Source organism: Henckelia pumila, chromosome 4 (assembly GCF_033568475.1).
Source record: "Henckelia pumila isolate YLH828 chromosome 4, ASM3356847v2, whole genome shotgun sequence".
Taxonomy (NCBI): Eukaryota; Viridiplantae; Streptophyta; class Magnoliopsida; order Lamiales; family Gesneriaceae; genus Henckelia; species Henckelia pumila.
Genome location: NC_133123.1, coordinates 2,645,099 through 2,717,187, shown reverse-complemented (window position 1 = coordinate 2,717,187; position 72,089 = coordinate 2,645,099). Strand labels below are relative to the sequence as shown.

The following is a 72,089-nucleotide window of genomic DNA, read 5'->3' as shown; positions in this document are numbered from 1 at the left end:
TTCAAACGGGTCATGGCAAAATTTTTGAAAAATCCCGTATTTTCTATATTAAAGTAAACCATTATTTTAGTGGTAGATTGTTAGTCGTTTCAGTTGGTATCAGAGCACGGTCTTGGTTTGGGCTGTGCCTACTACCGGTAGCCGAAACTCAAGGGATCTCGCCTCAAAGTCTATAAGATTTAAGTGCAATTATTTCTATCTGTTTAAGTTCACTTCCGTTTATCCTTTTAATTTTTGAGCTTGTTCAGATTTAAAGAAAAATCTTTTGCTAAGGCATGAAACTTGATTGTGGGAATTTGAACTTGCGTACAGATAGCCGCTCGACGTGGACGTCCTCCGCTTCGTCCGCCACCTCCTCCGCCACCTCCACCACATGCGGATGTAGGGACACAGGTGCTAGCGGGCTTAGCCCATATCCTAGAGCGACATGTGGATGCTCTGAGGCCTGGACTTGGGACTGTGTATGAGCAGTTCAGGAAGATGAATCCGAAAGACTTTGCTGGCACCACTGATCCACTGGTAGCAGAGGGATGGATCCGTTCTCTTGAGGTGATCTTCCGCTATATGCAGTTGGGGGATCCGAACCGGGTCCGTTGTGCTGTCTTTCATCTCCAGGACGATGCTGCCCTCTGGTGGGAGGGAGTTGAGAAGGCAGTAGACACGACTACCCTATCTTGGGCTGAGTTTAGGAGGCTATTCTTTGAGAAGTATTTCACTGCTGATGTGAGAGCCCGTTTGAAGACGGAGTTTTTGAGTCTGCGACAGGGAGACTTATCGGTGGCTGAGTTTGTGGTGAAATTTGAGCGTGGTTGCCACTTTGTGCCTTTGATTGGAGACGACAAGGCAGAGAAGCTCCAGCACTTCATTGTGGGGCTACGACCCACTATCCGGCGAGATGTACTCATGGCTGAGCCAGCTGACTATGCTTCAGCGCTCAGACGAGCTTTGAGGTCTGAGCAGACATTGAGGGACATCAGCGCGGAGGCGCAGGGTAAGAGGCCGCTCCCATCACATGGTTCACAACAGCAGCACGGGAAGAGGCCATTCACTGGGCCGCCTTGCCAGCAGGGACATTTCAGAACTCATGGGCATCTGGCCCATAGGCCCCAGGGACCTCAGTTTCAGCGACCCCAGGGTCAGCAGGCACCGAGACACACTCTCCCCAAGGCTGGGGAGAAGCCTTACTGCACTATTTGCAAGCGTACCCATCATGGGAAGTGTCTAGCAGGCGCTGGAGTCTGCTTTTGGTGCAAGAAGCCAGGGCACATCGCTCCAGATTGTCCACAACACCGGACGCCGACTCAGGAGAGAGTTTTTGTGATGCAGGCCGAGGAGGCTGATCCTGATACCACGCTCATCACAGGTAACATTTAGAGTTTTGATTAAGGGTGATTTAACTGATTCCTAGTTGCAATGTTCGATTATGAGCTTTTCTTTTGAGAATGAGAATTTGTTTTAAGCTGCATGCTTTGGGTTAATTGGAATAGTTGAGATGAATAATTTTGTTTATGGAATTTGTTGGCGTAGAATGAATCTAAGTAGTGCTTTCCTTATTTGTTTTCAATCTTTCCATGGTTGTAATCACCTTTAATGCAGGTAGAATTTTAGTAGCTGGTGTGGCCACTAGAGCCCTATTAGACTCAGGGGCTACCCATTCTTTCATATCAGAGGCTTTTATTCGCAAGAGAAGCATTGAGTGCGAGGATCTGATTGGTGGATTCACGGTGACCATCCCATCAGGGGAAGAACTGTCCACTAGGAGGATGGTGAGGGATCTTGAGCTTCTGTTGCAAGGGCAACCAGTGGTTGCAGATTTGATTGTATTGCTCATGCCTGAATTTGATTTGATACTTGGGATGGACTGGATGACGAAAAATGCGGTAGTGATTGACTTCCAGCAGCGATCAGTGATGGTCAGACCAGAGGGAGAATAACCATTCTGGTTTGAGACTGCTAGGGGTTCGAGGAGGACTCAGATTATATCTTTCATGCAAGCTAAGCAGTTGGTGCATGATGGATGTGTTGGAAAAATGCGGCGTTCAGATCAATCACGATTGATACCCGGTGCAGCGGAAGTTTAAAAATTTTAATATGGAACAATTCCATAGTGTGGGTATCAACCATACGATTAAATTATTTGTGTGTGTAAAAATTAAATAACAATTATATAATTTTTACCTTTAATCTCGAATCGAGATTCTGGACTCCAACAGATTTCTCTGCTCTTGTTGTCTCTCCCTGGAACTGATGAATAATCTCTCCTTCAATCAGGTCCACGAATGGAGGTTTAATCCCTCTGATAGATTGCACTAGAAAATCTATAAGAAGTTTTCTGCGAAGAGAATAACGAATTTGATTCGTTAATCCTGACTGCAATTCAAAATTATAGACCGGAAAATCTCTGACAGAGAGATGGAGGGGGCGGCCAAATTTCTAGAGAGAGAGCTAGGGTTTTTCGAAAACTGTCTCTCAAATTATGACCTATTGTGTGTAATTTCTGTACTGCAATAACTTATTTATAATGCAGGCCACTAACACCTTAGGGCCCATTAGTCATAAGTTGAGGCCCGACAAGCAAAGACCGCATGTTCAGAAATTAATATAAAATTCATCGTGACTCCGATTGATAAACCGATTTTACCAATGTGCACAGAAACCATTTCTGCACATTTTAAAGTCAAGAAAAATTTTCCTGAATCCGAATTCAGTGGTTTCCAAAAATGTCCATCCCTATGTCATTTTAGGAAATCCTACTCCCTTACTCTTATTTAAGAAGTCCAACTTCTTTGTTCATTAAATTTAACTCTTTAAATTTAGCTATCTCAACGGGGATTAAATATCCATTACTCTGTGTGACCCTCAATGGTTCAGGGATACAGCTAGCCGTGGGCTCACAACTCCTTGTGACTCGGAACAACACTTTCCGACTTGCCCAACGAAGCATGGTAAAGCGCCTAGCAACATCGCCCCATGATTCCCTAGGTATCACTGATAGTGCCTACAAGAACCAGTAGATTTTGGTTAGCGTACAGTACGGTCCCTTCATCCATATATCCCGATCGAATCAACAACCATTGGTATATCGAGAGTCGCTCAAGATTCGATAACTATGCAATACATCTTGAAGATCAAATTAGTGACATCGCATGTGCTACTAAGAAACCATTTCTTAAATCACATCAAGTACCCTGCCAGAGATTCGTCACACTAATATCTCCTCAGATCGCATAGGATATCCACACTCGCAAGTATGTGGTGAATCCTTGACAACAATGCATCGACTCCTATATGTGTTGTAACTGTACCCAATCCCGACACCTGATGACCCCAATAGAGTCGGTAAACGAGTCAAAGCACAGTACTAGCATATAGAGTCTCCATGATGTTTCAAGTAGTAAGGACTAATGGTGTACAACCAAAACTGCGAACTTTATCCACTCGATAAGTGATAACCACTTGGAAAGTCCGGATAGGGTAGTTCGATTATTCATCCTATGAACATCCATTTGCATGCTTCGAACATCTCCATGTTCCCTACCAATGAAACGTGGTACTCTGCATCGCAAATTCTAGTCTCAAACTCGAGCGATCCTTATCCTTATTATCGGATGGCTCAATCGACTAGGAACAGTTTAGAATATACCGTGACTATAAGATGTATTTCATGATAGACATCCCCATGTTCTATCACATCTTACATACACTATAGTATATTCAAGGTCTTTATCAAAACAACAATAGTATATAACAATATAACAATATGAAGAAAGATAAAGTCATTGCCATTTATAAAAGTGTAAATTATATTAAACAAAAGATCGTTTATACAAAAAGTCATCAAAGCCCATAGCCACAAGTTGGCTCACTGGGCACCCACTCTTTCAATCTCCCACTTGCCCTATAGCCAACTAGTCATACTACGTAGACCCATTGCTTCGCGATGTTTGTCAAATAATGGTCCTGGCAAGGGCATAGTAAGTGGATCAGCGATATTGTCTGCAGAGGCCACTCGTTCGACAGTGATGTCTCCTCTTTCCACAATCTCCCGGATGATGTGGTATTTCCTCAGTACGTGTTTGGATCTTTGATGAGACCTTGGTTCCTTTGCTTGAGAAACGGCACCCGTGTTGTCACAGTACACCGGGACTGGACCAACAAATTCAGGAATGACGCCCAACTCTTGGACGAACTTCCTCATCCAAACGGCCTCTTTAGCAGCAGCTGATGCTGCAATGTATTCAGCCTCAGTGGTGGAATCCGCTGTGGTGTCCTGCTTGGAACTCTTCCAAGAGACAGCACCGCCATTGAGCATGAACACAAATCCAGAGGTTGACTTCGAGTCATCCACGTCACTTTGGAAGCTAGAGTCGGTATAGCCTTCCAATTTCAGTTCTCGTCCTCCATATACCATGAACATATTCTTAGTCCTTCGTAAGTACTTAAGAATGTCCTTCACGGCTTTCCAATGCATTTGACCAGGATTAGCTTGATATCTGCTCGTGACACTCAGAGCAAATGCTACATCCGGTCTGGTAGATATCATCCCATACATGATACTACCTATAGCTGACACATATGGTACATGTGTCATATTCTCTATCTCTACATCAGTCTTGGAACACATAGACTTAGATAGAGAAACTCCATGACACATGGGTAGATGTCCTCTCTTGGACCCATCCATTGAAAACCGTTTCAATATGGTGTCGATGTAGGTTGATTGAGTGAGTCCTATCATTCTCTTAGATCTATCTCTATAGATCTGTATCCCAAGAATTTAGGATGCCTCACCCAAATCCTTCATCGAGAATCTACCTGATAACCATATCTTTGTTGACTGCAACATCCCTACGTCATTCCCAATGAACATAAAGTACTAAGAATGTCACAGCATCCTTAACTACTTTCTTGTACACGCATGGTTCCTCCGGGTTCTTGATGAAACCAAAATCTTTTATTGTTTCATCAAATTTCTGGTTCCAACTTCTTGATGCTTGTTTTAGACCATAAATTGATCTCTGAAGCTTGCATACCTTATGCTCGCTTTCCATGGATGTGAACCCCTCAGGCTGCCTCATATAGATTTCTTCCTTAATGTCTCCATTAAGAAAAGCAGTCTTCACATCCATTTGCCATATCTCATAGTCATACCATGCAGCTATGGCAATAAGGATTCTTATGGACTTGAACATTGCAACTGGTGAAAAAGTTTCATCATAGTCAACTCCTTGCCTTTGAGTATAACCTTTCGCCACCAATCGCGCCTTGTAGGTCAATACCTTACCATCAGGCCCAAGCTTTCTCTTGTAGATCCATTTACACCCTATTGGAACAATTCCATCGGGAGGATCTACTAAAGACCAAACTTGGTTTGTATGCATCGAATCTAATTCAGACTGCATAGCTTCAAGCCATAAATTTGAATCCGCATCAGAAATTGCTTCCTTGAAGTTTCTTGGATCACATCCAATGTCGGGTTCATCTTGATCCCCTTCAAGTAGAAGACCATATCGAATAGGAGGTCTAGAAGTCCTCTCGGATCTTCTAGGTACAGGCGTGTCCAGCAATGGTTCCTGAGGTGTAGGATCGTTATTTTGTATTTTGGGTTCTTCTCGAACTTCTTCGAGTTCCATCATCTCGCCTTTCTTATCCAATAAGAACTCCTTCTCCAAGAAGGTGGCATTCCTTGAAACAAACACCTTTGTTTCAGCAGGATAATAGAAATAATATCCGATTGAATTCTTCGGGTACCCCACAAAATAACATAAGCTGGATCGACTATCCAACTTATCTCCCACTGTTCGCTTCACGTAAGCAGGACATCCCCAAATCCTCAAGTACGAATACTTAGGAGCTTTGCCATTCCATAACTCGTATGGTGTTTTGTCCACTGCTTTAGTGTGGACGTTGTTTAACAACAATACCGCCGTTTCAAGCGCATAGCCCCAAAACGAAGGTGGAAGCTCAGTGAAGCTCATCATAGATCGAACCATGTCTAACAAAGTTTGATTACGACGCTCCGATACACCATTAAGCTGTGGTGTCATAGGAGGAGTCCGCTGAGAGAGAATCCCATTCTCTTTCAGATAGTCCAAAAACTCGGTACTCAAGTATTCTCCACCTCGATCCGATCGAAGTGCTTTAATACTTTTACCTAGCTTGTTTTCTACTTCAGCCTTGAATTCTTTGAACTTTTCAAATGCTTCAGACTTATATTTCATTAAATATAAATACCCATACCTTGAATAATCATCAGTAAAGGTAATGAAGTAGGTGTGGCCATATTGAGTCCCAACTCTAAATGGACCACAAACATCTGTATGGATCAAATCCAACAGATTTTGACTACGCTCAGGTTTCCCCTTTAAAGGAGATTTAGTCATTTTTCCTTTCAAGCAGGATTCACAAGTAGGTAGAGAGTTAATATCAGACATATCAAACATGCCCTCTCCCACTAGCTTGTTCATCCTCCTTGAGGAAATATGACCCAGTCTAGCGTGCCAAAGGTTTGCCGGGTTTTGACTATCGATTTTCCTTTTGTTTGTTGTCGCCGGTTTATCAACATAATTTATTGGAACGTCTTTTAGTTTTAAGTTGTATAGATCGTTTTCAAGTTGTCCATTTCCAATCAAACATTCATTCTTGTAAATATTGCAAATCCCATTCACAAAATTGCAAGAATAACCATCTCTATCTAGCATAGAAACAGAAATAATGTTTTTAATTAAATCCGGAACAAATAAAACATCTTTTAAAAATAACTTAAAACCGTTCTGCAAAATTAAACAAACATCTCCTATGGCTGTAGCTTCAACTCTGGAACCATTCCCGAGCCTCAGCTGGGTCTCACCCATTCTAAGCCTGCGACTTCTTGTCATCACCTGCAAATCATTGCAAATGTGAGATCCACATCCGGTATCCAATACCCAAGAAGTAGTATTAAGTGAAATGTTTATTTCAATATAGAACATACCCTTCGCAGTTCCCAACTGCTCTAGATATTCCTTGCAGTTGCGCTTCCAATGACCGGGCTTCTTGCAGTAATGGCAAACATCCTTGGATTTTTCCATTTTTGAAGCCTTTGTCTTGTGCTTCTTCTCGGGCTCGACTTTCTTGGGTGGGGCAGAACGTTTCTTACCCTTCATACTTGGCCCCTTCTTAGCAGAAGATGAGGAGCCCACCAAGAAAGCTGGTTTATCCTTCTTTAATGTGGATTCATATGTCACAAGAATATTGAACATCTCTTCAAGGGTGGCCTCTATCTTGTTCATATTGAAATTTACCACAAATCCATCAAACGAAGAAGGAAGAGACAGAAGCAGTAAATCCACGTTGAGTTCATGCTCCAACACCAAATCAAGGGTTGCCAACTTCTGTATGAGCCAAATCACTCGTACCCCATGATCACGGACTGAAGTCCCTTCACGCATGCGACACGTCATCAGCTCCTTAACAGTAGCGAACCTTTCAGCCCTCGATTGAGCCCCAAAAAGTTCCTTGAGTTGAGCGTGAATGTCAGCAGCATTCACGGTGTCCTCAAATCGCCTCTGGAGTTCATCAGACATCGAGGCTTGCATATAGCATTTGGTCTTGATTTCATGGTCCCACCATGCATCAAGTTTGGCCAACTCCTCTGGACTTACATCAGCTGGTGCTTCCTTCGGAGGTGATTTCTCTAACACGTAGAGCATCTTCTCCGAAGTCAAGACAATCTTCAACTTCCGGAACCATTCCGTATAGTTTGCGCCAGTCAACTTGTTTTGTTCGAGGATCGAGAATAATGGATTACGCGAATTCATCTTATGAAATACTGAAAAGAAAACAGACAAATATCAATGATTGTTTAAGCAATTTACTAAGACATAAAATAGGCGAAATTTAATTTTATGAATCTCACTCCCACTATTTTAACGATTTCACTACCCTCTAGTGAAAACGGAAACTTTTTCCTTAGTGAGAACATGGAGTCCAATTGACAAACTTATGGTCCCGAATAATATCAGCCAACCATAATTCTCAAAAGGTAGAGCCCAATTGCTTCCAAAGCAACCCCCATGTGTTTACCTCATGTCCAATAAGGGCCCAATAATATGACGCCGTTTATAGTGACATGTCAAGATGACCCATCAATATTAAGTTGTGATGGACGGTCGCCATGTGGATCCCCCAATAATATGAGCCGATCCCATGGGAGTTCCACCCAACTTACAACATGTGTCGATCCAATGTACAGCTTTCCGACGGACGGGCCCCCCCAATAATATGAGCCGGACCGTATCCGCGGGTAGCATCTCATACATTGATCGTTGATGGAAGGTAGGAACATTTAAACAAATTTAAATTTCCTTTATTTATCTTGATATCAATTTTAAATCATATTTAAAATGAGGGATTTTTAATTATGAAAATTTGTCTCATCATTTTTCATATTATTGTATGCTTGCCGGATTCATACAATTATGTCTAAAACATGCATACAATCATAATATCATATATTATATAGGATGATCGATTCCATTTTTAATTGACCCGTGGTTGCCAATCACGAGTCTTAGTCCAATCCTAGGTAATATGCAGTATGCAATGCAATCCTATTACATTTGCTTCCAATTTACATTTCTTCTGTCTTTATTGTCTGCTGGGCCCACCTCCATCTTCAAATCTTGATCTCCCACTAAATCTAATGTATTTACAATAAATAACAATGACAAGTAGGGGATACATTTTCAGGGGTGGGAACGGGCCATAAACCAGGCCCACTTTTATTACATATGACATTCATATTGGGCCATAAACCAGGCCCATTAATAAAACCAACAACAATAAAAACAAATGTAAATTCCTAACATACACCTACAAAATTGGTCATGGCAATCGATCATCCTTACCCAATAACATTTAATTCAAAATTAATTTATTGGATAACATGCATATGGCAATTTAAATTTAAATAGGATAAAATCATATTTTATATATAAAATCATATTTTACATATAAAATCATATTTTACCTTTTTATCAAATAAAATCATATTTCATCTACAGAATCCAATTTTATAGATAAAATCATATTTTACTTAATATATCCATAAGATCAAATCTTATCATCAATTGTACCAAAAATAATTGATTTCGCCCCATGATTCCCTAGGTATCACTGATAGTGCCTACAAGAACCAGTAGATTTTGGTTAGCGTACAGTACGGTCCCTTCATCCATATATCCCGATCGAATCAACAACCATTGGTATATCGAGAGTCGCTCAAGATTCGATAACTATGCAATACATCTTGAAGATCAAATTAGTGACATCGCATGTGCTACTAAGAAACCATTTCTTAAATCACATCAAGTACTCTGGCCAGAGATTCGTCACACTAATATCTCCTCAGATCGCATAGGATATCCACACTCGCAAGTATGTGGTGAATCCTTGACAACAATGCATCGACTCCTATATGTGTTGTAATTGTACCCAATCCCGACACCTGATGACCCCAATAGAGTCGGTAAACGAGTCAAAGCACAGTACTAGCATATAGAGTCTCCATGATGTTTCAAGTAGTAAGGACTAATGGTGTACAACCAAAACCGCGGACTTTATCCACTCGATAAGTGATAACCACTTGGAAAGTCCGGATAGGGTAGTTCGATTATTCATCCTATGAACATCCATTTGCATGCTTCGAACATCTCCATGTTCCCTACCAATGAAACGTGGTACTCTGCATCGCAAATGCTAGTCTCAAACTCGAGCGATCCTTATCCTTATTATCGGACGGCTCAATCGACTAGGAACATTTTAGAATATACCGTGACTATAAGATGTATTTCATGATAGACATCCCCATGTTCTACCACATCTTACATACACTATAGTATATTCAAGGTCTTTATCAAAACAACAATAGTATATCACAATATAACAATATGAAGAAAGATAAAGTCATTGCCATTTATAAAAGTTTAAATTATATTAAACAAAAGATCGTTTATACAAAGAGTCATCAAAGCCCATAGCCACAAGTTGGCTCACTGGGCACCCACTCTTTCAGGATGTGAGGCATTCTTAGCCAGTATATCTTTGACAGAGTTGCCACCACGTCCAGATATTTCAGATGTGGACGTTGTCAGAGATTTTGAGGATGTGTTTCCAGACGATGTTATAGGTATTCCGCCTGATAGAGAAGTCGAGTTCTCTATTGACTTGGTGCCGGATACTGTGCCGATATCTAAGGCACCGTACAGATTGGCTCCTACGGAAATGAGGGAGTTAAAAGAGCAGATTCAAGAGTTGCTTGATAAAGGTTTCATACGCCCTAGTTTCTCTCCTTGGGGTGCACCAGTCCTTTTTGTAAAAAAGAAGGACGGAAGCCTAAGGTTGTGTATTGATTACCGAGGGCTGAATGGAGTGACGGTGAAGAATAAGTACCCGTTCCCTAGAATAGAGGACCTCTTTGATCAGTTGCAAGGAGCCGCTGTATTCTCGAAGATTGATCTTTTTCAGGTTATCACCAGTTGAAGGTGAAAGAGTCTGATGTGTTCAAAACAGCATTTAGGACTCGTTATGGCCACTACGAGTTCCTTGTGATGACGTTTGGGATGACGAACGCACCCGCGGTCTTCATGGATCTTATGAACCGTGTGTTCCAGCCATATTTGGATCAGTTTGTCATTGTCTTCATAGATGATATCCTCATTTACTCGAAGGATAGAGAAGAACATTTGCAACATTTGAAGATAGTTCTTGAGGTTCTCCGAGGGCAAAAGTTGTTTGCCAAATTTGAGAAATGCGAGTTTTGGTTGGAGAGACTGGCATTCTTGGGCCATATTATTTCCAAGAGTGGAGTAGAAGTGGATCCTTCAAAGGTCCAAGCAGTGAAGGAGTGGTCTATACCTAGAAGTGCTTTAGAGATTCGCAGTTTTCTCGGGTTGGCCGGTTACTATAGAAAGTTTATCAAGGGTTTTTCATCAACTGCTGTGCCCTTGACAGCATTGACTAAGAAGAATGCCAAGTTCATTTGGAGTTCCGAGTGTCAAAAGAGCTTTGATGTTTTGAAGGAAGCTCTTACGACAGCACCAGTGTTGGCTATGCCATCTGGGCAAGGTGATTTTGTGGTTTACACTGATGCTTCCAAGTTGGGGCTGGGAGCAGTTCTTATGCAGCGAGATAGGGTTATTGCTTATGCTTCTAGACAGTTGAAGGAGCATGAGAAGAACTACCCTACTCATGATTTGGAGTTAGCAGCGGTGGTCTTCGCTCTCAAGATTTGGAGACACTATCTCTATGGAGAGAAGTGTAAGATATTCACCGACCATAAAAGCCTCAAATACTTCTTCACTCAGAAGGAGTTGAACATGAGACAACGAAGATGGTTAGAGTTGGTGAAAGACTATGACTGCGACATTAGTTACCATCCGGGTAAGGCTAATGTCGTTGCTGATGCATTAAGTAGAAAGACAGCAGTGTTTGCCTCTTTGACAGTGTCTAGACCATTGCAAGATGAGATTCAGAGGTTCGGATTGGAGTTCTATGCTGAGGGTAGGGCTCCTAGATTGTCAGCCTTGTCAGTACAGACTACATTGTTCGACCGTATCAGAATTGCTCAAGCAGTTGATGAGCAACTGAGGAAGTGGAGACAGAAAGCTGAGGAGAAAGATAGTGGTTTGTATTCTGTAGTAGATGGGATTGTGAAGTTTAGAGATCGATTTTGGGTTCCCGAAGGTGACTCTCTGCGAGCTACTATCATGGCAGAGACACACGCATCACCGTACTCTATCCACCCAGGAAGTACGAAGATGTATCGGGATCTTCAGCTATTGTATTGGTGGCCGGGCATGAAGAGTGACATCGCTCGATTTGTGTTAGAATGCCTAACATGCCAGCAGGTCAAGGCTGAGCATCAGAGACCTGCAGGATTACTTAGGCCACTCCCTATTCCGGAGTGGAAATGGGAAAACATTACTATGGACTTCGTTGTTGGCTTGCCGAGGACCGTGAGGAATTCAAACGCTATTTGGGTTATAGTAGACCGCCTCACTAAGTCGGCACACTTCTTGCCAGTGAGGACGACCTTCACAATGACGCAGTATGTAGAGTTGCATATTCGGGAGATAGTCAGACTACATGGTATCCCTGTTTCCATAGTGTCTGATAGAGATCCGCGGTTTACTTCGACCTTTTGGAAGAGTCTTCACGCAGCATTGGGGACGAAGCTCTTGTTTACCACTGCCTTTCACCCGCAGACGGATGGACAGTCCGAGAGGGTGATTCAGATTCTAGAGGACCTTTTGAGAGCTTGTGCCATTGACTTTCAAGGCAGTTGGGAGTCGAGACTGCCTTTGGTGGAATTTTCCTATAACAATAGCTTCCAAGCCACCATTGGTATGGCGCCTTACGAGGCACTCTATGGCAGACCGTGCAGATCACCGGTCTTGTGGACCGAGATTGGAGAGAGGTCAGAGTTAGGACCAGAGATTTTTCAGCAGACTGCTGAAGTGGTAGCCAAGATCCGTGACAGGATGAGGACTGCACAGAGCCGGCAAAAGAGTTATGCCGACCACCGGAGAAGAGACTTGGAGTTTTCGGTGGGTGATCATGTGTTCATCCGTGTAGCGCCGCTGAAGGGAGTTATGAGGTTTGGGAAGAAAGGAAAGTTGGCACCGAGGTTCATAGGACCCTTCGAGATACTGGATAGGGTAGGGGCATTGGCTTATAGAGTGGCCTTGCCACCTAACCTTGATAAGATCCATAATGTCTTCCATGTGTCGATGCTAAGAAAGTACATCTCGAACCCATCCCATGTGCTCAGTTCGGAACCGCTTCAGCTATCTCCTCACATGACCTATGAGGAGAGGCACATCCAGATTTTGGATCGACAGGAAAGGAGACTCCGTAACAAGTCGATTCCAATGGTCAAAGTGAGATGGCAGAATCATTCAGAGAAAGAGGCCACTTGGGAAGCAGAGGCAGATATCAGGACTCGTTATCCAGAGCTTTTTGGTAAGTCCTGAATTTCGAGGAAGAAATTTCATATTAGGGAGGGAGGAATTGTGACGCCTAAAATTTCTTAATTTAATTTTTATGGCTAAATTAGTCTTTAATATTTATTAATTTAATTATTTTAATTTTCTGTGATTAATTGGCTAAATATTATATTTTCTTGAGCGATAGAATTTATTATTTCTAACTTTTGCAAAAAAATAGTATTTTTATTTCCAGCTTAGTAAAATCGAATTTAGTATTTTAAATTAGGATTTTTAAACTTGCTAATTATAGGTGCGATTTATTTCCAGTCAAAAATTACTAATTGTGGTGCTTTGAATTTTTATTCAACTATTTTCTCACCTAGGGTTTGCCTAATCTAAAGAGCCAAGATCAAATCCTAGCCACACATATGCTCCTACTTAAATTAAACCTAGCTTCTAAATTTGTAACACACACACACACACCATAACACACTCACTAGCCGTGAGATAGAGCAGGGGCGATTCTTCTTGCATTTTTCTCTTGCAATCTTCTTCCTTTGATCTTCCTTTTCTTCATTTCTTTGTTTTAATTCATCCCTTAGCTAGCTGGAAGGATTATTGAGCTCCATCTTCATAGATTTCAGCTCAAAAATCCAACCCAAGTTGCAATTTCTGTTCGGCCGAGAAGAACCAGAATTTTCTTGCTTTCATTTTCGATTTTCTTGCTTGGATTGTTAGGCAATTTTATGGTTTCTTCTCTATGCATTATAGCTTATTAATATGAGTCTTGTATGGTGTTAGGTTTTGTGCAAAATATGTCCTTGTTCCAGCCGTGCCCTGTTTCTTTTGTGCATTACGTTTTCTGCCCATTCCCTATGCTTGCATTTCGGTTTTAGCAAGTCAGCATTTAAAGTGTTTGTTATATGTTAATTGTGACAATGTGAGTCTTGTTGATGCTAATGCTGTCAAATTTTTCAAAAAATGTCTTGCATTGCATTTCTGAATTCTTGTGGTTTGGTTGCTTGATGGATTGGTTTGGTGATTTAGGAACTACCATGGGTTATATGTAGTTCACGGGGTAGTATATAGGATGGCTCGATGTGGTTTTTGGTTGTTGGCAAGTTTCAATTCTAGAGAAAGTGTAAGTACAGAATTTTTTTGGGTTAAGGCTTGCTGTCCAGAACTCGATCCTTATAGCAAGTTTAGGCTCGGGTTTTGGCTAAAGGCTCGGTTTTAGAATTAGTCTAAGATGTTAGGAATATGCCGGTTTGAGCAGAAATGAATTTGGTTAAGTTTTGGTTGAGTTTTAAGCTTAAGAAAAGAGGGTGTGCAGAATTGGCTTTCACCTCATGTAGTTGCTGTCCGGAAAATATTTTTTTTAAACGGGGTTTAGGCTCATGTTTTGGCTAAGGGCTCAGGTCTGGGATTAGTTTAGGATGTTGGGAAGATGTCGGTTCAAGCGGGAATTAATTCGGTTAAGTCTCGGTTGATTCTATATCTTTCATCTTAGGTGCGCAGAATCTGTCAACTCTCTTGGGCTGCTGTCCGAAAAACCTTTCTTTAAAAATAGCTCTCTTAGGAAATAAATTACGAGGACAACTTTTCTACTTAGTTCTAAGTGTCTTGGAGTAGTGGCTTCAAGCGGAATCATTTTTGGTTAAGTATCGAGTGAGTTATGGATTTTACGAGCAAACCGCTCAAGTTAGTCGTAAGTGCCAAGTATGGGTTAAACTTTATACCCCTTTGGTTTAGTCCCTAAATCACCATCCCGGTCATCTTTGTGTGAGTCTTATGCATGATTATTGCTTAATATTTACCTTTATGTCATATTTGCATATGCATGCTAAGTCCATGTGGAAGTATGAAAAAAAATATTTTGAGGAACAAAGTGAGTTGATTGTGATTATAGAAAGTATGGGTTTGGACGAGTTAGGGGACGTTCTGACTTTCCTTACCAATTTATGGGTTTGGACGAGTTGGGATATATCCTGGCTTCCCTTACCAAGTATGGGTCTGGACAAGTTGGGAGAAATCCTGGCTTCCCTTACCAAGTATGGGCAAGACGAGTTGGGTGTTATCCTGACTTCCTTGCGGCATAGTGCACTGCAGCCATGATCATGATCGAAATCACAGAGTCACAATTCAAGGATCTAAGTTCAAATATTTATGTTTATGTTTCCGTACAGTTTACTCAGTTATATTTCTCATGTTCGACTTAGCCATGTGTATGTGTCATTCATGTTCGCTCTTTTTGTTTAGAAATCATTTATTTTAAATTTAGGGCACAAAAAAAATTATTTTATTACAAGTTATTTTTACTCTGCTTGTGCTTGTATTTATGTAGTACTCGTTATTCCCTCCCATATTCTTGTTGAGTCTTTCGACTCACTCCACTTATTGTTTTCAGGTGATGATTATTACTTTGAGGTTGAGGGGCAGGATCCCCAGAGCGAGGTCATCGGTGGTGCAGGCACTTGACCGACGTGCTTTAGTTTTTCCGCACTCTGATGTTGCTTTCTTTTGATTTGAGTGAAATATTTCATACGCTGTTTGTCGTTTGCAGGAAGTGTTTTTCTGCTTTAAAACTTTTGGCATGTAAACTTAATATTTTTATTTCCGCAACTGAGTTGGATAGATTCCCCTTTTCTAGATAATTTATGATTATCGTATTTGGATTAAATTTATCGGGTGACTTTTGTTCTTGTTGAACTGCTGTCTGTGACAAGGTGGCTATGTAGTAGTTTCAAACGGGTCATGGCAAAATTTTTGAAAAATCCCGTATTATCTATATTAAAGTAAACCATTATTTTAGTGGTATATTGTTAGTCGTTTCATCTAGTCGGATTTTTTTTCTGATCGTGCTTCTAGATTTGAATAAATCTCAACAAATGTCAACATATCACGTGATAGAATGTCCGAAACAAATCTACTCAATAGTTTAAAGATTTAGAATACTAACATTCACATGCAGTATAGCCTTTTACTTTTACTTTTGTTCCAATATTATTTAAATTTAGACATCTATTCGGATTTTTTTTGGATCGTGCTTCTAGATTTGAATAAGTCTTAACGAATGTCAACATGTCAAGTGATAGAATGTCCGAAAAAATCTACTCAATAGTCTAAAGATTTAGAATACTAACATTCACACATAGTATAGCTTTTTTACGTTTGTTCCAATATTATTTCGATTTAGACATGTATTTTGATTTTTTTTGGATCGTACTCCTAGATTTGAATAAGTCTCAACGAATGTCAACATATCACGTGAAAGAATGTCCGAAAAAAATCTATTCAATAGTCTAAAGATTTAGAATACTAACATTCACACATAGTATAGCTTTTTACGTTAGTTTTAATATGATCGTGCTTCTAGATTTGAATAAGTGTCAACGAATGTCAACATATCACGTGATAGAATGTTCGAAAAAAATCTACTCAATAGTCTAAAGATTTAGAATACTAACATTTACACACAGTATAGCTTTTTACTTTAGTTCCATTATTATTTCGATTTAGACACCTATTCGGATTTTTTTGGATTATGCTTATAGATTTGAATAAATCTCAACGAATGTCAACATATCACGTGATAGAAAGTCCGAAAAAAATCTACTCAATAGTCTAAAGATTTAGAATACTTAAATTCACACACAGTATAGATTTTTACGTTATTTTCAATATTATTTTGATTTAGACATCTATTCGGATTTTTTTATCGTGCTTCAAGATTTGAATAAGTCTCAACTAATGTCAACATATCAAGTGATAGAATGTCCGAATAAAATCTACTCAATAGTCTAAAGATTTAGAATACTAACATTGACACATAGTATAGCTTTTTACGTTTGTTCAAATATTATTTCGATTTAGAAATCTATTATGATTTTTTTTGGATCGTGCTCCCAAATTTGATAAAGTCTCAACGAATGTCAGCATATCGCATGATAGAATGTCCGAAAAAAATCTACTCAATATTCTAAAGATTTAGAATACTAACATTCACACATAGTATAGCTTTTTACGTTAGTTCCAATATTATTTCGATTTAGACATCTATTCATATTTTTTTTGGATCGTGCTTTTAGATTTGAATAAGTCTCAACAAATGTCAATATATCACGTGATAGAATGCACGAAAAAAATCTACTCAATAGTCTAAAGATTTACAATACTAACATTCACACATAGTATAGTTTTTTACGTTAGTTCCAATTTTATTTCGATTTAGACATCTATTCGGATTTTTTTGGATCGTGCTTCTAGATTTGAATAAATCTCAACGAATGTCAACATATCCCGTGATAGAATGTCCGAAAAAAATCTATTCAATATTCTAAAGATTTAGAATACTAACATTCACACACAGTATAGATCTTTACGTTAGTTCCAATATTATTTTGATTTAGACATTTATTCGGATTTTTTTATCGTGCTTCTAGATTTGAATAAGTCTCAACGAATGTCAACATATCAAATGATAGAATGTCCGAAAAAAATCTATTCAATAGTCTAAAGATTTAGAAAACTAACATTCACACATAGTATAGTTTTTTACATTTGTTCCAATATTATTTAGATTTAGAAATCTACTATGATTTTTTTAGGATCGTGCTCCTAGATTTGAATAAGTCTCAACGAATGTCAACATATCACGTGATAGAATGTCCGAAAAAAATCTACTCAATAGTATAAAGATTTAGAATACTAACATTAATGCATAACATAACTTTTTACGTTAGTTCCAATATTATTTCGATTTAGACATCTATTTGGATTTTTTTTGGATAATGCTTCTAGATTTAAATAAGTCTCAACGAATGTCAACATATCACGTAATAGAATGTTCGAAAAAATCTACTCAATAGTCTAAAGATTTAGAATACTAACATTCACACATAATATAGCTTTTTACGTTAGTTCCAATATTATTTCAGTTTAAACATCTATTCGGATTTTTTTTGGATTGTGTTTCTAGATTTGAATAAGTCTCAACGAATGTCAACATGTCACGTGATAGAATGGGCGAAAAAATACTACTCAATAGTCTAAAGATTTAGAATACTAACATTCACACACAATATAGTTTTTTACGTTAGTTCCAATACTGTTTTGATTTAGACATATATTTGGATTTTTTTTGGATCGTGCTTCTAGATTTGAATAAGTCTCACCGCATGTCAATATATCACGTGATAGAATGTCCGAAAAAAATCTACCCAATAGTCTAAAGATTTAAAATACTAACGTTCACACATAGTATATCTTTTTACGTTTGTTCCAATATTATTTCGATTTAGACATCTATTATGATTTTTTTTTATTATGCTCCTAGATTTGAATAAGTCTCAACAAATTTCAACATATCAAGTGATAGAATGTTCGAAAAAAATCTACTCAATAGTCTAAATATTTAGATAACTACATTCACTCACAGTATAGTTTTTTTACGTTAATTCCAATATTATTTCGATTTAGACATCTATTCGGATTTTTTTGGATCGTTCTTGTAGATTTGAATAAGTCTCAACAAATGTCAACATTTCACGTGATAGAATGTACGAAAAAATCTACACAATAGTATAAAATTTTAGAATACTAACATTCACACATAGTATAGCTTTTTACGTTTGTTCCAATATTATTTCGATTTAGACATCTATTATGATTTTTTTTTTGGATTGTGCTCCTCGATTTGAATAAGTCTCAACGAATGTCAACATATCACGTGATATAATGTCCGAAACAAATCTACTCAATAGTCTAAATATTTAGAATACTAACATTCACACACAATTTAGCTTTTTACGTTAGTTCCAATATTATTTCGATTTAGACATCTATTCGGATTTTTTTTGGATCGTGCTTCTAGATTTGAATAAGTCTCAACGAATGTCAACATATCACGTGATTGAATGTCCGAAAAAAATCTACTCAATAGTCTAAAGATTTAGAATGCTAACATTCACCCATAGTATAGCATTTTACATTTGTTCCAATATTATTTCGATTTAGACATTTATTATGATTTTTTTGGATCCTGATCTTAGATTTGATAAAGTCTCAACAAATGTCAACATATCACGTGATAGAATGTCTAAAAAAATCTAGTCAATAGTCTAAAGATTTAGAATGCTAACATTCACCCATAGTATAGCTTTTTACGTTTGTTCCAATATTATTTCGATTTAGACATCTATTATGATTTTTTTGGATCGTGCTCCTAAATTTGAATAAGTCTCAACGAATGTCAACATATCACATGATAGAATGTCCGAAAAAAATCTAATCAATAGTCTAATATTTAGAATACTAACATTCACTCACAGTACGTTAGTTCCAATATTATTTCGATTTAGACATCTATTCGGATTTATTTTGGATCGTGCTTCTAGATTTGAATAAGTATCAACGAATGTCAACATGTCACGAGATAGAATGTCTGAAAAAATCTACTCAATAGTCTATAGATTTAGAATACTAACATTCACACATAGTATAGCTTTTTACGTTTGTTACAATATTATTTCGATTTAGACATCTATTATGATTTTTTTTGGATCGTGCTCCTAGATTTGAATAAGTCTCAATGAATGTCAACATATCACAAGATAGAATGTCCGAAAAAAACTACTCAATAGTCTAAAGATTTAGAATACTAACATTCACACAAAGTATAGCTTTTTACGTTAGTTCCAATATTATTTCGATTTAGACATCTATTCGGATTTTTTTTGGATCGTTCTTGTAGATTTGAATAAGTCTCAACAAATGTCAACATGTCACGTGATAGAATGTACGAAAAAATCTACACAATAGTATAAAATTTTAGAATACTAACATTCACACATAGTATAGATTTTTACGTTTGTTCCAATATTATTTCGATTTAGACATCTATTATGATTTTTTTTGGATTGTGCTCCTCGATTTGAATAAGTCTCAACGAATGTCAACATATCACGTGATATAATGTCCGAAAAAAATCTACTCAATAGTCTAAATATTTAAAATACTAACATTCACACACAATTTAGCTTTTTACGTTAGTTCCAATATTATTTCGATTTAGACATCTATTCGGATTTTTTTTTGATCGTGCTTCTAGATTTGAATAAGTCTCAACTAATGTCAACATATCACGTTATTGAATGTCCGAAAAAAATCTACTCAATAGTCTAATATTTAGAATACTAATATTCACTCACAGTATAGCTTTTTACGTTAGTTCCAATATTATTTCGATTTAGACATCTATTCGGATTTTTTTTGGATCGTGATTCTAGATTTGAATAAGTATCAACGAATGTCAACATGTCACGTGATAGAATGTCCGAAAAAATCTACTCAATAGTCTAAAGATTTAGAATACTAACATTCACACATAGTATAGCTTTTTACGTTTGTTGCAATATTATTTCAATTTAGACATCTATTATGATTTTTTTTTGATCGTGCTCCTATATTTGAATAAGTCTCAATGAATGTCAACATACCACATGATAGAATGTCCGAAAAAAATCTACTCAATAGTCTAAAGATTTAGAATACTAACATTCACACAAAGTATAGCTTTTTACGTTAGTTCCAATATTATTTCGATTTAGACATCTATTCGGATTTTTTTTGGATCGTGCTTCTAGATTTGAATAAGTCTCATCACATGATAGAATGTATGAAAAAAATCTACTCAATAGTCTAAAGATTTAGAATGCTAACATTCACCCATAGTATAGCTTTTTACGTTTGTTCCAATATTATTTTGATTTAGACATCTATTATGATTTTTTTTGGATCGTGCTCCTAAATTTGAATAAGTCTCAACGAATGTCAACATATCACGTGATAGAATGTCCGAAAAAAATATACTCAATAGTCTAAATATTTAAAATACTAACATTTACTCACAGTATAGCTTTTAATGTTAGTTCCAATGTTATTTCGATTTAGACATCTATTCGGATTTTTTTTGGATCGTGCTTCTAGATTTGAATAAGTCTCAACGAATGTCAACATATCACGTGATAGAATGTCAGAAAAAATCTACTCAATAGTCTAAATATTTAGAATACTAACATTCACACAGTATAGCTTTTTACGTTAATTCCAATATTATTTCATTTAGACATCTATTCGGATTTTTTTTGGATCGTGCTTCTAGATTTAAATAATTCTCAACGAATGTCAACATGTCACGTGATTGAATGTCCGAAAAAATCTACTCAATAGTCTAAAGATTTATAATACTAACATTCACACATAGTATAGTTTTTTTACGTTTGTTCCAATATTATTTGGATTTAGACATTTATTATGATTTTTTTTTGGATCGTGCTCCTAGATTTGAATAAGTCTCAACGAATGTCAACATATCACGTGATAGAACGTCCAAAAAAAATCTACTCAATTGTCTAAAGATTTAGAATACTAACATTCACACACAGTATAGCTTTTTACGTTAGTTCCAATATTATTTCGATTTAGACATCTATTCGGATTTTTTTGGATCGTGCTTCTAGATTTGAATAAGTCTGAACGAATGTCAACATATCACCTGATAGAATGTCCGAAACAAACCTACTCAATAGTTTAAAGATTTAGAATACTAACATTCACCCACAGTATAGATTTTTACGTTTGTTCCAATATTATTTCGATTTAGACATCTATTAGGATTGTTTTTGTATCGTGCTTCTAGATTCGAATAAGTCTCAACGAATGTCAACATATCACGTGATAGAATGTCAAAAATAAATCTACCCAAAAGTATAAAGATTTAAAATACTAACATTCACACATAGTATAGCTTTTTACGTTTGTTCCAATATTATTTCGATTTAGAAATCTCTTATGAATTTTTTTGGATCGTGCTCCTAGATTTGAATAAGTCTCAACGAATGTCAACATATCACGTGATAAAATGTTCGAAAAAAATCTACTCAATAGTCTAAAGATTTAGAATACTAATATTAACACACAGTATAGATTTTTACGTTAGTTCCAATATTATTTCGATTTAGACATCTATTCGGATTTTTTTTTATCGTGCTTCTAGATTTGCGGATGCGGCCAATTCTTTCAAGAATTATTTCTCCATATCAAAGCGGTTTTATTTCTGGGAGAGTTATTTCGAACAACATTTTATTGGCCCAAGAGATGGTGCATCATCTTAATTATTCGGCCAGGGGAGGGAATTTGATAGTGAAGATTTGTGGAGACCTCGGGTGCAAATATAAAAATAAAAGCAATATAACATTTGGCGACGCATACTCTACATTTGGCGACGCAAAAACGCATTGCGGAAAGAATTTTTTTTTAATGGTGGAGGCGCAGGCGCGCCCTCAGGCGGGCGGGCGCGCCTCTGTTGCGCAAAAATGCGCACCAGACGCGCGGCCGCGCCCCCGGGCTCCGTGGGCGCGCTACGGCTTCGAATTAATCTGATTTTCTCTTCTTTTCTTGCTCCAAAAACCCAAAATGGTGACCTCTCAAAGTCTAGATCACAACATACAATAAAAAGATGTCTGAAAATCATTCAAACGCGCATAACATGCAACGAGGTTGAAAGCTCAAATATTCAACATGTTTTCAACATTTATTTAAAATTTATTTGTCTGCTAGACCCGAGCTCCACTTCTACTCTCAATTCTTAATCCTCAAGGTCCTCTAAATCTTGACCCCGAACCACCTGTTGTAATGCACACACACAAGACAAAGCAACAGCCGGAAAACCGATGAGTATAAAAACCCAGTATGAATGACAGAAACAAATGAGCATTTAAACATTTCAATGATATCAATATAAATCCATAAGTAATCTCAAATGGATAATGCATGGAGGAAATGCATGCTCAATAATCTGGGGTTATCAATTCTCTGATTCAGTCTGAATCTTGATCTTAGGGATCCCAAGGGAAAAGAAAACACAACGTCACCACCTACTCTCCCAATCGGGGTGGGCGTTGAGCTTCTCAACCCCGGACTTCGGCACTCCTATATAAAGTATTCTCGTAATGGAAGTTGATCTACATTCCATACCACTCAAATATAGACCCAAACGTCCGCTGCAATATAGGCAAGTCTGCCATCAAATCTGAATAAAGTCTGGCTCAATATGAATGAGATGATGCAATTCAAGATATCAAAATCTCTGCTCAATCTGAGCATCTCATCTCATATATCAAATCATTAGCATGAATTATATATCGATAATCATCGAATAAAATCAAATTCATAATTTCATGATATTCAATCAATTCATATAATTCAAATAATATGGCAAATAAGTGTGTGATTTATTGGGCTCGAGAATCTCAAATCTTCTCGAGGATTCAATCCCAAGCTCTTCATTGTCTATCCATACCTCAATTCCAAGTCCGGAAATGCTCAAGTCTTGAAAGCTACATTCATATGAAATTCATATCAATTTCTTGTTCGATCCAAAAATCGCATTTCAAGTAATAATCAATTTCAATCTTGATCGAACTCTAAATAACTCAATTTCTTGCGATTCCAATTCAAAATCCGAAATGGACAACATTATTTCTCAATATCATTCCTTGTCATTCTTGCTAAAATAATCATTTAACAATTTCTTCAAAATTCAACCCGACGGCATAACTTCTAAAATCGAGTATTTCCAAAATTCTCAACACTATTATTACCACAATTCCATCACAATATCATCATCCAAATCATCTCTAATTTTCGAAAATCATTAACCAAAAACTCCAAAAATTCCGAAAATTCTTCAAAAATCAAAAACATGTTCAAACGATGGTATTTTCTCAAACCGTCTTAGATATACGTCTCTATTATCTCAAGAACATATTTATCCAACTAAAATTCAAATTCAATAACATCTCAAAATTAGAACTTGGTAGAATTTAATCATACTTACGTAGAAACGTAGCTCTTGTTGCGAGGATCGCAAAACCGTGTCCGAATCAAAATTCTACCGGTTGGATTTTCTTGGATCGGAGCTTGAAGAACAACAATGGACACTACAAGAAAAAAGGCAAACGACAATGGATGGATTTTCTTGGATCGGAGCTTGAAGAACAACAATGGACACTACAAGAAAAAAGGCAAACGACAACGGATATAATCCATTGTCGTATGGGTTCAAAAACCGTTGTACTTTTCAGTGTTGTCGAAAGTATACCCTACGACAACGGTTTATATCTGTTGTCTTTGAAGACATACGACAACGGTTCTGCAACAGTTTAAATCTGTTGACTTTTGGAACTTACGACAACGATTTTGCAACAGTTTAAATCTGTTGTCTTTTGAGACTTACGACAACAATTTTAAACCGTTATCTTTGAGCATGTTTTTTAATAACTAGGTTTTTTACAACAGTTTTATTTGAGCAAAGACAGCGGTGAAAAACCGTTGTCTTTTTTAAGATGTAAAACAAAAAAAATTAAAATTTAAAAACACTAATTAAATATTATAATCACTCGAAATTAAAAAAAATCAAAAATTAAATTAATATATAATTTTTTAAACATTATAAATTATTCAAAATTAAAAATAATCGAATTCTGATTCAATGAACACTAAAAAATAAATTTATACATTAATTTTGTTAAACTTTGAACACCCTTCAACAAACTCTTTTCCTGTAACTCGTTTCTTTTTCAATGTTCTCCTTTCCAACCTGATACAAGTAGAAGATAACGGTCAAGCAAAGATTAAGAGATATCCAAAACATTAAATGAAAAGTACTTTCCACCTAAAGCCAAACAAAGAAAAATGATATATCTTCATGAACAAATATCCAAGATCAAATCCAAAAACCCATTAGGAATTACCCAAGTTCCAAGTCCGAGACTTGTGCAAATAATCTAAATACCCACACCAAGCAATTTGGAAAAAAAATCTCAACTAATCTATCGAAATTGGAGCATATGTGACTAAGTCGAACAAAAAAGAATAAAATGCAGATACTAATGGAATAATATACTGAATAGATTAATGACGGTATTTTCCACCTAAAGCCAAACAAAGAAAAATGATATATCTTCATGAACAAATATCCAAGATCAAATCCAAAAACCCATTAGGAAATTACCCAAGTTCCAAGTCCGAGACTTGTGCAAATCATCTAAATACCCATACCAAGCAATAACTGCAAGCAATTCGGAAAACAATAAACAACAAGTCTCAAATAACAACTCATGTATCATTAACAAAAACTGAAAATTGTCAAAAACCTTATATTTACTTCTTTATAACAAAGGAAAAGCGGAAGTAACTAACAATGAAATTCAGAAATTAGAGTGGTTATATAAAGTTGGAAATCAAACTGAATGAATTTTCTTTCAAGGGCCATAAAAACGTTCAAAATCTGCCATATCTGCCACATTTTTATTCCAAGAACCTACCTCAAAATCACCATTCCCGAATGCCCCCTTCAGCCTAACCCAGAAATTCTTTTCAGCTCACCTTTCTTCTCATTTCCTCCTCGAGAGCCCATACATTTTCTTCAAGCCTACAGCGTTTTTCAAGAAAAAGTCTGCTATATGAACGTGTGACCGCTCTCCCTTGAACCCTTGAAACTCAACTTTGTTAAGGTGAGACACGATACAGGAAGGTATCAGCTCCACTAAATCATTCCACGACCACTGCATAGGAAACATAATAAACTTAAACAAGAGTTCTATCAGGAAACAAAAAAGACGAAATTGAGAATAAGGTTTCAGTCTTATACTGTTGTGAAATTTCCTCGCAAGTGTACGAGTGTCAAGTTTTAATATAGTGAATAATTCAAATATCGATCCCACAAGAAGTAAAATGAAAATATTTAGTACTTGTAATTAAAATAGTCTAAACTTTATCTAGAAAATCAAACTTTGAGAAATTTGCAATAAAATAAACAATCAGATGATTTAAAAGCACGCACACAACTTTCAGATTAAAAATCAATCAGAGAAAAATGGTCTAGAGGTATAGACTTCACCTGGTTTCAACAACAATCAATCCTAATTAATTAATCTTCATGAATTCCAATCGATTAATAGCCAAGAACACTTACGTATATTATTTCCCTCTTCCGAGCAACAAATAATGTTTATCAACTATAATTAAATTCCAATATCCCTATTAAGAATTTATCGTAGTGATCTATCACAAACCAATGTTTTTTTTTAAAAGCTCTGTTAAAATCATACACTCTCCCGAGCTGTATAAATAATTAGCAGTGTATTTTCTAATGTCCTATTCAAAATCCCCTCTCCCGAGCAATGATTTCAAATAAATATAACAAATCAATTATTGATCAGATAATTGAAACGAAAATCAATTCTAGAAAAAAAAACAATTAATCTAGAAGAAACTCAATTCAATAAAATCAAAAATTCTTGAAAGCGTCTACACCAGGTTCCATCCGACCTCTAGACTATAAAAAATTAGTTCATAATAAAATTCTAAAAACAATGAATAATAAATCCAAACATGTTCAGAATTAAATAAAAGATAAGAAACAAATCCGTCGTCGACGCCATGTCCGGACTATCGAACTCCGTCTTCGTTCTTCAGTTAAGCTCCAGATAAATCCTCAGGAAAATCTCTCGATCAAACCTTCTGATATTCTAATGTGTGTGTGGCGGCCCTCCTCTCTCCTCTGATAAGAATTCCTTTTTATATTGCATACAAAAGCCCACAAAATCAAGCCCAATAATTAATTACCCGAAATAATAAAACTTTCCAAACAGCTACAAGGCGGGCGCTCAATAGACGGCGCGGGCGCGCCTTTAACTCGAATTTTCAAATCTTCAATTATGCGCGTTAGCTCTTCTTCCTCTCCTTATTAGCGCTAAATTAAGCGCTGACTTTTAAAGCCCAATAAAAAACCCAACACTGTTCATTCTTTCTCTTCTTCTCTTCTGTACGTTTCTTCTATTTTCTTCTCAACTTTCTCAATTCTTTTCTCTTTAATTTATTTCTCCAAATAAATTCAATAATTATTCTTTTCTCCACAAAATTTCATAATTCACTGTAAACACAAAAACAACAAAATACCCACATAAATCTGCTCGAAACAAATATTTAACAATTAAATCATATATAAATTAAGTGTATAAAATACACTTATCAAATACCCCCAAACTTAGACTTTTGCTAGTCCCGAGCAAAATTATTAAATTCCAAAAACTCATTCTCTCAAAAACCAACAAGAATAGTCAAGAAATATTATGAAACAATGGCCTCATCAATGATTTCAAAGAATTTTCAAATCCAATCATGTCACACCTACTAACACTTGAAAGTTTCAATCATAACAAAATAATCGCATAAACTCACAATCTCCGCAACTCACGTTTCAAAACACCTTCATCCGAATTCAATTCAAACATTCATAGATTATGAGGTCTTTTCAAGGTAGCAATAGGATCAAAAATAGGATATAAATCAAAAACACTCACAAATAGGTAAATGCAACGAATAAACGTGTAAGTGTTTAGATCAAAATTCATAATCATTAAAAGCATCAATCAACAGTCCATAGGCTAAATTCTCGCAACTCTTCTCCACTAGTATATTGGGCAACTGAGACTCGGTCACTAGGACTTATTCAGCTTATAATGTAAGGCCTGACTCATGGCTACAAATGAAGGATAAGAATTCAAAAATAAGGAGTAATTTATATTTATACTCAATTACGACTCCTTTTTCATTCACAATTCCACTTCTATTTCTCTTCATTTTCATTTCTCAACTTTTTCACAACTCTCTCACAAATTTTTTTCTTTCTTTCACAACTTTTTCAACCACATTTTTCAACTCTTTTTTCTACTACCTCTTTTCATATTTTCAATTCATCCACCACACCAATCCTTTTTCTCACAAATAAAACTAGGAGCATAAACATTTTAGCATTCAAATTACTCCCTTCAAGGTAGGAAATAATGTATAGGCTATTCAGGTAGTCAATGTAGGACCTTGAAATAATGACGAATGGGGGTTTAATCACACATTTACACGCATGCCATTCGATTTTCAATAAAGTTCAACAAGGTACTAGGGATAACATATTAATAGGTAGCTTGAAAGGCTCAAACGAATTCAGAAAAATTGCCTAAATCATTCCTAATCTCAGTTTTGCCCATATTTCGCCTCGAAGAGTGTTCGAACTAGTTCTAGACAAGTCTCAATCCACAATTAAATCATACAAATCTCAATCAGTGCAGAAAAAATAATCATCAGCAGTTAACGATGATTTTCACAAAAAATTCAGATTTTCTCGTACCTCAATGTACTAATATACAAGTTTAGGCTCAAATAGGCATCTAAAGATAAATTCAATGAAAATTAGGCCCAAAAATTTCAAACAATGCCTCAATCATATCTATGTCTGTATGTCTCAAAAATCAGATTCAAGTATTAATCACAGAGTATATAGAAAATTGTTCATCTAATTGGTTCCATATTTTCAAAAATATTTGTCAGATAGGTAGACAATCATGGATTTCAGTTATAGCACAAAAATATTTTTCATCAGCCATGCATCCAATATTTCTCAACTTCTTTTAAATTCAACTCAACTCAACCAAAAACAACTAAACTCAACAAAAACTTTATCTATGAAATTCAAAACTCAACTTTCAACCAAACAACTAAATCAAACATTGATTCACCCCCCCAAACTTAATGTAATCATTGTCCCTAATGATTAAAAACAATAAAAATAACAAGGGACTCATACCTTCGACACCGAGCATCAGGACTCGGCGTCATCATCATCATCTCCATGGAAAGAAGGTGCAGCAGCAGCAGCAGTATCATCAAAAGACCACTGCGGAGGAGCTGGATAAGGCACAACAGTGGGCGGATAATTCTGGGCGAGAGCAGCAGTGAAGTCATGCATATATGTCATATGTGCTCGCATCATCTTCCACTGCTTCTTCATCTGAGTAAGCACGGCCGTAGAATCATCACGAGTAGAATACTCAGTCGTCGGATGCGTCGGTAGTGACATAGGTCCTTCCAAATGGGAAGGTGCTGGCTCAAAGTGTGGTAGGGGCTCCGAGGGTTGCGGTGGTTCAGCTGCCTGTGCAGAAGTACTGGCTGCTTTCTTCTTCTTGTCCCGTCTCAATGCACCAGTAATTCTTATAGGACCTCGAATTGGAAGAATCTGCTCCGTATCATCCCACACAACACCAGCTAACCGGAAAAGTTGAGTAATCAAATACGAGTGGGATAAACTGATAGTCGAGGAACCCCTAACTGCAGCAATAATAGACTCCTGAATCACCCTCCCAGCATCAACAGATTTTCCAGTGACAATGCAGTACACAAGACCATCTCTAACCTTAGTCACATCAGATGTATGCCCAGATGGCAAAATTCTGGCAGCCACAAACTCATGCCAATTATTCGCTTCTCTTCTAAGAAAGATGGATGGAAATGTAACAGCTTCATCCTTTGCATTCCTCTTCCATTCCGCCCCATCATGACACAAAGTCTGAATTACAATATTCTCTGGATATGACTCATTCTTAAATACCTCATACTCATCATCTGAAATGTCCAAATCCGGCATTTCATAGAGACTGTTAATTGTACTCTTATCAAAAGGCACCAATTTTCCTCGAACTCGAACTTTCAGATTCACGTCTTTGACCATCAAATTTGCATAAAACTCATGAATCAATGATATAACAGCATCTGGTGGACTCCTAACAAATGTCTCCCAACCTCTTCTCTTAGCTTCAATTAACGCCGGCGCACTATGCTCTCTCAAACTCATTCCTCTTTCTTTGTGCATCCCTCTCTCCATTACATCAAAACAATACTCCTCTGCTGTGGCATTCCAAAATCTGTGTCTATCATATGAAGCAGCAGAGGACGAAGAAATTGCTCCTTTCCCTTTGGTTTTCGGTGGCATTGTAACTCAATAATTCAACTCAAATCAAATCAAATGCCTCAAACAATGCACTAAACTCCAAACAATTCCAGCAACCAACGTTCAAATATAACCCAAGCAATTCAACAAACACTTGGTAGGCACGAATAAAATGATATAGAATTTCACTGCATCAAACGTACTCAACACCACAGCTCAGACAACCCAATAGCCTCAAATCACAACATTTATCACGAATCAAATGTAATAGATAAAATTTCAGCTTTTGTACCATTCAAGAATAACATTTTCCAAATTCTCCAAATTCCCCTTTCTCGACAAGCGTAGATGGAGCAAGACCAATTCTGAGAATCTCTGCCTTGTAATCAAGATCAAAATCCTTGAGATAATGATATTTTGTTGAATGGAAGATTTACGATGATCGTGCCAGTGTGTGAGATTTAAAGATGGACTCGAACGAGGGATCGTGATTTCTAAAGTCTGGAAGGAGTAGACACTGGAGTGGGCTTTTAAATTTCTGAAGCATTGTTTGCGCGATAGCGCCTAAGCATGCGCTAGTAAGGAGCGCGATAGCGCCTGATGGAGAGCGCGATAGCGTTGATGAGGGTACGCGTTAGCGCAATTGAGAGAGCGCGTTAGCGCTGATGGGCGCACGGTTGGGGTAGGCGATAGCGCAAGGGATGGCGCTCTTTGTTGGCGCGATAGCGCATGGATGGCACAGCTCGGAAGCGCGATAGCGCTTGGTATTGCGCACTTGACGATTGCTGTTGGCGTAGAGAGAGCACGGACGCTCGAGAGGAGTGGCGCGGGCGCGCCTCTAGTTCGCAAATCAATACCAATTTTGTCCAGGAGATGCGCGGGCGCTCAATTTAATGGGGCGGACGCGCCTCTAGCTCGATTTTGAGGTTTCTCAAGCCTGCAAATTTTTGAAAATTAAGAAAAATTAGCTCAAAAATTTAAAATAATTAAAAAAATACTTAAAACAATTAAATAACAAAAATTAAATAAACTAAAAATAAAAACAAATAAAATAAAATGCTTGGGTTGCCTCCCAAGTAGCGCTAGGTTTAAAGTCGTCAGCCCAACTTTCGCGAGATTAATTCTTCCTCTTCTCTTTCACTCGCCAAATAAATTTCACGAACCGCCTTTTAAATTTTGCTTTTTTCGTGGCCTTCTTTGGTGGTTTTGGCGCTCTCTCGTTCGATGAATCAATCGCAATGTCGGCTTTTGAATGACCCTCCAAATTCAAAACCGGCTCTATCAAGCATAATTTTTCAATAGGGGTGTTAGATGACTTCATGAATATATTAAAAATTACACTCTCACCGTCCACACCCATTGACAATGCACCTCTCTTCACCTCTATCTTGGCATCGGCAGTGGGCAAGAAAGGTCTCCCCAATATCAGGGGCATGTTTGCATCCTCCTCCATATCTAACACAACAAAATCCGCTGGAAAAATAAATTTATCTACTTTTACCAAAACATCTTCAATGATTTCAAGCGGATATGTGATAGATCGATCAGCCAACTGCAACGCGATCATGGTGGGCTTCACCTCACCAAGTCCTAAGCTCCTGAAAATAGTCAAAGGCATGAGATTAATGCTAGCTCCTAATGTAACACCCGGTATTTTTAATTACGTAAATCCGCCTGCATAATTAGGATATTTAATTATTTAAATTTATGATTAATGGGTTAAATAATTATGTGAATTATTTGTGCATGATTTAATTTAATTTTTAAGCATTTAACCCATAATTAGTGATTTTTATGATTTTTAGTATTTTAATTATTCGATCGTGTAGACGGGACCGTGGACGGACGAGATGACGACTTTCCACCCAAATTATTTTATGAGCCTTTTTAGAGCCTTAAAATATTATTTTGAGTTTTATTATCTCAAAATTTTTAGTATTTAATTTTATATAATTTTAGGAGTCCATTTTTATCCAAAATTAGCCAAAATATTGACTTTTTAGTATTTTTAAAATTCCCTTAAATTAATATTTCGAGATTTTATTTTTAGTTATCAGATTTTAAATTTTTAATTAGGAGTTTAAGTTGTATATTTAATATTTAAAACCTTTTATCTTTATTTATTTAACCTATATTTTAATTAACACCAAAACAAAACCTAATCTACCCCAAACCCCTTTAGCCGATCACTCCACCCCCATCAGCCGCCACCCTCACAAAAATATTCACCTTCTTTGACCGAGCAAGCTCCAAGAACACCATAGCCACACTTTTGAAGGTCCAAGCTCGTCGTCGTCGCCCCGTCGTCCCGGAAACGTCCTACGTCCGTTAATCAATCGACTTCTACGGTGAAAGGCATGATTTTATTCTTGTTTTTAACATCATATCAGTATATATTATGTAGGTTAAGGTAGGCATGGAAATTCTTTTAGTAATTTTTCAGAAAATCGGTTGAAGATTTGTTGTTTGCGTGCATATTCATGGTTCACGATTGTTTTGATGGCATGGCTTGGTTCAGGGCTGAGGGTTTGGTCAAGAGGGGTCCTAGGGTGCCTAAGGATCAAACCATGGCGGGGCTTGGGTCTGAGAAGGGCTAGGCCGATCGGTTTAGGGGTGAAGAGTCCAGCTGCGCGCAGGTTAGGGTTTGAAGGGAAGAGCCGTCGGGTTCCAGTTTCCGGGCTGCATGGGGGCTGGGGTCCGGTCAGGTTAGGTCCGCCCGGACGTGGGCTACGTCCGGGCGGCGGCGCTCCGGCCAGGGGCGGCCGGAGCAGGCCGGCAGCAGCCATGGAACGGCTGCTGCACACGGCCGCGGCCAAGGGGGAGACTAGGGTTTCGGGTTCTAGGGTTTAGGGTGGTCCGGGTCGGGTCAGGGGTCCGGGTTGGGTCAGTAAGTTAGTGGGTCGGGTTAAGTGGGTCCGGGTCCGGGTTTGGTGGGCCGGGCTCGAGTCTTTTTATTTTTAAAATATTTTATGAATTAATGGGTTTTTGAGTCAATTAAATTGAAATAAAATTATTTGGACTCCCAAATAATTTTATTTGGACTTTAAAAATTTTAATTAAGTTAGTCCATTAAATTTGTGGGCTTTTGAGCCCATAAAAGTTATTGGGCCAGTCTTTGGGTTTTTGGGCCCATTGGGCCATTTTAAGTGGTTATTGGGCTTAGTGTATTTTAATGGGCTTTATTAATTTAATTGGGCTTAGAATAATTATTTGGGCTTAAAGTTTAAGATAATGGGCTTAAGTATGTTAATGGGCCAGATTTAAGTTAATGGGCTTGAGTGTTAGGGCCAGCAGTCCAGGACCATCCATGAGAAAATTTGCATGTGTCCTGAATATATATTTAATTATTTTTATGCATTTAAGTTATTTTAATATTTATATGTTAGTAAGAAAATTAAATTAAATATATATGAAGGACACACATTTTATTCAAGTACATGCATTCATGAAATAATATTTTATGCATGATTTAATGTTTAAGTTGAGCAATAAAAATATTTTATGTTGGAAGTTGAAGTAGTGTGACAATTTAAGGGGGACATGTCCCCATATGATTGAAGGGCAGTTTACTGCCAATTTAAGAGGTGATTCGTCACCGGCCACGTACGTAGGTTTCCACGCTGATCAGTATTTAATGTATGATTTAAGGTTACACTACGGATACAACCATGCTATGTTAGAAAATGAATTGCTCAATAAAGTTATGTTTTATGTTATTTATGTTTATTTAAGTAAGTTATGTTATGTAATTTTTAAGCATGCTCATTCATGTATATGTATGTATTAGTATTAAATTGATTTAAATTACTTTAAACCCTTGTTATGTTAGCATGTTGGGCCTCTAGGCTCACTACACTGGTATGGTGCAGGTGAGTACGTTGAGGATGAGATTGTACCCACCGGAGGCGAGGACGTATGAGCAAACATGCAGCAGTGGCCCCGTGACCGTGATAGATTCTGAGTCACTATAAATGTGGTTTTGAATATTTTAGAATGACACGTTTTATTGTTTTCAGTGGTTGGAAATTCTGAATATTTTATTAAATATTTTCTGTGCATGCACACTTTTTATTCAATTTATTTATGCAGTATATTTTTAATTATAAGGTCGACTCAGATATTTTATTTATTTTAAAGAATGCATTTTATTTAAGCATTTAATTGTTTATTTATTTAGTTATTTCTTTATTTTAAACATTTTTATTCTGTGCATATATGTATGGGCATATATGTACATATTTTATTTAGTAAGTATAAAAAAAAAAAAAACTTTCCGCATATTTATTTATTATAGAGTTAGGGTCGTTTCAGTTGGTATCAGAGCACGGTCCTCGGAGGGGTCATTACTGCTATGCGAGCTCAGAAATCCACGCTACCGGTCTGTAAGTTTTAAATGTTTATAGCATGATTTAATTTTTAGAATTTAAGTTAGCATTAATTTTTAAACAACTTAGTTATGCATGGCGATTTACGTAAATAAACATGTGGTGGATTACATTACCCAGTTCGAGAGAGGGTGTCGCTTCGTGCCTCTTTTGCTGAGTGCACCAAACAAGTTGAGATAGTTTGTGGATTGCGGGCTAACATCAAGCATGTCGTTCGCATGTTGGATGTTACTACTTACGAGGCGGCAGTTAGCACAGCATTGCATTCTGAGGAAGGGAGACGAGAGATGCAGAGGTAACAGCAAAGCAAGAGGCAGTTCCAGCCAGGAGCTTATCGACCATCTTCGCAGCCTTCTGCGAAGAAGCAGTTTACTGGGCCGTCTAAGGGCCCGAATCAGCAGGGACAGCAGCAGAGGCCTTAGGGGCGCCAGCCGCAGCAGCAGCAGAGGGGCGGGGCCCCTAAGACAGGGGTAGTTCCCTTGTGCCCATAGTGTTAGAGGCCTCACTCAGGTCAGTGTTTGATCGGTTCCAATGTTTGCTACCACTGCAAGGAGCTAGGGAATGGGGCATACAACTGCTCAAGGAAGAAGAACACCACTGGGCGGGTGTTTGTCATGCAGGCTGAGGAGGTAGATCCAGACACCTCCTTGATCACCGAGAGAATACTAGTTGGAGGCAACTCCACGTTTGCGTTGCTAGATTCAGGGGCTACGCATTCGTTTATCTCCCTGGAGTTTATCAGGCGGGTAGGCATCACACCTGAGAGTAGTGACAGTGGGTATGATGTTACTATGCCGTCAGGGCAAATTATTTCTACCTCGAAGGTTATTCGAGGACTGGAGTTAGAGCTGCAGGGACACTCCATTCGAGCAGATGTAGTAGTTTTGCCTTTGAGTGGTTTTGATCTTATTTTGGGTATGGACTGGTTGACAGTCAATGGAGCTTCGATTGATTTTCGTCGGAGATCAGTGTCAGTGAGACCTACAGTAGGCGACCCGTTCACTTTTCATGCGTCTCAGAGCAGTGATATTCCTCGGGTGATATCTCATATTCAGGCAAGAAAGTTGTTGAGACGGGGTTGCCAGGGGTTTCTAGCGAGTATTGTCACGGCCTCAGAACCATCTAGCAGATCATTATAAGAGATAGAGGTGGTTCGTGACTTTCCGGATGTCTTCCGGAGGATGTTGCAGGAATTCCACCAGTGAGAGATGTGGAGTTCAGCATCGACTTAGTGCCAGACACCGTGCCTATCTCTAAGGCACCGTACAGGCTTGCTCCTACCGAGATGAAAGAGTTGAAGGAGCAGATTCAGGAGTTGTTAGAGAAAGGCTTTGTTCGACCTAGCTTTTCTCCTTGGGGAGCTCCGGTGCTGTTTGTGAAAAAGAAGGATGGCAGTATGAGACTGTGCATCGATTACCGAGAGCTTAACAGAGTCACAGTGAAGAACAAGTATCCACTGCCGAGGATAGAGGATTTATTTGACCAGTTGCAGGGAGCTTCAGTGTTCTCCAAGATCGATATGCGATCTGGTTATCATCAGTTGCGTGTTAGAGATGCAGATGTGTCCAAGACTGCTTTCCGAACACGATATGGGCATTACGAGTTCTTAGTAATGCCATTTGGGATGACCAATGCTCCAGCGGTTTTCATGGATCTCATGAACCGAGTCTTTCAGCCGTATTTAGATCAGTTCATCATAGTCTTTATTAATGATATTTTGATCTATTCTAGGAGCATCGAGGAGCATAGACAGCATCTTCAGACCGCCTTGCAGACTTTGAGGGAGCATCGTTTGTATGCCAAGTTCAGCAAGTGCGAGTTTTGGCTTGAGCAGGTGGCATTTCTTGGCCACATTATTTCGAGAGATGGAGTTGCAGTCGATCAGTCTAAGGTGGAAGCAGTGCAGAATTGGGGTATTCCGAAGAATGCTTCAGAGATTCGCAGTTTCTTGGTTTGGCAGGATATTATAGGAAGTTCATCAAGGGTTTTTCCTCTATTGCAGTACCCTTGACTTCCTTGACCAAGAAGAATGCGAAATTTATCTGGAGTTCAGACTGTCAGAGGAGCTTCGATCAGTTGAAGGAAGCACTCACTACAGCACCAGTATTAGCGATGACAGTACCACATGAGGAGTTAGTGGTGTACACCGACGCGTCTAAACTTGGTTTAGGCGCAGTTCTTATGCAGTGTGGTAAGGTTATTGCGTATGCATCGAGACAGCTGAAGATTCATGAGCAGAATTATCCGACACATGACTTGGAGTTAGCAGCAGTGGTCTTCGCTTTGAAAATCTGGAGGCACTATCTGTATGGCGAGAAGTGCAAGATTTTCACAGACCACAAGAGTCTCAAGTACTTCTTCACACAGAAGGAGTTGAACATGAGACAGCGCAGATGGTTGGAGTTGGTGAAGGACTATGACTGTGACATTAGCTACCATCCGGGTAAAGCTAATGTAGTGGCCGATGCTTTGAGTCGGAAGTCGTCAGTGGTATCATGTTTGACCGTACAGTTACCACTACAGAGCGAGATTCAGAGATTTGGCTTGGAGTGTTATCCGAGTGGCCATGCACTGAGCTTGTCAGTGTTGACGGTGCAGCCAGTTCTGCGAGATCGGATTAGAGAGGGACAGTCCACTGATGAGGAGTTACAGCGATGGAGACAGAGAGATGAGGCTAGAGGTAATCTCTTGTATACAGTGGAGGATGGTATCGTTCAGTACCGTGGTAGGATGTGGGTACCGAACGTCGACCAGTTGAGAGCTGAGATCTTAGCAGAGGCTCACACATCTCCGTACTCCATTCACCCCGGAAGTACGAAGATGTACAAAGACTTGCAGCTATTGTATTGGTGGCCCGGGATGAAGAGTGACATCGGGAGAGTGGTGTCAGAGTGCTTGACTTGTCAGCAAGTCAAGGCAGAGCATCAGTGTCCAGCAGGACTTCTTAGACCTCTCCCTATTCCGGAATGGAAATGGGAGAATATTACGATGGACTTTGTGGTTGGCTTACCGAGGAGTGCCAGAGGGTGTACAGCGATTTGGGTGATTGTGGATAGACTCACCAAGTCAGCTCATTTCTTGCCGGTGAGGACTACTTATACTTTGACACAGTATGCAGAGCTTTACATGAGAGAGATTGTTAGACTGCATGGCATACCAGTGTCCATTGTGTCAGACAGAGATCCGAGATTCACCTCAGCGTTTTGGAAGAGTCTGCACACAGCTTTGGGGACTAGGCTTTTGTTCAGTACAGCATTTCATCCCCAGACAGATGGTCAGTCTGAGAGAGTGATCCAAGTTCTCGAGGATCTTCTGAGAGCTTGTGTCATTGATTTTCGAGGATCTTGGGAGACTAGACTGCCATTAGTGGAGTTTACCTATAACAACAGCTTTCAGTCGTCTATAGGTATGGCTCCTTATGCGGCACTATATGGGAGGAGATGCAGATCTCCTGTGCATTGGGATGAGGTTGGTGAGCGGATTTTGTTGGGTCCTGAGATTGTGCAGCAGACAGCTGACATCGTGACGCAAATTCGAGATAGGATGAGGACTGCGCAGAGTCGGCAGAAGAGTTATGCAGATGCCAGAAGACGCGATTTGGAGTTTGCCGTAAGGATCACGTATTCTTGAAGGTGTCACCTATGAAGGGAGTAGCGCGTTTTGGACGGAGAGGCAAGCTTAATCCGAGGTATATAGGGCCATTCGAGATCTTGGAGCGAGTTGGCACGTTGGCCTATCGTTTAGCTCTACCTCCAGGGCTAGCGGCAGTGCACAACGTTTTCCATGTATCCATGCTTCGAAGATATGTCTCCAACCCGTCGCATGTGTTGGATTTCGAGCCCTTACAGTTGCCACCAGACCTAGTGTATGAGGAGAGACCAGTACGGATCTTGGCTAGGGAGGATCGGAGGCTTAGGACGCGGGTCATACCGATGGTCAGAGTCCAGTGGCTGAATCACTCAGAGGAGGAAGCTACTTGGGAGACCGAGGCAGACATGAGGACTCGCTACCCGGAGTTGTTCGGGTAAGTACTTTAATTTCGAGGACGAAATTCAATTTAAGGGAGGGAGAATTGTAACACCCGGTATTTTTAATTACGTAAATCCGCCTGCATAATTAGGATATTTAATTATTTAAATTTATGATTTATGGGTTAAATAATTATGTGAATTATTTGTGCATGATTTAATTTAATTTTTAAGCATTTAACCCATAATTAGTGATTTTTATGATTTTTAGTATTTTAATTATTCGATCGCGTAGACGGGACCGTGGACGGACGAGATGACGACTTTCCACCCAAATTATTTTATGAGCCTTTTTAGAGCCTTAAAATATTATTTTGAGTTTTATTATCTCAAAATTTTTAGTATTTAATTTTATATAATTTTAGGAGTCCATTTTTATCCAAAATTAGCCAAAATATTGACTTTTTAGTATTTTTAAAATTCCCTTAAATTAATATTTCGAGATTTTATTTTTAGTTATCAGATTTTAAATTTTTAATTAGGAGTTTAAGTTGTATATTTAATATTTAAAACCTTTTATCTTTATTTATTTAACCTATATTTTAATTAACACCAAAACAAAACCTAATCTACCCCAAACCCCTTTAGCCGATCACTCCACCCCCATCAGCCGCCACCCTCACAAAAATATTCACCTTCTTCGACCAAGAAAGCTCCAAGAACACCATAGCCACACTTTTGAAGGTCCAAGCTCGTCGTCGTCGCCCCATCGTCCCGGAAACGTCCTACGTCCGTTAATCAATCGACTTCTACGGTGAAAGGCATGATTTTCTTCTTGTTTTTAACATCATATCAGTATATATTATGTAGGTTAAGGTAGGCATGGAAATTCTTTTAGTAATTTTTCAGAAAATCGGTTGAAGATTTGTTGTTTGCGTGCATATTCATGGTTCACGATTGTTTTGATGGCATGGCTTGGTTCAGGGCTGAGGGTTCGGTCAAGAGGGGTCCTAGGGTGCCTAAGGATCGAACCATGGTGGGGCTTGGGTCTGAGAAGGGCTAGGCCGATCGGTTTAGGGGTGAAGAGTCCAGCTGCGCGCAGGTTAGGGTTTGAAGGGAAGAGCCGTCGGGTTCCAATTTTCGAGCTGCATGGGGGCTGGGGTCCGGTCAGGTTAGGTCCGCCCGAACGTGGGCTACGTCCGGGCAGCGGCGCTCCGGCCAGGGGCGGCCGGAGCAGGCCGGCAGCAGCCATGGAACGGCTGCTGCACACGGCCGCGGCCAAGGGGGAGACTAGGGTTTCGGGTTCTAGGGTTTAGGGTGGTCCGGGTCGGGTCAGGGGTCCGGGTCGGGTCAGTAAGTTAGTGGGTCGGGTTAAGTGGGTCCGGGTCCGGGTTTGGTGGGCCGGGCTCGAGTCTTTTTATTTTTAAAATATTTTATGAATTAATGGGTTTTTGAGTCAATTAAATTGAAACAAAATTATTTGGACTCCCAAATAATTTATTTGGACTTTTAAAATTTTAGTTAAGTTAGTCCATTAATTTTGTGGGCTTTTGAGCCCATAAAAGTTATTGGGCCAGTCTTTGGATTTTTGGGCCCATTGGGCCAGTTTAAGTGGTTATTGGGCTTAGTGTATTTTAATGGGCTTTATTAATTTAATTGGGCTTAGAATAATTATTTGGGCTTAAAGTTTAAGATAATGGGCTTAAGTATGTTAATGGGTCAGATTTAAGTTAATGGGCTTGAGTGTTAGGGCCAGCAGTCCAGGACCATCCATGAGAAAATTTGCATGTGTCCTGAATATATATTTAATTATTTTTATGCATTTAAGTTATTTTAATATTTATATGTTAGTAAGAAAATTAAATTAAATATATATGAAGGACACACATTTTATTCAAGTACATGCATTCATGAAATAATATTTTATGCATGATTTAATGTTTAAGTTGAGCAATAAAAATATTTTATGTTGGAAGTTGAAGTAGTGTGACAATTTAAGGGGGACTTGTCCCCATATGATTGAAGGGCAGTTTACTACCAATTTAAGAGGTGATTCATCACCGGCCACGTACGTAGGTTTCCACGCTGATCAGTATTTAATGTATGATTTAAGGTTACACTACGGATACAACCATGCTATGTTAGAAAATGAATTGCTCAATAAAGTTATGTATTATGTTATTTATGTTTATTTAAGTAAGTTATGTTATGTAATTTTTAAGCATGCTCATTCATGTATATGTATGTATTAGTATTAAATTGATTTAAATTACTTTAAACCCTTGTTATGTTAGCATGTTGGGCCTCTAGGCTCACTACACTGGTATGGTGCAGGTGAGTACGTTGAGGATGAGATTGTACCCACCGGAGGCAAGGACGTATGAGCAAACATGCAGCAGTGGCCCCGTGACCGTGATAGATTCTGAGTCACTATGCATGTGGTTTTGAATATTTTAGTATGACACGTTTTATTGTTTTCAGTGGTTGGAAATTCTGAATATTTTATTAAATATTTTCAATGCATGCACACTTTTTATTCAATTTATTTATGCAGTATATTTTTAATTATAAGGTCGACTCAGATATTTTATTTATTTTAAAGAATGCATTTTATTTAAGCATTTAATTGTTTATTTATTTAGTTATTTCTTTATTTTAAACATTTTTATTCTGTGCATATATGTATGGGCATATATGTACATATTTTATTTAGTAAGTATAAAAAAAAAAAAAAAATTCCGCATATTTATTTATTATAGAGTTAGGGTCGTTTCACCTAAATCCCAAAGTGCATTTTTAAAATAAGAAGAACCAATAGTGCAAGGAATAGTAAAACTCCCTGGATCTTTAAGCTTTTGTGGCATCTTCTTTTGGAGCACCGCACTGCACTCTTCCGTTAAATTCACTACCTCATTCTCTAGCAGCCTCCTCTTCTTGAACATCACCTCCTTGATGAACTTCGCATAATTCGGCATTTGCTCCAAAGCTTCAGCAAAGGGAATGTTGATGTGAATCTTCTTAAAAATCTCCAAGAACTTGGAAAATTGCTCGTCCAATGCTTTCTTCTTGAACCTTTGCGGGTATGGAAGTGAAGGCTTATACATCGGTTTTGGCTCAGATTCAAGCTCCTTCTCTTTCTCCTCAACTTTTTCCTCAAGTTTCTTATCTGCAACAGTAGGAATTTGAACTCCAACGTCTTTGGCACTCCGCACTTCGATGGCATTGCACTGCTCCTTGGGATTCACCTCAGTATTGCTAGGGCTTCACCTCAGTATTGCTAGGGAACGTCGCCAAAAACTTGTTGTCCTTCAGTGCGTTCGCCAACTGCCCAATACTAGTCTCCATGGATTGTAACACTGCGCCCATGTTGGCCATGTGCGTCTCCAAACTGTCAAGTCGAGACTCAGTTCTCGCCATCCTCTTACCTGATTCCTGCACAAAAGTACTAACCACATCCTCCAACGACTGCTTACCCTCATCTTTGTTTGTATTGAATCCCGAAGGATTCAGCACATTTTTATTGTTAGCATACGAAAAATTTTTATGGTTACGCAAGCTAGGATGATAAGTATTTGGGACAGGGTTACCTCTATAGCCTCCATATCCTCGGTAGCCATTTGGATTTATATATTTGACTTGCTCTATGGCCGGTGATCCTTCAACTCCAGTTGAATCTGCAACATTAATTTTATTCAAAGAAGCTACCTGTGTAGTCAGTGCAGATAATTGAGCAGTGATGGACGTGAGAGGATCCACTGCATACACTCCAGCTGGCTTCTTTACTCCTATACGCTCAGATGGCCATTGGAAACTATTGACCGTCATCTCCTCCAACATATCATAAGCCTGAACATGATCCTTCGCAAATATAGTACCTCCAGCAGCAGAATCGACATTCATCCTTGTAGGCGCATTCAGTCCGTTGTAAAACCACTCGATCTGTTCCCAATCTGCAAAATTGTGGTTAGGACAACGTCTTAATAATTCTTTATACCTTTCCCACGCCTCGTATAACTGTTCAGCGTCCATCTGCCGGAAGGTGCTGATCTCGATATTCAGTTGGGTGGTTTTGGCAGGAGGAAAATATTTTGCAAGAAATTTTTCTGACATCCCCTCTCAAGTAGTGATGCTTCCAAGTGGCAGTGATTGCAACCAACTTCTGGCTTGATCCCTGAGAGAAAACGGAAACAAGCGTAAGCGTATAATATCCTCAGACACACCATTAATTTTTATCGTATCGGTTATCTCCAAAAAGGTGCGTAGGTGTAGATAAGGATCGGCAGTGGCGCTCCCATTAAATTGGTTCTGTTGAACCATGTTGATCAATGCAGGCTTCAGCTCAAAATTGTTTGCATTGATAGTTCCTCGAGCATTTCCAGAATAGTGAGCCTGGATCGTCGGTCTGAAGTGATCTCTAATAGGCACTAGGGGAGCTTGATTTGCTTCTTGTTCAGCCATTCTTTCAATTTTTTCTCTTCTAGCTTGTCTTAAAGCACGTGCAGTGCGCTCGATCTCTGGATCAAACAATAGAGAATTAGCACTTTGAGATCGTCGCATAGACTGCAATTAAAAATAAGAAACAATTAATTAGTAACAAAAAAAAACAAAATAAAAAAAAACTCTAAATTAAAATCTAGACTAATTGGTAACAAGACTAAAAAAATAATCAAAATTTATTCCCCGGCAACGGCGCCAAAAACTTGTTGTGAAATTTCCTCGCAAGTGTACGAGTGTCAAGTTTTAATATAGTGAATAATTCAGATATCGATCCCACAGGGAGTAAAATGAAAATATTTAGTATTTGTAATTAAAATAGTCTAAACTTTATCTAAAAAATCAAACTTTGAGAAATTTGCAATAAAATAAACAATCAGATGATTTAAAAGCACGCACACAACTTTCAGATTAAAAATCAATCAGAGAAAAATGGTCTAGAGGTATAGACTTCACCTGGTTTCAACAACAATCAATTCTAATTAATTAATCTTTGTGAATTCCAATTGATTAATAGCCAAGAACACTTACGTATATTATTTTCCTCTCCCGAGCAACAAATAATGTTTATCAACTACAATTAAATTCCAATATCCCTATTAAGAATTTATCGTAGTGATCTATCACAAACCAATATTCTTTTTTAAAAGCTCTGTTAAAATCATACACTCTCCCAAGCTGTATAAATAATTAGCAGTGTATTTTCTAATGTCCTATTCAAAATCCCCTATCCCGAGCAATGATTTCAAATAAATATAACAAATCAATTATTGATCAGATAATTGAAAAGAAATCAATTCTAGAAAAAAAAAACAATTAATCTAGAAGAAACTCAATTCAATAAAATCAAAAATTCATGAAAGCGTCTACACCAGGTTCCATCCGACCTCTAGACTATAAAAAATTAGTTCATAATAAAATTCTGAAAACAATGAATAATAAATCCAAACATGTTCAGAATTAAATAAAAGATAAGAAACAAATCTGTCGTCGACGCCGTGTCCGGACTATCGAACTACGTCTTCGTTCTTCAGTTAAGCTTCAGATAAATCCTCAGGAAAATCTCTCGATCAAACCTTTTGATATTCTAATGTGTGTGTGGCGGCCCTCCTCTCTCCTCTGATAAGAATTCCTTTTTACATTGCGTACAAAAGCCGACAAAATCAAGCCCAATAATTAATTACCCGAAATAATAAAACTTTTCAAACAGCTACAGGGCGGGCGCTCAATAGACGGCGCGGGCGCGCCTTCAACTCGAATTTTCAAATCTTCAATTATGCGCGTTAGCTCTTCTTCCTCTCCTCATTAGCACTAAATTAAGCGCTGACTTTTAAAGCCCAATAAGAAACCCAACACTGTTCATTCTTTCTCTTCTTCTCTTCTGTACGTTTCTTCTATTTTCTTCTCAACTTTCTCAATTCTTTTCTCTTTAATTTATTTCTCCAAATAAATTCAATAATTATTCTTTTCTCCACAAAATTCCATAATTCACTGTAAACACAAAAACAACAAAATACTCACATAAATCTGCTCGAAACAAATATTTAACAATTAAATCATATATAAATTAAGTGTATAAAATACACTTATCATATACACTTAAAATTTTACTTTTGCTTGCACTTTAGAAAAATGGAACAACAAAGACAAGGTGCATAGCAGTAAGGTGTTGACAAGCTTACCATATCTAACCTAATATGTTCAAGAGAAGGCGTCGAATGAAGAAACTCCAGAAAAGCTTCGTTGCTGCATTTTGAAGAAATTTCTAGTTGTTTCACCATATTAAATTTAGGAAGTGGAGGCCCATGTTTTGATTGGACGATTGCCTATCACAGATAAACAAATATCATAGTTAGTGAGAATAAGGTTTCATTAAATTTCATATTTCAATGAATAAGAAAACTAAAGCTAGCTGCCACGTTACTTGTACTATTAACAAAAGAAGACTTCACAAATACTAAAGTAACTGACATAATATACACCTCAAATCCCTTGCTCTGAAAATTGAAAAGATACTAATTACAAGACTTCGGACAATCATACATATCAGTATGTGTGCGGGGTGCCTGTCGGCGTATGTTATGAAGTTATAATAATCTCATCAATAGTAAGCCAACTTGATTTTCATCAACTTAGGAAATATTATCAATGTTTCATACACAAGAAACATTTCAATCTCTATATTTAAAAATCCACTAGATTTAGTAGAAAAACTATAGTTTACCAATAGCTTGGCCTCTGTTGCAGAATATTTAATCAAGAACGCAGTCCCAGAATTACAAATGTGATTCAAGTCCATTAGTAAAAAAATTTCAAGTTTCTCACCTAAAGAACTCTAAAGAATGAGTAAGCTTTGAGTTCCTAAATGTAAAAGAAAGAAAAGAAAAAAAAGACATGGTTACAAAATAATTTTGGAATTTTGACTCTTCCACACAACATAATCACAGAGGAAAATAGAGAGGATACCTATACGGAATATGAGATGATTTGGTGGCAAGGGCAGAGACAACATCCCCCAGTGCAGATAAGGATTTATTTAAAACTGAGATTCCTTCAGCCTTTCACCTTCAATTTCAATCTTACCTACACGCTCACTTCCTGTCAGGTCAACCAGCCACAAATGACTTTTCATTCTTTCCCCATTTACTAAAGTCTCTCCTACGACAATCACACGTAACAATTAAATGAATATAGGAATTTCTTAAATCTGAATCAGATGAATCAACAAAAAAAAAGGAATGTAGTTAAAATAGTACTAAAATTATACCAGTGGGACCGGCTACTCAGCTCATTAACATTGGTTGATCCAACAGATCTTACTCGACCACCTAACTCTAGCTGCCCCAAAACTTCATCTGTACCAAAAACTTGTGCTTCTAAAAGTCCAAGGACCTCCTGAGTACCTTCAGCCGATTGTTTGATCTCCAGCCTGCATTTGCAAAGTGTTAACTCTTCTAGACATTCCCATAAAAGAAAAACTTATAATTTATTCCACCTGAAGAAAATCAATATGTTGGCTATGAAGTTTTTTGTCTTTTACCAGACTTTGACATATAAATATCTTACAGAGAGCATTCTTGAATCCTGTTTTTAAGCAAGTACTTCCTGATCAAGTCATTTAGAAACGGTGTGACTTCTTAAATCCAATATCATTATTTCTTTTTTCTTAATCCTGCTATTTCTGTAATGCAAGTTTTCTTATCTTCAATCATTTGACCCATTTCCTCATCTTCTATTTCTATGATGTTCAAATCATCACGGTGTAAGGGTCAAGTAAGTTCATTTCCTAAATTGTGTAAATCTTAGGAAGTATGATTCAGAGATTAAAAATAAATCAATCAATCAAATAAAATAAAATAAATTCTGAAGTTTGTTTTGAGCAGGAAAAAAAGCAAAGCAAGGCTAGATCCATTTTGCACGTTGCAATTAGGAAGTGCGGTGTATACTACAGAATATGTGATATGGTAACACGGAGAAAAACATGTGACCCTGTGCCTAAAACCTGAAAACTGTTCTCTGTTCAACGTAATGGAAATGTGTTTCTAAAACCTGGAAGCAATGATACACTCAATTTCTAAATGGATGACTGGGAATTCTCTAAAATATGGGTAGCATTTCGTAGCTATATAATTTTTACAGTTTTTTATTCATTAGCTTCCCTAGGCACTAGGTTCATAACTCAAAATAAAAGGCAAGATAAGAAGGTTTAAAAGAGCCTTACTTCTTGGAATGTTGGTTCGAGTTCTCAACCAGGAGATCCCTTATCTTCTCATTGTAAACCTCCGGCATGCTAACAGACAATTCATATTAAATGCCAAGAAAAAAAACAGAACAAACCAGACTTTCCCCATTAATTTAATATATTTAGGTTCGTATATGAATTTTCACACAAATAATGAAAACAACACTAAAAGGAGGAGTCCAGTTCACGACTTGACAAGGAAAAAATAGAGCAAAACAGAATTTCTCCATTCCCGTTTTCACAAATTTCTGAAAAAGAAGGAAAACATCTCTTCGACATTACAGAATTTACCAATTTTTAAAAAAATAAGATTATAAATTGGAAATTTATCAGAAACGAGCGACTACCAGATGAAGATCTAAACATTCACCGAAATCCCAAACAACAGTACACCTAAACCTTAACATCTACTAAAAGACTAGAGAAAGAAGCAACAAACTTACACGTATAGTGATTTCTCGCGACAGGACAACTTCGAGATTCAAGCCGTAAACTCGAGATTCAAGTCACCATTAGAGTGGTAAAGGCTTGGGCTAGCTGAAATGAGGTCAGACGACCTGTTTTTGGTGCTCCATTAACGGCTACGATGCCGGAGCTGAGAAGGATCGAATGAGACGAGCTGGGTCTTAGGGTTTGGAGTTTTCTTTTTCTTTATTTTTTGTGTTTTCTTATGTTAAAGCGGGTAGCTCAACATTTACATTTTTAATTTAAAGCAAAAAAAAATAAAATAAAATAAAAGACAACGGAATAACAAAAGTGTGGTCTTAGACTACTATAAAACAATATAAAAAGACAACGGTAAAAACAAATTGTTGTCGTAGAGCTTAAAAAACGCACATAGACAACAGTTTTTAAAACCGTTGTCGTAGACTCCTCCAAAAAACGCGCATAGACAACGGTTAATCCGTTGTCGTAGATCAAAAAAACCCGTTCATAGACAATGGTTTTTAAAAACCGTTGTTTTTGATACATATAAGACAACATATTTCCAAAAACGTTGTCTTTATACATTATAAATACGGCCAACAACAACGGTTTTTACAAAAACCGTTGTTAAAAACAAAAAGACAACAATTTGTGTATAAAACCGTTGTCTTTTTAGTGTTGTTAATTAACATATTTGTTGTAGTGGGAGATGGAGTCTCCCTTCTCTCCTCTCGGATGAATGAGGAAGAAGAATAAAAATGGGAGAATGATTAGGGAGACAACTCTCCCTTAATCATTTATTCCATGGGGTCCCATACAACTTTTTGCGTATTAGTCCCTGAACTTCTCCAAATCTTGCAATTCAGCCCTTGTTCATTATAAACTTCAATTTCAGTCCTTTAATTTATGAAACATAAAATTAAATTCCAATTCTTCATAAATTATTTAATTGGGTATTTCTCGGGGCATTACAATTCCTCCCCTCTAATAAAAGATTTCGTCCTCGAAATCTCAACTATATCCCAATAAATTACATTGAATTGAAATAATAATGCAACATATTCAAATAAAAAGCTCAGGATATTTCTGTCTCATGTCTTGCTCTAATTCCCAAGTTGCTTCTTCCATGCCATGTCTGCTCCACTGTACTTTAACCAAAGGAATCAACTTATTTCTGAGCTGCTTATCTTTCCTGTCCATAATCTTTATCGGTTGTTCAAAGTAGCTCAAAGTCTCATCCAGTTCTGCCTCATCTGGTCGAAGTACGTGGGAAGGATCTGGTTGATACTTCTTTAACATAGACACATGGAATGCATCATGAATATCCGATAGAGCTGGAGGAAGAGCTAATCTGTATGCTAGGTCACCAATTCTATCTAGAATCTCATATGGCCCAATATATCTTGGTGATAACTTACCTCTCTTTCCAAAACGAACTGTACCTTGAAAAGGAGATATCTTCAAGAATACACGATCACCTGGTTCAAAACTCAAGGGTCTGCGTCTAACATTAGCATACTTGGCTTGTCTGCCTTGTGCTGCTCTCATTCTTGACTGAATCAACTTTATCTTATCTGACATATCCCTGATCATATCTGGCCCAGTCACTGGTACTTCTGAAAGATCATCCCAAAACAACGGAGATCTACATTTCCTACCATATAACGCCTCAAAAGGAGCCATCTTAATACTTGCATGATAGCTGTTGTTATAGGAAAATTCAACAAGTGGCAACAAATCTTGCCAGCTGGTACCAAAATCTAGTACCACAGCTCTCAGCATATCTTCTAAAGTTTGGATAGTCCGCTCTGACTGTCCATCTGTCTGAGGATGATAAGTTGTACTCAAGTGCAAACGAGTACCAAGAGCTTTTTGTAAGCTGTGCCAAAGTGTGAAGTGAATCTAGGGTCTCGATCTGAAACGATAGATTTCGGCACACCATGTAATCTCACTACGTCTCTGACGTAAATGTTGGCCATTTGATCATGTCGGTACGTCATCTGATAAGGAATAAAACATGCAGACTTAGTCAGTCTGTCAACGACTACCCAGATTGCATCGCATCCTCTCAAGGATTTTGGTAGTCTCGTGACAAAATCCATAGTGATGTGATCCCACTTCCATTTTGGAATTGCTAAACTGTGCAATAGACCACTGGTCGCTTTCTTTCTGCTTTCACTTGCTGACAGTTTAAGCATTGGGATACAAATTTTGTCACATCTGCTTTCATATTTTTCCACCAAAATTGACTTTTCAAGTCATTATACATTTTTCTACCGCCTGGGTGCACACTGAATTTAATGCAATGAGCCTCTTGCAGAATATGTTGTCTCAATTCTGAAACATCTGGTACAACAATACGGTTATTCACGAACAAATTTCCATCATCACTGACCTGGTATTCTGACTGATGTCCAGATTTGACTTTCTCAATTGAACTCTGGATGTTCTTATTGGATTTTTGTGCTTCTTTAACTCTCATCATTAATTCTGGTTCGGATTGGATTGCAAAAATTTTGATCGGTTGCATATCTGTCTCAAAGTCCAAACCAGAAGTACAACAATTCTCAATCAATCTATACACACCCATCGTATACAAAGACAAATTGCATACCTTTCTACTCAAGGCATCGGCAGCTGCGTTAGACTTTCCTGGATAATACTTAATCTCACAGTCAAAATCTTTCAGCAAGTCTAACCAACGCCTCTGTCTCATGTTCAGTTCTACCTGAGAAAATAGATATTTCAAACTCTTATGATCATAAAATATTTCAAAGGTTTTACCGTACAAATAATGGCGCCAAATCTTCAAGGCAAAAACAATGGCTGCCAGTTCAAGATCATGTACGGGATATCGGGTCTCATGTGGTTTCAATTGTCTTGATGCATAGGCTATCACATGGCCTCTTTGCGTAAGCACACAACCCAAACCTCTGTGAGACGCATCACAAAAAATGACAAAACCACCTATACCTGAAGGAATAGTCAATACAAGAGCACTGGTTAGTCTCCTCTTCAACTCAACAAAGCTTTTCTCACAGGCATCTGTCCAAACATACGGAGCATTCTTTTGGGTTAATTGGGTTATTGGCTTCGCAATTCTGGAAAATCCCTCAATAAATCTGCGATAATACCCTGCTAAACCCATAAAACTGCGTATTTCAGGAACAGAAGTAGGTCTAGGCCAGTTAATCACTGCCTCAACTTTACTGGGATCGACTGAAATCCCTTCTCCTGAAACCACATGACCAAGAAATACAACTCGGTCCAACCAAAACTCGCACTTGGACAACTTGGCATATAATTGTTCTTGTCTCAAAATCTGTAAGATAATTATCAAGTGTTCTGCATGTTCAATTTCATTCTTAGAATAGATCAGAATATCATCAATAAATATAACCACGAACTTGTCAACATACTTCTGAAAAATTCTGTTCATTAAATCCATAAATACAACAGGAGCATTCGTCACTCCAAAAGGCATAACCAGGAATTCAAAATGCCCATACCTGGTTCTAAATGATGTCTTGGGCACATCTGCCTCTCTGACCCTCAATCGATGATATCCAGATCGTAAGTCAATCTTCGAATAGATGGAAGAACCCTGTAATTGATCAAATAAATCATCTATTCGGGGCAAAGGGTACTTATTCTTTACCGTGGCTTTATTCAATTGTCGATAGTCAATACATAATCTCATCGACCCATCTTTCTTTCTTACAAATAGCACTGGAGCACCCCAAGGTGACACACTCGGTCTAATGTATCCCTTGGCTAATAGATCTTCAAGTTGCTCTTTGAGTTCTTTAAGTTCAAGTGGTGTCATTCTGTAGGGAGCCTTCGAAATAGGTAAAGTACCAGACATCAATTCAATACTGAATTCAATTTCACGGGTTGGAGGAAAACCCGGAATTTTGTTTGGAAACACATCTGCAAATTCTTTCACAACTGGAATGTCTGTTAATTCTGGGATAGATTTCAGTACATTTACTGCATAGACCAAGAATCCTTCGGCACCTCTCTGTAGTAAACGTGTCATAGTTAATACTGAAATCAAAGGTATCTTAGCTCTAGAACCCTTGCCATAGAATTTCAAGTCGTCTGCCATCTCTGGTTTAAATCTGACAACTTTGTGGAAACAATCCACTGTAGCCCTGTACTTGGTCAGTACATCAATGCCAATAATACAGTCAAAATCAGACAGATCAAGCACTATACAATCGAATTCTATCACGTTCCCTTCAAATTGTAGTTCACAACCTCTAGTAAATTTCACCAATAAATTTCCTTTACCCAACGGTGAAGAACTAACAACTTCATAAGGTAAAGGCTCAGAGGGTAAAGAATGCAGCTCAATAAATCTCTTGGCTATGAATGTATGAAAAGTACCTGTATCTATCAATACATAAGCAGGATAACCAGAAATAAAACATTTACCTGCTATCACATCATCTGGTGCAGCCTGAGCTTGATCCTCAGTGAGTGCATATACCCTCGCTTGTTGTCTAGGAAGCTGATTCACATTCTGGCTTCCTCCCCGATTGTTCTGATCTGGCCTGTTATGAGGTTGAAAGTTTGAGGTAGGTCTTGAAGAACCCATATTTTGCGACATCTCAGAACGACGTTTAGGACACACCTTAGCAAAGTGTCCCACCTGATGGCATATATTATAGCTACCTGAAACTCCTCTGCACTGATCACTAGGATTCTTTCCTCCACACTTGCTACAGTACACACCTGAGTATCCTAAACTCTGAATCGAACCAGATTGTCTCGGTCCATTGAAACTCGATGAGCTATTACCTTGTTTCTTGAACCGTTTTCCTCTGGGTTTGAATCGGTCCTTTCGACTACTACTGCTACTACCTCCTTCATATCTGTTATGTTGCTGGAATTGTGGTTGAGGGGGTGGCAGTTTCTGTCTCAAGGACTGAAGCATGAATGAGGCCCCTCTCTGTCTCAGGATACCCGCTTCTGCTCCCTTGGCTTTATTAAGGGCATCAGCAAAATTATTCGGTCGCCAAGCATTGACCAAGGTAAAGATGTCAGGATTGAGGCCATTTATGAATTGATCGGCCATAGCCTCCTCAGCAATATGAGGAGCAAATCTCAGCAAGCTCGAGAACTTAGCAACATAGTCCTCGATGTTCAATTCATCTTGTCTCAGACTGGAAAATTCAGCCCCTTTGTCTTTTCTATAAGAATTAGGAAAGAAACTCTAGTAAAATTCAGTTTTAAACACATTCCAAGTGATTACGGTACCTCGATTCTCCAAGGCTTTCTTAGTTGTCACCCACCAACTTTTGGCTACTTCAAGAAATTGGTGAAAAATCAGTCGAACTCTACGTTCGTCGGAATAGTCCAATGACTTAAATAATTGCTCGATGTCTTCAAGCCAAATTTCACATTCTATGGGATTTTCTGTTCCCTTCAGAGTTGGTGGCTTAAAGGATTGGAATCTCTTTAGTAATACCTCATTGGTGTAGGAGTAGTATCCATAGGGTCGGCTGCAGCACTGCCCTGTTTAGTTTGAGGTATTCCTACTATTCGTGGGACTTCCTCAGTCTGAGATGCTTCCTCTGTACTAGGATTGTTTCTTGTCCTACGAGGAGCCATTCTCTGATAATAGAATATTAATGTATAAACAATTAAGATATCAAAAATATCATTTCAATATCTCTCATTTTCTGCTCTTTCAATTCAATCATGCTCAATTTCTTATCTAGAATCATTCTGATTCATTCTCGAAATTCTCAAAAGGAATCGTCCTGATTCACTGTTCAATCATGACATGCTCAACAATTAATTTTAAAAAAATCAAGTAATCACAAAATCTTAAAGCAGTTAAGCATGCTTGCATGGAGTTCATATAATCATGCAATGTAATCAATCTCATGCAAAAATCAAATCAAGGTGACTCGATCTACCCCGCTCTAAGTCTTCAATATACTCAAGGTATCTCAACCTCTCTCTGATACCACCTAATATGGAGACCTCGGGTGCAAATATAAAAATAAAAGCAATATAATATTTGGCGACGCATACTCTACATTCGGCAACGCAAAAACGCGTCGCGGAAAGAGTTTTTTTTTTTTTAGTGGTGGAGGCGCGGACGCGCCTCCGTTGCGCAAAAATGCGCACCGGACGCGCGGCCGCGCCCCCGGGCTGCACGGACGCGCGCTGCGGCTTCGAATTAATCTGATTTTCTCTTCTTTTCTTGCTCCAAAAACCCAAAATGGTGACCTCTCAAAGTTTAGATCACAACATACAATAAAAAGATGTCTGAAAATCATTCAAACGCGCATAACATGCAACGAGGTTGAAAGCTCAAATATTCAACATGTTTTCAACATTTATTTAAAATTTATTTGTCTGATAGACCCAAGCTCCACTTCTACTCTCAATTCTTAATCCTCAAGGTCCTCTAAAGCTTGACCCCGAACCACTTGTTGCAATGCACACACACAAGACAAAGCAACAGCCGGAAAACCGGTGAGTATAAAAACCCAGTATGAATGACAGAAACAAATGAGCATTTAAACATTTCAATGATATCAATATAAATCCATAAGTAATCTCAAATGGATAATGCATGGAGGAAATGCATGCTCAATAATCTGGGGTTATCAATTCTCTGATTCAGTCTGAATCTTGATCTTAGGGATCCTAAGGGAAAAACACAACGTCGCCACCTACTCTCCCAATCGGGGTGGGCGTTGAGCTTCTCAACCCCGGACTTCGGCACTCCTATATAAAGTATTCTCGTAATGGAAGTTGATCTACATTCCATACCACTCAAATATAGACCCAAATGTCCGCTGCAATCTAGGCAAGTCTGCCATCAAATCTGAATAAAGTCTGGCTCAATATGAATGAGATGATGCAATTCAAGATATCAAAATCTCTGCTCAATCTGAGCATCTCATCTCATATATCAAATCATTAGCATGAATTATATATCGATAATCATCGAATAAAATCAAATTGATAATTTTATGATATTCAATCAATTCATATAATTCAAATAATATGGCAAATAAGTGTGTGATTTATTGGGCTCGAGAATCTCAAATCTTCTCGAGGATTCAATCCCAAGCTCTTCATTGTCTATCCATACCTCAATTCCAAGTCCGGAAATGCTCAAGTCTTGAAAGCTACACTCATATGAAATTCATAACAATTTCTTGTTCGATCCAAAAATCGCATTTCAAATAATAATCAATTTCAATCTTGATCGAACTCTAAATAACTCGATTTCTTGCGATTCCAATTCAACAAATTCCAATTCAAAATCCGAAATGGACAACATTATTTCTCAATATCATTCCTTGTCATTCTTTCTAAAATAATCATTTAACAATTTCTTCAAAATTCAACCCGACGGCATAACGTCTAAAATCAAGTATTTCCAAAATTCTCAACACTATTATTACCACAATTCCATCACAATATCATCATCCAAATCATCTCTAATTTTTGAAAATCATTAACCAAAAACTCCAAAAATTCCAAAAATTCTTCAAAAATCAAAAACATGTTCAAACGATGGTATTTTCTCAAACCGTCTTAGATATACCGTCTCTATTATCTCAAGAACATATTTATCCAACTAAAATTCAAATCCAATAACATCTTGTAACGCCCTGTTTTTATCTTAAATGAGTTTATTTGAGTTAATCAGAGATTACAGAGTTCTCGAGCCGATTTGATTTTGATCAGGGTCCTTTTTGCAAATTTTGGAAATTTCAGGGACTAAAACGCAAATATTGATTTTTATATATTATCTACACTTAGATTTTGTTGACAAAGTCTTCTTCTTCCTCCTCCAAACCGTGAGCTCCATTGAAGACGCCTCCAACCTTTTCCAAGCTTCCAGATTTCAGTCTGAGCTCGACCCGGCCGTTGGAATTTATTTCTGAAGGCAGATTATCGATCACTGCAGTGAGAGCTCTGTTATATCGTAAGTTTTTCTACGATCGGATACATTCTAGTTTTTGGATGTTGTTAGAATCGTTCTAGATTCGAGTATGTTGTTCTAGATAGAGTTCTGATCGTTTATTATCTGTCGGTTTTGAATTAGAGCGACGTTTGGATTTGTTATGATTTTTGGAAGCCATTTTCGAAAATGTGGATTTTGAGATTGATGGGTTTGCTTTGTTATTGTTGTTTTGGGCATTGAAATAAGATTATATCAGTATTGAACTGCTGTCTGCATTTTCGGTTTGTTCAGTTTATAGCCGTTATGCCGTCGGTTTGAGTTTTGGGTTTTCGAATCGTTTTTGGTATTGAGTGAAGCCTTGGCTTGTGAATGATCGTGGTTGTTGATCAACTCTTGTATTCGTACAGATTCGTTGGAGTGTGTCGAGCCCTGGGTTAGCAGCATTATTCGTCGAGAGTTGGACGAAGAACGGTAAAGAGATTTCCTTGAACCGTTGTTTGTTGTTTAGGTTGTCTAGTTGTTGATACAATCTTTTGTTGTAGCTTGTACGGAGTTGGATCTACGGCATTGAAAGGTAAAAGCAATCTTTGTAGTGGGATAGCATACTCGGGACAGTTGGTTCTCGAGTTTCCCTTGAAATCACATATTGCATTGATACTGGTTCTAGTTTATGGAACCTGTATTTTGTTGATTATTTGAATGAATTTATATGGCTAAGTTCCTTTTGTTTCCATATGCATTCATATTGAGCCAGCACTATTGTTTCGATGGGCAGAACAGCCTTTTGTTAGACGTTTGGGAGCTATATTCGAGTGGCCTAGGACGTAGTCATTGCGCCTAGTGCTAGCATACTCATTATAGTTGCTCAAAGTCTAGAGGAGTGGGATACGTGGCACCACCACGATTGGGAGAGTCGGTGAGTCGTCACGTGATCTCATCCTCGGGATCCCAAAAGCACAGCAGCAATCCTTTGCTATCAGATTTGATATCCCGGTTTAAAGACATGCATTTCATTACGTTGTTATTGATTTTGTTGTTGTCTTGGAAGCATGTTTATTGTTGCATTACTTGATATGTTGCTTTTACTGGGATTATCATTCTCACCGATTATCCGGCTGTTGCTTTGTTTTGTATGTGTACTTGGCAACAGGAAGGGCAGGATCAAGTCAGCATAGACCTGGTTAGCGTCCAGAGCAAGAGATAGAAGTGAGACTCGTTTAGAAGTCGAATCAGCATGTCAACCTAGTTATGTTTTGCGATCATGTTTAGTCATTCGAACTTCTCGTATATGTTTTGTAAGCAAAAAATGATGTAGGTGCTATCGAATTGAATGTTGCTCTCCCCTAAACCTTTCTTGTATTGTTATTGGAATATCAAATACTCTTAATGCTAGTGTTTAGGTTTTGATTGAGTTTATTTCAGTGCCTTAACTTCTCTGGGCGAGGGGACGGCGCGGGCGCGCGGCCTCTTTGCGAGGTGTGGGCACGGGCGCTCTTACTTAGAGCGCGGGCGTGCTAGTTTTTGCGAGGTATGAGCGCGGGCGCGCTGGGATTTGCGAGGCGTAGGCGCGGGCGCGCGAGCCTCCTTTTTAAAAAATAAAATAAATAAATACTTTGGGTTCTTGTTTACTTATCGTTTGTCGTCTGATATTAGTTGATTAGAAACGAGGTCTCACATTAAGTGGTATCAGAGACGTTAAGATTCTTGGTCGAACTAGAGTGAGCGGGTAGATCGAGTCTGCGTGTATTTGGCTCCTCGCATGTGTTTGAATTATTTTAACTATGTACTTATCTCCATGCGAGCATGCTTTATTATTGAGAATTATTGAATTACATGATTATGTGATTTAATTTATAAGCATGATCTACTTGAGATATAACTGTTTCTGTTATCGACTGGTATCCGGTATTCCAAGCGGTTGTAAGGGCACTGATTGTAGCGATTGAGATATCTCGTGTCCTAACCTTTGATTATCAGATGGGTCCTCGTCGAGTAATAAACAGAAACACACCGCCAGTTATCCCTGCGACTGAGCAAGCTAGCACTGAAGTTGATCAGTTGGATGCTTCAGCGACTCCTATGGAAACCTTGCTGAAGAGGTTTCAGTCGTTCAATCCGCCGTTGTTGATGGGTTCAGAAAATCCAGTTGACTGCGAGAGTTGGTTGGATGATATTGATCAGCTGTTCGATTCCATTGATTACACAGATGACCGCAGAATCAGGTTAGTCATTCATCAGCTACGTGGGGTTGTTAAGAGCTGGTGGATCATGACAAAGAAAGCAATGGAGAGTAGAGGTACGGAAGTTACTTGGACTCTTTTTAAATCTGAGTTTTATAATCGGTTTTTCCATATCTCGTATCGCAAAGATAAGGGAGCAGAGTTTGCCAATCTGAGGCAAGGGAATCTGAACATTGAAGAGTACGTGGCTAAGTTCGATAGTCTGTTGCGTTTTGCACCGCTAATTGCCGGAGATGAAGAAGCTAAGGCAGATCAGTTCATCAATGGTTTGAACCCCGATGTCTTCACGTTGGTAAACACCAACAGGCCTAACAACTTTGCGGATGCTATGAATTACGCAAAGGGAGCGGAAGCAGGATTGTGGAGGCAAAGAGGTAACCAGGTAGCACCTCAGCAACAGAGGCAGTATCAAAACCCACCATCTCAGTATCAGAATCAGCCACCGCAGCATCAGAACCAGCAGCAAAGGTATGAAGGTGGAAACAGTGGGGAAAGCAGAAAAGATCAGTACAAAGCAAGAGGTAAACAGTTCAAAAGGCAAGGGAACAGTTCGTCTAGTTCCAGTGGTTCGAAGTGTTGGAAAACTGCGGGTCTCAGATCAATCACGATTGATACCCGGTGCAGCGGAAGTTTAAAAATTTTATTTATGGAACGATTCCATAGTGTGAGTATCAACCATTCAACGATTAAATTATGTGTGTGTAAAATTGAATAACAATTATTAAATTGTACCTTCAATCTCGAAGCGAGATTATTGGACTCCACACAGATTTCTCTGCACTTCTTGTATCTCCCAGGAACTGATGAACTCCTTCAATCAGGTCCACGAACGGAGGTTTAATCCCTCTGATAGATTGCACTAGAAAATCTATCAGAATTTTTTCTGCGAAGAGAGTAAACGAATTTGATTCGTTATTCCAGACTGCAATTCAAAATCACAGACCGGAAAAACTCAGGCAGAGAGGGAGGGGTTCGGCCGAAATATGAGAGAGAGAGGCTAGGGTTTTTTCGATTTCTGTCTCTCAATTATGACCAGTTGTGTCTAATTTCTGTACTGCAATAACTTATTTATAATGCAGGCCACTAACAGCTTAGGGCCCATTAGTCATAAGTTGAGGCCCGACAAGCAAAGCCCGCACGTTCAAAAATTAATATAAAATTCATCGTGACTCCGATTGATAAACCGATTTTACCAACGTGCACAGAAACAATTTCTGCACATTTTAAAGTCAAGATAAATTTTCCTGAATCCGAATTCAGTGGTTTCCAAAAATGTCCATCCCTATGTCATTTTAGGAAATCCTACTCCCTTACTCTTATTTAAGAAGTCCAACTTCTTAGTTCATTAAATTTAACTCTTTAAATTTAACTATCTCAACGGGGATTAAAACTCCATTACACTGTGTGACCCTCAATGGTTCAGGGATACAGCTAGCCGTGGGCTCACAACTCCTTGTGACTCGGAACAACACTTTCCGACTTGCCCAATGAATCATGGTAAAGCGCCTAGCAACATCGCCCCATGATTCCCTAGGTATCACTGATAGTGCCTACAAGAACCAGTAGATTTTGGTTAGCGTACAGTACGGTCCCTTCATCCATATATCCCGATCGAATCAACAACCATTGGTATATCGAGAGTCGCTCAAGATTCGATAACTATGCAATACATCTTGAAGATCAAATTAGTGACATCACATGTGCTACTAAGAAACCATTTCTTAAATCACATCAAGTACTCTGGCCAGAGATTTGTCACACTAATATCTCCTCAGATCGCATAGGATATCCACACTCGCAAGTATGTGGTGAATCCTTGACAACAATGCATCGACTCCTATATGTGTTGTAACTGTACCCAATCCCGACACCTGATGACCCCAATAGAGTCGGTAAACGAGTCAAAGCACAGTACTATCATATAGAGTCTCCATGATGTTTCAAGTAGTAAGGACTAATGGTGTACAACCAAAACCGCGGACTTCATCCACTCGATAAGTGATAACCACTTGGAAAGTCCGGATAGGGTAGTTCGATTATTCATCCTATGAATATCCATTTGCATGCTTCGAACATCTCCATGTTCCCTACCAATTAAACGTGGTACTCTGCATCGCAAATGCTAGTCTCAAACTCGAGCGATCCTTATCCTTATTATCGGACGGCTCAATCGACTAGAAACAGTTTAGAATATACAGTGACTATAAGATGTATTTCATGATAGACATCCCCATGTTCTACCATATCTTACATACACTATAGTATATTCAAGGTCTGTATCAAAACATCAATAGTATATCACAATATAACAATATGAAGAAAGATAAAGTCATTGCCATTAATAAAAGTGTAAATTATATTAAACAAAAGATCGTTTATACAAAGAGTCATCAAAGCTCACGGCCACAAGTTGGCTCACTGGGCACCCACTCTTTCACGAAGCAATTTGGTTCAGGACAGATTTCTGGATCTTCAGCCATGTACTGCAGCAAGTGTGGGGGAAGACACTCACCGGATCAGTGTGTGGGAGTCTTCGGTAATTGTAACACATGTCAGCAACCGGGACACTTCTCTAAGGTGTGCCCACAACGTAACAGAGATAGAGCTCAGAGTGGGAGTTCGTCTAGACCTGCAGCTCAATCGGAGAGGCAGTTGTCTGCAGTGCACTCTTTCCAACCTCAGCAACAGCAAAACAGACAGGGAGGTAGCACTAGTGCGAACCAGCCTCCGAGACAGCAAGCACGAGTCTTTGCTCTGACAGAGGATCAGGCTCAAGCAGCACCTGATGATGTTATAGCAGGTAACTGTTCGATTTTTGATTATTCTGCTTATGTCTTGATAGATACAGGTGCTTCCCATTCCTTTATCTCTGAGAAATTTGTGTTATTGCATGTTTTGCCGACTGAATTGTTTCCTACAGTAGTAGCTGTTACTTCACCTTTGGGTGGAGGAATTGTTTCTGTCAGACTAGTCAAGAACTGTGAACTTTTTTTTGAGGGAAATTTGTTAGAATTCGACTGTATTGTGCTTGGGTTTTCAGATTTTGATTGTATTGTCGGTATAGATGCTTTGACCAAGTACAGGGCAACAGTTGATTGTTTTCTGAAGGTTTTCAGGTTCAGACCTGAAATGGCAGACGAGTGGAAATTCTTTGGTAGGGTTCTCGACCTAGAATTCCGTTGATTTCAGTGTTATCTATGACTCGTTTGTTACAGAGAGGTGCAGAAGGATTTTTGGTTTATGCGATTGATGTACTGAAATCTAGCCCATCTTTGGTTGACTTACCTGTGGTTAGAGATTTTGCTGATGTGTTTCCGAAAGATGTTCCTGGATTGCCACCCATTTGAGAGGTTGAATTCAGTATTGACTTAGTGCCAGGTACTCAACCTATTTCAAAAGCTCCTTATCGTATGGCACTTGTTGAATTGAGAGAGTTGAAGGAGCAGCTTGAGGATTTGATTTCCAAGGGATACATCAGACCTAGTGTGTCGCCTTGGGGTGCTCCTGTGCTTTTTGTTCGGAAGAAGGATGGTTCTATCCGGCTCTGTATCGACTACCGCCAATTGAATCAGGCTACAGTTAAGAACAGGTATCCTTTACCCCGAATAGATGACCTTTTTGATCAACTGCAGGGTTCTTCTGTCTACTCTAAGATTGATCTGAGGTCAGGTTATCACTGATGAAACTTAAAATTTGTAATTATTTATATGTTAAAAAGTGTGTTTTAAAATTTAAGTTTAATTAAAATTATGAAGTTGTATTATTTTAGTGTTATGTGTTTATATTTAAATGTTTTACTAAAATGTTGTATTTTACGGTTTGCGCAGGTTTGGTAAAAATAAAATTACTCAAGCTACAGTGGTCATAATGGAGTAATCTCAAAACCTGTAGAATCACAAAAGAGGCATCTTCAACTTTGTAGAAGACAAAAAATTCCAAAAACTTCATTAAGATGATCAAAATAATAAAACATCAAAATGGAGATAGATTTACTTTTACTATGACCAGCTTGGAGTAAAAATATCATAAGTATTTCATATTTTATCCAAAAGGGGTGAATGAGTTGTCCAAACACATCTACACAAAATATCCTACGTGTTCTATGTTGAAAAGAAAGGCTGAATCGGTGGTCTAAGGCATCAAACATGCCAATTAAAGTTGGGTCATGGTATTGACATTCAAGGAGACAAGCACCCACCAACTTTACTATTTCACATTTAATGAGCCTTGGACTCTTGCTCTCATTTGGCCTATAAATAGATGTGTTGTATAAGCTTTGTAGTGTGCAAGAGTGTAGAGAATTCTTCATTTGTAAAATAAATATTGTGTGTGTGAGAATAAAAGTTTGAGTGTGCAAGTTTCTCAAGTTCAAGTATGAAATTTCTTTTATCTTTATTCTTGAGTTTCATGTTCATGGAAAGCTAAATCTTTTTATGTCAAGGTGAAAAGGTTTCATTGTTGGTCAAGTAAGATTGTCTATATTTTGTATATTCTTTTCTTTTCTATTTTTATTTTTACTAATTGATCTTTATTTGTAGGTATAATTTTGGATGATTTGTTGTTATCTATTTGCATCAAATGCTTGGTACCTTGAATGTGGTTACCTTGATTTGTTGTCAAATATGATACAATAATTACTACAATAATTATATACTATAAATATATGTATCTATTTATAATAAAGTCATATATATTATTTAGACGATAGCATGACACTGTCGGTTGTTCTAAATAATATATTGTGATTTGAACTAACATTTACTTTCTCGCATCTAACTTTTACTTTATCGCAACTAACATTTACTTTTCCGCAACTAACATTTACTTTCTCGCATCTAACTTTTAATTTTCCGCAACTAACATTTACTTTATCACATCTAACATAAAGTCATATATTTTATTTAGACGATAGCGTGGCTCTGCCGGTTGTTCTAAATAAAATATTGTGATTTGATCTAACATTTACTTTTATGTCAATTTATATTTATGCATTTATATATATATTATGGGTACCATGTATTAAATATCGGTTGATATTAATATAGTGGGAACTATATTATATGATATACTTGTTTAAATATTTAATTGTTCTTTTTATGTTCATATTTATTCATCTATATATATATTATGGGTACCATGTATTAAATATCGGTTAATCTGATATTAATATAGTGGGAACTATATTATATGATATACTTGTTTAAATATTTCATTGTTCTTTTATGTTTATTTTTATTTTAGTTTTTTTTATTTATTTTTATTTAGCAATCTTAAATAAACCAACAATGAACCTTTGAAACCTTGACAATTTTATAATTTGTGTATTTGAAGTTTTATAATAATATTTTCATCTATAATATATTATTGCTAAAATTAAACTTACAACATCCTCTCCGTGGATCGATCTCGTACTCACGAGTATATTACTTGCAGACAACCTACACTTGGGTGAATTACAATTTAAGTTGTAGCAAGTTTTTGGCGCGGTTGCCGGGGAGGTATAAATTAAGTTTAATTTTGTTATTATGTAAATAGTATGTTGTTTTTAATTGTATGATTGTTTGGAGTCGTAAACAAAGTGGTAGACTTGTTCGAGTAACTGAAAATATTTTAAACATGGACGATAATTCTAATAATCAAGATGATAATAATAATAATAATCATCATCAAGATTATGAACAACCAAGAACACTTAGGCACCATATGAATCCAATAAGAACTAGTACACCATCTTGTTTAGTTTTTCCTCCTGATGCATCTAATTTCAATTTTAAGCCACAAGTCATTCAACTTTTACCAAATTTTCATGGCTTAGATTCTGAAAATCCATATTTGCATTTAAGAGAATTTGAGGAGGTTTGCAACACTTATAATGATCAAAATTGTAGCATGGATACTGTTCGATTAAAGCTTTTCCCTTTTTTCTTAAAAGATAAAGCTAAAACATGGTTGCAAAATTTGAGATCAAGTTCAATAAGATCATGGGAAGAAATGCAACAACAATTTCTAAAAAAGTTTTTTCCTTCCCATAGAACAAACTCTTTTAAAAGACAAATTACAACTTTTTCTCAAAAACAAGGGGAAACATTTTATCAATGTTGGGATAGATATAAAGAGTTACTTAATACATGCCCACATCATGGTTTTGAAATATGGAGAATAATTTCTCACTTTTATGAAGGTTTAATACCTAAAGATAGGCAAATGATAGAATTCATGTGTAATGGAACTTTTGAAGATAAAAACCCAAATGAAGCTATGGAATATTTGGAGTCATTAGCAGAAAATGCTCAAAATTGGGATAATATAGGCTCAATTGAACCACCAAGTAAAACCAATAATTCAACAAATGGGGGTGGTATTTATCATCTTAAAGATGATGTAGATATTCAAGCTAAACTTGCATCTTTAGCAAGAAAAATCGAGTCATTAGAAATGAAAAAGAGTGATCAATTAAAAAGTGTTCAAGAAATTGTTTGTCATATATGTGACACACATGATCATCTTACAAAACATTGTCCTACTTTGCCTTCATTTAAAGAATGTCTCCATGAACAAGCCAATTATGTTAACAATTTTAAAAAACCAACATTAGATCCTTTTTCACAAACATACAATCCTGGTTGGAGAAATCATCCCAATTTTAGTTGGAGGAACGATAATAATGCACAACCTTTACAACAACCTTTTCAAAATAACCAAAATCATCAAGGTTATGCTCCTTATATCCCACCTCCAAGAAAAAATTTTGAAGATGAAATTCATGCATACATTCAAAAGCAAGAGTCTATCAATATTCAAAACATTCAATCTATGAATGATTTGAAAGAAACTCTTGCAAAATTTGCATCTGCACTTAATATTCATGAAAAAGGAAAATTTCCATCTCAACCACAACCTAATCCTAAAAATCAAAATCAAGAAAAATTTGATCAAGTAAAATCTGTTATTACTCTTAGAAGTGGTAAAATAGTTAATGATCCATATAGTGATGAAAACAAAGATCAATTAAACTCAACGAGTAAGGATTCAAATCCTGATACTTTTGAGAAAGATGATGCTTTGAGTCCTAAAAATAAGAAAATTGATGATAAAATAAATAAACATGTTCCTTTTCCTCATGCATTAGTAAATAATAAAAAACAAAAAAATGATTCTGATATTTATGAAGTTTTTAAACAAGTAAAAATAAATATTCCATTATTAGATGCTATTAAACAAGTGCCTTCTTATGCAAAGTTTTTAAAAGATTTATGTACTGTGAAAAGACAATTGCATGTAAAGAAGAAAGCATTCTTAACGGAGCAAGTAAGCTCTATTATTCAAAATAATTCTACCTTGAAATATAAAGATCCCGGTTGTCCAACAATTTCATGTATTATTGGAAAAAATAAAATTAAAAAAGCTTTGTTAGATTTGGGAGCAAGTGTGAATTTAATTCCTTATTCAGTTTATGAAAAGCTTAAGTTGGGAGATTTAAAACCTACATCTGTCACTCTTTTACTAGCCGATAGGTCAATCAAAATACCTAGAGGTATCGTAGAAGATGTGTTAGTTCAAGTCGATAAATTCATATATCCTGTGGATTTTATTGTCTTGGATACACAACCAATAGAAGTACATAACGAAATTCCAGTAATATTGGGACGTCCATTTCTAGCAACTTCAAATGCTTTAATTAATTGTCGAAATGGAATAATGAAATTGTCTTTTGGAAATATGACTTTAGAACTTAATGTGTTCAATTTATGTAAACAACCAAGTATTAATGAAGATGAAGATGATAATGCAATAGAAAAAATTGTGGAAGAAAATATACACCAAGAAAACTTAAATCAACAATCTGAAGTTTGTTTAGTGGAAAGTTTTGATTCAAAAAATGTTTTTAAATCAAAGTTATTTGAAGAAATTAATGAACTTGAAGAAGTAAAAGAAAATGATCATCCAAAACTTGAAATTAAAACCCTTGCCAATAGAACTAAAATATGCTTTTCTTGGTGAAAATCAAACATATCCTATTGTAATATCTTCTACCCTCTTACCAAAACAAGAAGAAGATGTAATAACACTACTTAAAAAACACAAAAATGCAATTGGATGGACTTTGCAAGATATAAAAGGTATAAATCCTTTAATCTGCACACATAGAATTCACTTGGAAGAAAATGCTAAAACATATCAACAACCACAAAGAAGATTAAATCCACACATGAAAGAAGTTGTTAAAAATGAAGTTTTAAAACTATTAGATGCCGGAATTATTTATCCAATCTCGGATAGTAAATGGGTAAGTCCAACACAAGTAGTACCAAAAAAATCAGGCATCACTGTTATAAAAAATGAAAAGGGAGAATTATTACAAGCTAGGATTCCATCTAGTTGGCGTATGTGCATTGATTATAGAAAATTAAATGATGCAACTAGAAAAGATCACTTTCCGTTACCATTTTTAGATCAAATTTTAGAGAAAGTGGCAGGTAATCCTTATTATTGTTTTCTTGATGGGTATTCGGGGTATTATCAAATACCAATATCATTAGAAGATCAAGAAAAAACTACTTTCACTTGTCCGTTCGGAACTTTTGCTTTTAAAATAATGCCATTTGGTTTATGTAATGCCCCGGCTACTTTTCAAAGATGCATGCTAAGTATTTTTAGTGACATGATTGAAGAATTTGTGGAAGTTTTTATGGATGATATAACTGTTTTTGGAAACTCATTTGAAAATTGTCTTAAAAATTTGGAAGAAGTTTTAAAAAGATGTGAAGAAAAAAATCTTGTTTTAAATTGGGAAAAATGTCACTACATGGTTAAATCCGGAATTGTGTTAGGGCATGTCATATCTGAAAAAGGAATTGAAGTTGATAAAGCTAAGGTTGATGTTATTGCTAATCTATCATCACCAAACACGATCAAAGAAATTCGATCATTTTTGGGTCATGCGGGATTTTATAGAAGATTTATAAAAAATTTTAGCATAATATCGAAACCAATTTCAAATCTTTTAACAAAAGATGCACAATTTGAATGGACTCAAGAATGTGAAACTGCTTTTAAAAAAATAATTAATCTTTTAACTACATCACCTATTTTACAACCTCCTGATTGGTCTTTACCATTTGAATTAATGTGTGATGCAAGTGATTATGCTGTAGGAGCCGTGTTAGGACAAAGAAAAGAAGGTAAACCTTATGTGATCTATTATGCAAGTAGAACCTTAAATAGTGCTCAAATCAATTATTCAACAACTGAAAAAGAATTACTTTCAGTAGTGTTTGCATTAGATAAATTTCGATCCTATTTAATTGGTTCTACTACTATTGTTTACACTGATCATTCTGCCATAAAATATTTATCAAATAAACAAGATGCTAAGCCGAGATTAATAAGATGGATTTTGTTGTTACAAGAATTTGATCTTGTAATAAAAGATAAAAAAGGAAAAGAAAATGTAGTAGCCGATCATTTATCAAGAATAATTTCTGAATCATCTCAAAATGAAATACCAATAAATGAAAATTTTTCGGATGATCAACTATTTTATGCTACTACTATGCCTTGGTTTGCTAATATTGTAAATTTTCTTGTGACAAATAAAATGCCTTCTCATTGGAGTTCACAAGATAAAAATAAATTCTTGAAAGAGGTCAAAAAATTTTATTGGGATGATCCTTATTTGTTTAAGTATTGTCCTGATCAAATTTTTCGACGATGCATACCCGACAATGAGGTAAGTAGTGTCATTAAATTTTGTCATTCTGAGGCATGTGGAGGTAATTTTTCGTCAAAGAAAACAGCTGCAAAAATCTTTCAATGTGGATTTTATTGGCCTTCTTTATTCAAAGATACACATTCATTTTGCAAATCTTGTGAAAATTATCAGAAAATGGGTTCAATTTCAAAACGAAACATGATGCCTTTAAATCCAATCATGATTATTGAAATATTTGACAGTTGGGGAATAGATTTTATGGGTCCATTTCCATTATCTTTTGGATTCACTTATATTTTAGTAGCTGTCGATTATGTTTCAAAATGGATTGAAGCAATTGCATGTAGAACTAATGATCATAAAGTTGTGATAAAATTTTTGAAAGAAAATATTTTTAGTCGATTTGGAATACCTAGAGCTATAATAAGTGATGGGGGAAGTCATTTTATAAATAAATCATTTTCTTCGTTGTTAAGAAAATATGGTATTACACATAAAGTCTCTACTCCATATTACCCTCAAACGAATGGTCAGGTTGAACTTGCAAATAAAGAAATAAAACAAATTTTGGAAAAAACAGTCAATCCAAATCGAAAAGATTGGTCTTTAAGATTAAGTGATGCATTATGGGCATATAGAACTGCATTTAAAACATCATTGGGGATGTCACCATATAGATTAGTTTTTGGAAAGCATTGTCATTTACCTGTTGAAATTGAACATAAAGCTTATTGGGAAATTAAAGCGTTTAATACTAATTTAGATGATGCATCTAAATCAAAAAAATTGCAATTAAATGAACTAGAAGAATTAAGAAATGATGCATATGAAAATGCAAAGATTTATAAAGATAAAACAAAAGCATTTCATGATAAAAATATTATGAGAAAATCTTTTGAAATCGGACAAAAAGTTTTACTTTATAATTCTCGCTTGCATTTGTTTCCAGGAAAACTTAGATCGCGATGGTCTGGACCATTTATTGTTAAATTTGTCTATCCTCATGGTGCTGTTGATGTTGAAAATCCTAAAAATAATAATGTATTTAAAGTTAATGGGCAAAGACTTAAACCGTTTATAGAAAATGAAGTTCTTAATGAAGAGTTTATGCATTTATATGATCCAACTTAATTGTTACTTATATTTTTATTTTATTTTTGCAGAATTGAGTTCACTTCCCGGTTAAGTGGCGGATAACGGTACTCCGTGACTACTTTCAGTCGGTTTTATTTCAATTTCCCAAAATAATTGAATATATATATATATAAATATATATTATGGATGAAGCTATCAAAAAACTTGGTAAATATTTTCCATCTGTTTCTAAAAAAGTTCTGAGAATGATTTATGAAGGCAGATGTGAAAGATTGAGAATGCTTATGCAAAAAGGAATCCCGGAGGATATTCGTCTTATAATTGAAGCCAAGGTTCGATTAGGTGGTGAAGTTCCAAAATTCTTACTTGTTCGAAATATGTCTGGACTAGGAAAAAGTACCTATGCGAAGAAAAGAAGGGCTAAAAGGTTAGATGTTTGTCATAATTGTGCCAGATGGACTTGTAATAGACAATGCAGATCTTTGGGATATGTTTCCACAAATAGAGAAGATAAAATTGATTTCATTAAGAATGGGCTGAGTAAAGAGTCATTGGATGATATCTCATTGACTCTTGAGACGCATTCTAGTGGAGATGTACAAGGTCAACTTCTCCGTTTATGGAAACTATTCCAAGCGCAGCGTCATGGTGATGGTCTTGGGAATCTGACAAAAAAAGACCCTATTTGCCAATTTATAAGAAAATTGGATGGTAAGCCAACCCTCGACTCATAAATATTGAAGGAACACTGTGAGCCACAATCACATCACTGTTTATACGCATGCATGTTATTATTATATATTATTTTTTTTACTATTTTTATCATTTTGTTCACATCTGTATTCCTATTTCTGTCTTATTCCTTGTTTTCCTTATAAAATCACTCAACTCTCTCTATATTTTTTAAAAGAAAAGAAAAAAACATGACAGGATCTTCTTCACAAAAATTGAAAAATATTTGTGTCTTTTGTGGTTCTAATACTGGAAAGAATGAAATATTTGTTGATGCAGCAATTAATCTTGGAAAAAAGTTAGCAGAGAGAAAAATTCACTTGGTTTACGGAGGAGGCAATATTGGGTTAATGGGATCTATTTCAACAGCAGCTCATCTTGGAGGTAGCCAGGTTTTGGGTATTATTCCTACAGCTTTAGCTGAAGGAAATATTACAGGTGTTACGGTTGGGGAAGAGTTGAAAGTTTCATCAATGTACGAGAGAATAACTAAAATGATAGAAAATTTTGATGCTTTTATTGCCTTACCTGGTGGTTTTGGTACTTTAGAAGAAATTTTTCATGTTGTTTCTTGGGCACAACTTAATATCCATAATAAACCTGTTGGCTTGTTGAATATCAATAACTATTATGATGGTTTGTTGACTTTTCTCGATGTAGCCGTGGAACAAAATTTTATTTCAGAAAATTCACGAAGGATGCTCATCTCTGCTTCGAATGAAGACCAATTAATTGATGATCTTCAAGCTTTTGTTCATCAACCTGATTCAGCTATAACAAAGATCAATTGGTCTCAACCAACCAGTAAGAAAAGAAAACTGGATCATTGATTCAACATGTCATGAAATAGTTTGTGTTTGTTCCTCATCTTCAATAATTCCAGGTGATATCTCTTTCATCATGTGCTCTTTATTTTTCTTAAAAAAAAAAATTAAAAACAATGTCATATTCAGGTTTGGGGGAGGGTTTATCTCTAAAAAAAAAAATTAAAATTAAAATTTAAAAAAATATATATTTCTATAATAATATTTATTTTTCTTTTTCAATGGCAGAGTAAGGAGTCAAAAACTCCTGACACGCATTAGTTTTTATTTATCATCTTATCACAATAGATTAGATTTTAATATTCCGTATATATTTAAATTGCAAACTACTAAGAAAATGAAGTCTTTTTGTATAGATGTTTATTTATTCTTCTTTTTATCAATTTAATAGAAAATATATAATTGATGGGATATAAGTTATAAATAATATATAATTGTGTGTTTTCAAATACATATTTTCTAAAACTTTTATGAGTATATAATTAAAGTGATATTGATTGAATAAATAATAACATGTATAATTGAGGGAATTAATTTGTAAAAGTGCAATAGTTACTCACATAAATTTTGTGAGTGAGGGGTAAGAATTGAGAAAACAACTTATAAGCTTTTATTGATTATTAAGAAATGGTTGATTACTAGATTAAACCCATTTTGAAAAAAAAAAGAAAAAAAAAGAAAAATGAAAATTGGCTGCAAAGTTGTTTGAAGTTTGATTGTAAAGATGTAGAGTATTAATATCTCTACTATAATTATTAATGTAATAGATTTACCTCATAAAAAATAAAAAAAATAAATAAACTTTGAAAAAAAAATGTTACATTTTCAAAGTTTATTGGAGGTATTTGATTATGTAAAAACAATTTTGCAGCCAAGCAAAAAAAAAAAAAACAAAAAAAAAAAGACAAAAAAAAAAATGGGTTTATTCTTTGTAAATCATCCTATCTTATTTTCAATATTAGGTTATTTGATTGTCTGCTTTACTAGCCATTTTCAAAGAGTGTATAATTTTCTTCCAACTCCATGAGTGAAAAACAGCTATATATGAAATACTTTAACCCGAGAGAATATGGAGTTGAGATTTTTACATTAATATTCCTGATGATATACATGTTATGAAAATGATTTCTATTATCCTTTTAATTATATTATTCTCAAAGTTTTTAGAAAATATTTATGTAAAAAAAAAATTATATATATTTAATATTTTGATATTGTGTGAAATATATATGTATAGCCCATCCAATTACATATTAATATATTGGTTGATAATGAGATTTATAAATAAACATATGATCTCCTCACAAGTGTGTTTTTAAAATTTCAAAGTTTGCAAATTTGAATATATATATTAAGGAATAAAAATCTAACTTGTGATTTTATGATATTTTATGATATTTTATTACTAAGGGACTAGTAATTAGCCGGTTTGGGGGTGTGATGAAACTTAAAATTTGTAATTATTTATATGTTAAAAAGTGTGTTTTAAAATTTAAGTTTAATTAAAATTATGAAGTTGTATTATTTTAGTGTTATGTGTTTATATTTAAATGTTTTACTAAAATGTTGTATTTTACGGTTTGCGCAGGTTTGGTAAAAATAAAATACTCAAGCTACAGTGGTCATAATGGAGTAATCTCAAAACCTGTAGAATCACAAAAGAGGCATCTTCAACTTTGTAGAAGACAAAAAATTCCAAAAACTTCATTAAGATGATCAAAATAATAAAACATCAAAATGGAGATAGATTTACTTTTACTATGACCAGCTTGGAGTAAAAATATCATAAGTATTTCATATTTTATCCAAAAGGGGTGAATTAGTTGTCCAAACACATCTACACAAAATATCCTACGTGTTCTATGTTGAAAAGAAAGGCTGAATCGGTGGTCTAAGGCATCAAACATGCCAATTAAAGTTGGGTCATGGTATTGACATTCAAGGAGACAAGCACCCACCAACTTTACTATTTCACATTTAATGAGCCTTGGACTCTTGCTCTCATTTGGCCTATAAATAGATGTGTTGTATAAGCTTTGTAGTGTGCAAGAGTGTAGAGAATTCTTCATTTGTAAAATAAATATTGTGTGTGTGAGAATAAAAGTTTGAGTGTGCAAGTTTCTCAAGTTCAAGTATGAAATTTCTTTTATCTTTATTCTTGAGTTTCATGTTCATGGAAAGCTAAATCTTTTTATGTCAAGGTGAAAAGGTTTCATTGTTGGTCAAGTAAGATTGTCTATATTTTGTATATTCTTTTCTTTTCTATTTTTATTTTTACTAATTGATCTTTATTTGTAGGTATAATTTTGGATGATTTGTTGTTATCTATTTGCATCAAATGCTTGGTACCTTGAATGTGGTTACCTTGATTTGTTGTCAAATATGATACAATAATTACTACAATAATTATATACTATAAATATATGTATCTATTTATAATAAAGTCATATATATTATTTAGACGATAGCATGACACTGTCGGTTGTTCTAAATAATATATTGTGATTTGAACTAACATTTACTTTCTCGCATCTAACTTTTACTTTATCGCAACTAACATTTACTTTTCCGCAACTAACATTTACTTTCTCGCATCTAACTTTTAATTTTCCGCAACTAACATTTACTTTATCACATCTAACATAAAGTCATATATTTTATTTAGACGATAGCGTGGCTCTGCCGGTTGTTCTAAATAAAATATTGTGATTTGATCTA

At 36.8% G+C, this 72,089-nt stretch overlaps 2 protein-coding genes and 1 non-coding gene across 3 annotated transcripts; 1 reads left to right on the top strand and 2 right to left on the bottom strand.

Moving 5' to 3' along the window:
* Nucleotides 1-47,891: 47,891 nt before the first annotated feature.
* Nucleotides 47,892-52,445, bottom strand: LOC140894424 (uncharacterized). Its single transcript, XM_073302930.1, has 5 exons — nt 52,303-52,445; nt 49,651-52,024; nt 49,444-49,557; nt 48,692-48,744; nt 47,892-48,576 (listed from the first exon to the last, which is right to left on the bottom strand). Exons 1-5 carry the CDS (start codon nt 52,443-52,445, stop codon nt 47,892-47,894), a joined length of 3,369 nt encoding a protein of 1,122 aa, XP_073159031.1.
* A 10,598-nt stretch (nt 52,446-63,043) lies between these two features.
* On the bottom strand, nt 63,044-63,154 carry LOC140870014 (small nucleolar RNA R71). The gene has a single exon (XR_012146999.1). It is a non-coding gene; the product is annotated as a small nucleolar RNA R71 (small nucleolar RNA).
* A 58-nt stretch (nt 63,155-63,212) lies between these two features.
* LOC140894420 (uncharacterized) lies at nt 63,213-68,549 on the top strand. Its single transcript, XM_073302927.1, has 6 exons — nt 63,213-64,029; nt 64,216-64,314; nt 65,168-66,742; nt 67,220-67,766; nt 68,045-68,173; nt 68,315-68,549. Exons 1-6 carry the CDS (start codon nt 63,213-63,215, stop codon nt 68,547-68,549), a joined length of 3,402 nt encoding a protein of 1,133 aa, XP_073159028.1.
* Nucleotides 68,550-72,089: the final 3,540 nt, after the last annotated feature.

Excerpts from the sequence above, each read along its gene's own strand:
- LOC140894424 (XM_073302930.1), bottom strand. The coding sequence starts at position 52,445 with ATGGCTCCTCGTAGGACAAGAAACAATCCTAGTACAGAGGAAGCATCT. Across the intron at positions 49,558-49,650 it reads ATCTTGAACTGGCAGCCATT|GTAGAACTGAACATGAGACA; the intron begins GTTTTTGCCTTG and ends CTATTTTCTCAG. Across the intron at positions 48,577-48,691 it reads CAGCTTACAAAAAGCTCTTG|CTGGCAAGATTTGTTGCCAC; the intron begins GTACTCGTTTGC and ends TTTTGGTACCAG.
- LOC140894420 (XM_073302927.1), top strand. The coding sequence starts at position 63,213 with ATGATAGAATTCATGTGTAATGGAACTTTTGAAGATAAAAACCCAAAT. Across the intron at positions 64,030-64,215 it reads AGATCAATTAAACTCAACGA|ATGCTATTAAACAAGTGCCT; the intron begins GTAAGGATTCAA and ends TTCCATTATTAG. Across the intron at positions 66,743-67,219 it reads CATACCCGACAATGAGGTAA|TCTCTACTCCATATTACCCT; the intron begins GTAGTGTCATTA and ends TTACACATAAAG.